General features: G+C 49.7%; 1 long non-coding RNA gene and 1 pseudogene across 6 annotated transcripts; one reads left to right on the forward strand and one right to left on the reverse strand.

The window, feature by feature from the left end:
• Nucleotides 1-2,071: 2,071 nt before the first annotated feature.
• LOC101096730 lies at nucleotides 2,072-2,788 on the forward strand (annotated as a pseudogene).
• A 7,807-nt stretch (nucleotides 2,789-10,595) lies between these two features.
• Nucleotides 10,596-40,632, reverse strand: LOC123385360. 6 transcript variants are annotated; one of them, XR_006597750.1, is made up of 4 exons: nucleotides 39,761-40,632; nucleotides 20,302-38,291; nucleotides 18,806-18,915; nucleotides 10,596-15,103 (listed from the first exon to the last, which is right to left on the reverse strand). It is a non-coding gene; the product is annotated as an uncharacterized LOC123385360 (long non-coding RNA). The 6 variants fall into 6 exon arrangements; XR_006597745.1 differs by having other exon boundaries at nucleotides 20,302-23,698; nucleotides 38,116-40,632; XR_006597747.1 differs by having other exon boundaries at nucleotides 20,302-35,604; nucleotides 38,116-40,632.
• Between the last annotated feature and the right edge of the window lie 30,991 nt (nucleotides 40,633-71,623).

Here is a 71,623-nt window from a genome sequence, read left to right on the forward strand (position 1 = left end):
GACAATGACCCACTGATCCGCCTTTCAAACCATGCCCTGCTGGGAGTCAGCCAAGATTGCAAGGTTGGACTCATCTGGAGGGAATGGAGCTACAGAAAGGACATTCAAGGGGGCCTCCCCGCTCCCGTGGTTGCTGCCCTCCCCATCTCCTGTGTTCTTTCCCTTCTAGATCACCCGCTAGGCTGAAGGAGCCCCCAGAAGCCCCTCTGCCCTTCTGCTTCTGCCCGCCCTCATGCTATGGCAGTTCTGTCGAATCTATTTGCAGACTCCTTATTACTGCCAAAGCTGCACAGTCTCTGGTGGGGCCTCCTCCTTTGTTGCTCGCAAAGCCTCCTCTGCAGACCTTCCTTTCTCAAACATTCCTATTTATTCTTTCTTTGTATAATATGGGTTCCAGAGCAGCCTCCTCCGGCCAGAGGCCAGCTCCGTTGGAAATCCCAAAGGCCAGCCAACTTGGTGAGGTAGTGAGACATTATCTCCTGCCTTTCCTCTGGGTGGTTTTGACACCCATAACCTTTCATCCATCAGCCTTCCCTGGATGGCTCTCCGCAGCTGGCCTGCCCCCCACTCCAGCTCTGTACTTGTTGAGGGCTCTGGATTCTGGTTCCCACTCCTCGTCCAAGATGGAGTTCTGTTACACCTGGGTTCCAAGAACCCCCTGTATTCAATCAACAACTGTGTCTTAACTACTCGCCATGTACCTGGCACTGTGCTGGACACAAGGACACACAGTCCCAGGCCTGCCCTAGAGGGGTGTGCATGCATAATTGAGAGGCATGGGTAGAAATAAAGATGTGTTATACAGTGTTATTACGGGGGTCTTCATATTTCGAAATATGTTTCCTGAGCCCCTGCTTTGTGCAGCACACTGTGCTGGGCACTGAGGATACAGCAGTGGCCAAAGCAGATGAAGTTCCTCCCTCGAGAGCTTCAGCCAGAAGTCTGAGTACAGTGTGAGCCAATAAGGAGAGTGACATTCCCCTGAGGGGCTGGGGATGCACGTAACAGATGTCGGTTCTCTCTCCACTCGCTGTCCCAGTTCGTGCCCACAGGGCCCCACTGCCAATGCTTGTGACTTGGCTCAGGGCTTTCTCCTGGCATGCAGGGTGGAGCCCAACTGCCAGGGCATTAATGGGCCGGTAGCAGTCAGTGCTGCATAGGAGTCAGAAGGTGAATATCCTGGCGTCCTCATCTTCAGGTGGGACCACCATTGTAGTGTGTTCTACACAGTGGCCAAGAGGTCCTCAGTGGGATGGAGACCCACTTCTCCATAGTGGTAGCCCCTCACTGACACCCCACATTGTCTCCCTCCCCACGCCTGCCTCACATCCCCTTACTCCTGCTGGCACTTCCTGAGCTCGCCTCCTGAATAAACAAACTACTGGCAGCCAAATCTTTGTTCCAGGTTCTGCTTTGGAAAGAACCCCAAGATACACCTACTAACAAGTAGTGGTAGTAGCAGCAGTCCAGTGAGAGCTCACAATGTGCCAGGCCCCTCTTGAATTGCTTGACTTTCCTGATGCATTCCATCTCTACAATGGCTAAGGATGGCAATTTTCTCCACTTCAAAAGGGAAGAAATAGAGTCATGAGAGAGGAAACTGGCACAAGTTTTAGCCCAAATCCAGGATTCCAGGCCCAGTTCTGGACCGAGCTGCTCAGGGTATTGGACTAGAGCCTCAGTTTCCTCTCCTTGCACCACAAGAGGATGCTCCTCGCCCACCCTCCTCACAGGCCTTGCCAAGCTATTGTAAAGGGGTTGTAAAGCTCCAGCAACAGAGAGGGCATGGAAAGCTTTTGGGGAGAAGGAGGCTCAGCGTGAAAAGGAAGGACGAAGAACGTGCTGATCTCTCCCAGGCAGCCGCTCCCAGCCCTGATGATGAGGATTCCATCTAGGAGGGGTGAGATCCCTGTTCCTGCCTCTTTGAATTCCTGAAGCAACTTTGGAGTCCACAGCCCTGGGAAGTTTTTCCCCAGAAGTTCTGTCTCTTCTCCAATATCCTAATCTTGCGTTTGTTGATGTGTTTGTTTAAAATTTCCCCCTCGCTCTTTTTGTGACACCTCCGAGGTGACTGAACATCTCTTTCCAAGCTACCAGCGGCCGGGAGCTCATTGAAGTGGATGATGAAACTTAGCATCTTTTATGAGAAGCGGATGGCCACAGAAGCTGCTGACGCTCTGGGTGAAGCACGGAAGGGTTCTGTGGCCCGACTCAGTGGTGACGATGGCAGACAAGGCTTCCCCCTGAAGCAGGGTGTTCTGACCCATGGCCGTGTCCACCCGCTGTTGAGTAAGGTGCCTTCCTGTTCCAGACCAAAGAAGACTTGAGAAAGAAAGCGTGAATCTGTTCAGGGTTGCCCTGTGGGTGCTAATCTCAGTGTTCTCAACTTGGTCTTTGTAAAAGAAGGGGGGGGTTGTGGAGAAGGATATTTCTGGATTCCCTGATACTACCAGGCCTCTTTTGGCTGGCAGAATCCACAAACATTTCAGTCTCTCTAAAGAAGACAATGTCCTCCAGTGTGAGAGCTCCTAAACACAGAGGTAAGAAACTCAGGACCAAAGCGCCCAAGATTCGGTGTCTTGTGAATCCACATGTCCTCCAACAAAAAGGTCGGTGTATTGCTTTGAAGAAACAGTGTGCTAAGAAAAGTAAGGAACAGGCCACAGAATATGCTAAACCTTTGGCCAAGAGAATGAAGGAGGCCAAAGAAAAACACCAGGAACAGGTTGTTAAGAGACGGAGGCTGTCCTCTCTGAAAGCTTCCACCTCTAAGTCCAGTCAAAAATGAGGTTTTCTAAGAGTGACAAATAAATAGGATCAGATATCAAAAAATAAGTGAAATAAAATAAAATAAAATAGAATAAAATAAAATAAAATAAATAAAAATAAAATAAAATAAAATAAAATAATAAAATAAATAAAAATAAAATCTCCCCTTCAGCCTGGGGCTCCCTGAGGGCAGGGCTGTGTCTCCCCCTCAGACTGGGGCTCCCTGAGGGCAGGGCTGTGTCTCCCCCTCAGACTGGGGCTCCCTGAGGGCAGGGCTGTGTCTCCCCCTCAGACTGGGGCTCCCTGAGGGCAGGGTTGAGTCTTCCCCCTCAGACTATGGCTCCCTGGGGGTAGGACTGTGTCTCCCCCTCAGACTGGGGCTCCCTGAGGGCAGGGCTGTATCTCCCCCTCACACTGGGGCTCCCTGAGGCCAGGACTGTGTCTCCCCCTCAGACTGGGGCTCCCTGAGGGCCGGGCTGTTTGTCTCTCCCTCTGCACAGTCCCAATATTGGTCCTGAGCATGGGCAGCTGTAGGAGAAATCTTCAGGCTAGGCAATCCTACCTCAGATCCAAGAACCTCTGAGCAGCTCTGGGGACTGGGGAGTGAGGAGGTTGGATCTTGACCCGGACTGGTAGGGAGCAGAGAGTCCAAGTGTTAACTGAGGATGTCCTCATTCTGTTAGTGTAACTTTCCACTTGACTTATTTATAGTCCACACAGGGTGATTTACTGGCAGTGGTTCTGCCACATCCTGGGATCTCCGTTGGGGCAGGGGCTGGGGGAGAAGAGGGGTGGGGTGGAGAAGGAAAGAGATGGGATCTCCAGGACAGAGGCTAAGTGAAATGTACCCTGGGCCCCCCAGTTCCCAGGTTCCCACAAGAAGCTATATGGGCCAATCTGAGCTATTTCACATCATGTTTTCATACCGAAAGTTTTGGTACAGGATGTATTTCTGGAGGATGAAATTCAATTCTGCCTGGAGGCTTGGCCTGGCCCAAATCACAAGTGGATAAGACATGTTTTTGGCTACAGGCCTTACCTCTCTAGGCCCTCCATTGTAGGGTCTGGCCTGCCTGTTCTTTTCCATCCCCCCACCTCAGCGCCCGTCCCGTTAGTCCTGGTCATCCTATGCTAACGTTGGGTCCTCCAGATGCCCACCATCTGCTGAGCACAATTCCTTAAGTGGGTCAATCCTAGGGAAACTCACTGAGCACTCATGCTACACCAGGCTCTGTTCTGAGCAGTTCACACACACTAACCTTAGAATGGTTATAACCCCATTTTACAGATTTGGAAAGTGAGGAACAAGGAAATTAGGTGAAGTGCCCAAGGTCACACGGCTGTCAGTGGCAGAGAAGCCTGGCACCCAGGTGGTCTGCTCCTGGTGGTAACAGGGGATTTAGACTCCCCCTACTACCTGCCAGCCCCCTTCCCTCCCCAGATCTGGCTCTCACCTCCCCTTCCTCCAAGCAGCCAGCATCTTGGGCTATGCTGCAACCTTCTCTTGTCTATAAAGTTTACCTGGGGTTGTCTGTGTTCCCTGCTAGCCTGCAGGCACCCTGAGGGCAGGCACTTCCCAGCTGCGGCCAGAGGACCTGTCACGTAGGAGCTGCTCCAGTGTGCTTGTGGGACGGATGAAGAAGTGATTGGGGGGCAAGTTGTCACCTGAGCAGCGGGCTTCTCTGTTTACGTAGGTTTCCCCGGTCACAGAGTGAGGCCCCAGACTGGGTGCCTGCACGGGTGTGGGCGAGCACATATGTGAGCATGTCTGTCCCCCTGTGTGGGCAAGTGCACGTCTATACGCACAGGTGCGCATGCGTAGGTGCGCGCATGTGCATGAATGCATGTGCCTGTGTGGGCTATGCTGGGAGCCGGCTGTGCTGCGTGGCCTGAGTCTCTCAGCAGCTTAATCGTGCCTGACAGGTTGATTAGAGGAGAAAGTTGCTGCGTCTCTATCGCAACAGACAGGGTGAGCGTGTCTCCACTTAACCTTTCCCTTCACGCAGGAGGGAAGGGGGTGCAGGCCAGGGCGGAGGAAGGGGTTCCGGGCAAGGAAGGTGAGGCAATCTTCAGGGAGGCAGAGGGAGCTTAGGGGGCAGGATTTGCAGGGCAGGGGCAAGCATTTGCAAGACAAGGCAACCGGTGTGACCACAATGTGATCAAAGGGCCCCCACGGTCCCTGCATGTCCCCATGGAGCTAAGCATGGACCTCTCTCTCCCAGAGGGCTGTGTGAGTGGGTGCTTAGACAATCCGCAGTCCAAGAGCCCATCTGGAGTCCCTAAAGCTTGGCTGTGCTGTGCTCAGGAGGGGCCTTCAGAGCCAGCGGTCAGCGGGGGTGGTGCTGAGGGTCACTCTGCCTTCAGCTGGGAGCCCAGAGGAGGAGAGCGAGTTGGTAGGGCTGCAGAAAACCTGGAAAAAGAGGATGTCTGTACCTCTGTCCTGTATGGGAGGAGACGACCTAGTGCCAGGAAGGTAACCTTCCAAGTCAGTTACCCACCCAGCACCAGCGGCATCTACCCCTGCTAGGGGCTCAAGCAGGTGGGTGCCCAAGGAGATAGGGTGACAGTGTGCCCTGGAAGGGCCTTGTTGATGACCCTTTCCAATCTGTCACTTCTGTCCTGGAGGCCTCCCAGGAGGGGACTGGAAGGGTCTCTAACTGGAAGGGTCAGAGTAGACCCCGGAGAAGGAAGCACCTGCCTCACCTGGGCCTGGGCTTTCCCCACAATCCCACCGCGTCACATGCTGCAAAGCAAACCTCCATGTTTGATTCCAGTCCGTGCTGCCTGGGTGAATAGGCGCCGTTGCTTTCAGCCACCTGAGCACTGATGTTCTGAATCATTACACTTTTTAAATTGAGAGTCTAGTGGCAGATCTTCTATGCCATCAAGCTACCCTTTATACTATTGTTTTTTAGAACTTCTAAATGTTACTGGTTAACCAGGGTAAAAAAAAAATCTGTGTATATAGTAGTATAATCTCAAATATTTTATTTGAGAATGCTTAGGGAGGAAAAAGAAAACTAGAACATATCCAGCAGCATAACAGTAGTTGTCACTGGGGAATTAGGTCTGGCTAATTGTTATTTATATTTCTTTGCATCCCTTCAATTTCATCATTAGAACAGTAGGTATTGCTTTCCTAAAAGTAGTAGGCCTGGTTTTGAATACAAGCAGGATGTCAATTTGGTAAGCAAACCACACATAGCAAAATATCTTAAAAATAAAATAAAATAAAAAAGAAAGTAATAGTGCCTATGTTTTGAAGCTATGTGTGATGTTTTTCTTTCCTTCAATCTCCCCGCCCTCTGCCCCCTCCAGCTACATTACCAACACTGAGGGTACAGGGTGGGTGTGGGCATGGTGGGGAAGAGGAGGGAGGCATTTCAGACCAATAAAGAAAATTATTCCTGCTATTCTCCCTCACCACCATCAAGAGGAATAGAGGAAGATAATTGTTGCTTTACCCAATGCTCTGGGTCTGGGTCAGAGGCCTTTGGAAGGACACACCATGAAATCAGTGCAACAGTCAGCAGGCCTTGTTAATGGCCTTCCCGAATCTGTTCCCTTCTTTGTGTCTCTGGCAGAGCTTTTGTTCCCATATTTGCCCTACTCCCAGAGGCTCCATGTGCAGGGCAGGTGCCCTATGTCCTTGATTAGTCTGGAGTGTTGCTCAGTGGGGCACTATTGGCGTTCCAATTACAGGAAGAATAGCATTTCTGCCCCCAGGGACTGTGTGTTCAGAGGGGTCCCAGATGTAAGGACTTCTAAAAACTCTCCTACGTGCCCCAACGTCCCTGAGTGAAGCTGTTATGTCTTGGTTGAGGGTCACTGGAAGCCAACTGCAATGACTTCATTCCCCTTGCCAGTGATTTAAGAAAAAGGTGTTATGAGCTGAATTGTGTCTCTCTCAAAAGATACGTTGAAATCCTAACACCCTGTACTCGTGAATGTGACCTTGTCTGGAAATAGGGTCTTTGCAAATGATTAAGTTGAGGTCCTTAAGGTGGGTCCTAATCCAATGTGATGTGTCCTTATAACAAGAGGTAAATTTGGACACAGACATGTAATGTGCAGAGGGAAGGCAGTGTGAGAGACAGGGAGAGGGCCATGTAAAGATTGGAGAGATGCCACACAAGTCCAGGAAGGGCTGGGGCCACAGGAGCTGGAAGAGCAAGGAAGGATCCTTCTTCCCCTACAGGTTTCAGAGGAGTGGGCTGTGCTGAAACCTTGATTTTGGACTTCCAAGACTCCAGAACCGTGAGACAATACGTTTCGAAGCCACCCAGGTTGTGGTACTTTGTTCCAGCAGCCTTAGGAAATGAACACAGCCTCTGACTCCATTTTGAACAATAACATTGGAAGGGAAGTGGATTGGGGGAAATGTTTTTCACTACTACAAAGAAACCCAAAGGAAACAATGATTTTTCTGATGATGATGATGATGATGATGATGATCTTATTGTGTCTGCCTGTGATGGTGGGGACTGCTGCAGCCATCTTGTGAACATGAGACACTAGACTGATACAATCAGCCTACGGAGAAAAAAGGTGGAAAGAACCTGGGTCACTGATGATTATTGTTGATCCTCTGAAACTTCCTAACCTTGGGACTCCTCATTGTATGAGATAATGCATTCACTTATGGTTGACATCATTTTGAGCTTGGTTTTCTGTTTCTTATGCTGGAGTGCATCATCCAAGACAAAGCATACAGTATCAATCAATTAACAGCCTCAGTCTGAGACCAATGGTTGATGCCATCTGAGAAGCTGACAACAATTGATGGCTCAGCTAAAAATCACCAAACCCTAGTTGTCAATATTAGGTCTATGAGCACGTGTCCCAGGAGAGAAATTTGAGGAAGTCGACTGCTTGTTTTTGTCTTAGTCAATTTTAATTTTTCAGAGATAGTCACAGAAGTGTAGAGAAGCACAGCCTGCCTGAGCAGGGAGAGAGTTCAATGTTCAGCTAATGCAGGGGTTCTCAAAGTGTGGTCCAGGACCTCTGGGAAACTATAAGGTCACAATTGTTTTTTATGATCAAACTGAGATGTGACTTGCCTTTTTCACTCTTGTTCTCTCATGAATGTGCAGTAGCGTGTTCCAGAGGCTGCATGACATGTGACCTCACAACACACTGCATACAGAAACAGACATGAGAATCCAGCTGTCTTCAAATAAGGCAGACACTAAAGAGATTTCCAAAAATGTACAAGGTCACTCTCTTTACAAACTTATTTTGTAAAATACAGCTACTTTTCATAAAATACAATTTATGTTAACTAGTGATGGGTTTATTATTACTATTTAAAAATAATAGATATTTGTTAAATTTCTCAGTTGATAAAAGTAGAAGGAACTCACATAAGTGAAAGCTCTTTGGAGTCCTCAATAGCATGCAACAGTGCAAAGAGGTCCTGTGACCAAATGGTTTTAGGACTGCTGATAAAGTGAGCCCAGAGTTGACCCAGAGCAAGGAGAAGGGGCTCTCCCACAGCTGGGACTACAGACAGGGGATGGAAACCGGATCTGCTGATAAGAACGGAAGCAAACACTTGCAGGTGTCTGCGACAGATGAGGCATGATGTAGAACCTTTACACCTGTCACTTAGCATAACTCTTACACCGATCATTCGTGCTTCACAACAACCTATGACACGGACAGGTCAATGCTTCAATCCCCATTTGGCAGATGAGAAAATTGTGAATCAGGCAAGATCATTCCCTCCCCAGTGTCCTGCAGAATTTAAATCCGATGCCACTGCTAACATTTCTGAATCCGGTGTCCCCACAGAGTCAGGAACTCAGGTTCCAAAACTTCTCTGTGTTTGGGCTTCAGTTCATACTCGGAGCTCCCTGAGCTCACAGGATACTCGTCTGTAAAATGGACATGATAATATCCAGGTTGAGTCAACAGAGACAGTGAATAGAAGAGCAAATGGTAAAGTCACTGTGATGGATATGACCCGTCATTCCAGCTGTGCTCTTTTGCGGGAACCATTTTTGGGACTACCAGCTGGTTGTGACAATTAAAAACATGGACAACACTCTCATGATTGAACACACATACACACACACCAGCAAAGTGACTTGTGGCATATACACTTTTATATTTGTACTCAGAGATTTGCTTTAATCATAAATGTTTAAGTTCTTCTCCGTGTATGTGTGTGTGTGTGTGTGTGTGTGTGTGTGTCTAACACACATTATCTCAGCCGCTTTTGTGAAGGGCAAGGTTGGCTGAATCAAGTTAATAAGAGCACCAATATCCACAGAGCTAGAATGAGCGTCAGCTCCAGGTGCTGGTCCAAGGGCTATCTCTCCTCTCTGGACCACAAATAGTCAACCGCACTTGAGATGACACAGGTGTTTTGCAGGCCTTTTCTGAGTCTTTCTCTCTCAGCACAAAATTAAATAAGCACCATTTCCAGGCACTATTTTGTGAGGCAAGTAATAGAGTCTGAGCGATTATTAGATATTTACTGTAGCAAAAGCATTGAACTGAGATGTGCTTTAAAAACATTAAACAGTAAGCAAGGGAGGGGGTAGCCCCTGGAGACAGAACGTGGGGACCGACTCTGGGAGATGCAGGCAGTGCTTCAGGCTGAGGTCCTGAAGGCTGTGCCTTGGTGGTGCCAGTGCCGTCCCCAGCCCTTGCATTTGTGGGGGAAGGGTCTGGCCTGGCTCAGGAGACCAGTATGCCACCACCTGCCAGCTCTTCACCAGCATCTGTCCTCAGGCAAGCCACATGCCTTCTCTCGGTCTGTTTCCTTTGCTGTGTACTCCGGGTTGACCAGATGACCCATATCATTCATTGTCTGTATAGATAAGGTTTCCTGTGGTCACACCACAGGGGGTTGGTGTCCAGAGGGGCAGAGGAGCAGGAGTGAGTGACAGGAGAGAGTGGGCTCTGCAGAGTCTTGGACCAGGTGTTTTCATGCCTCCTGTGACTTTCCCAGCACCCCAGAAAGCCTCCTAAAGTGTGTACAGAGGGGGTGGCGGTGCCAAGAATCAGCTCTGGGAGGGGAAAATGCCAAGAAAAGGAGGCATGGACAGAGGGAGCGAGGCCCTCAGAGGGAGCATATGGGGTCATCTCCCTGCCCCCTCATCTCTCTAGGATGCTTCACCCCATAGCCCCCTTAGGCCTGCACACTTTGTCCCTGAAGCCCCTATACTCCTCATGCCTGTTCCCCACAACTATCCCTGTCCCTCCACCCTCATAAACTGTCCTGCTCTCTCCCTCTCTTCTCTAGCCGTTGGCCTGGGCTCTCTGAATGGAAGCTCGTTCCTGTCCACTCACAGAGCCTCTCTTGTTCTGGATGCTTGGGCACACCTAGCCCTCTGCTCTTGCCAACTCCTCATGTGATGGAAAGAGCTTCTGCTTTGCAGTCACAAGAAGTGGCCTCTGGACCCACTCTGTCACTCATTAGTGGTGGATCTCCAGGCAAATAGCTTGTCTCCTCTGAGCCTCAGTTTCTTCATTTGTAATTCAGATACCTCACAGGATGTTCTGGTGGTTAAACATGAAAGCATTGTGGAAGCTGATATGGCATTTGCATGCTGTAATGTAGCTGCATTGAGTTCCATTTAATTTCATTTCATTATCCCCATTACCCTCCTCAAAGCCCTCGTGGAAAGGGTGAGTTTTGCACACACAGGCATGTCTCAGGGAGAAAGTCCATTTATCTTCCAGGAAGCTCTTTGCTTCTACACACATACACACACACACACACACACACACACACACACACACACACACACACAGAGTTGAGGCTCCAAAAGTGGGACTTGGAGCAAGACAGGTGGTGGGGAAAGGGTTGTATACCCCAAATGGAGGAAGGAAGAGCGGGCAGAAGAGAGAGTGGTACAATAAAGAGTATCAATAAAGATACTCTTTATTGACTGGCACTCCTGGGAAGTGCCTCCTCCCCACTTCCCTCCTCTTGGTACTCTTTTTACTCCCACATGCCACCTTTCTAGAATCAAATAACCCCGATCAGAATAAAAAATGAGCAAAAATGCGTGTCTGGGTCTAAGCTGTGTGAATCCCAATCCTTCCAGCTTCTCTACCCAAGCTCACCTGGGGTGGAAAAGGCTTTGTATTCACAAAGATGGAGGAAAAAAATGTTCCAGTCTGGCCATCCCGTTGCCACTCCATGTGACAAATGGTCGCACTTTAGCTGCCCGAGTCACACACGCCAGTAAATAGTACAGCCGTAGATCCACATGTCTCATGTTTATGGCCTCTGTTCTAGCAGCATCCTTAAGCAGTTGCTTGAGTCCCTTACCTGTCAACAGGTGGAGTGGTCAGGGAAAGGTCAGTGCGATGAGGCCACCCTGGGGTTATGCTCTGGAGCCGGGGGGATGTGCTGGGGACCCTGGGCCATGGGCTGATTTCTGCAGGATCTCAACACCTGGACACAATACACCAATCTGTAGGGTGTGAGGCTGGTGGCAATTGCCTACAAGTTCCAAGGAGATAAGATGACACCTTTTGCTTTGTTCTGCACAATATTTAGCTTTGGGCAGGAGAGGCATCAGGAAAATCAGAGGACACCTGGCCAGGACCTAGACCAGAAGGAGCTGGAACAGAGGAACATGGATAAGGAGGAGGATGAGGGTAAGACCATAAAAGGTAAGGATGACAAGGAAAGAAGATAAGAGGACAGGACACTGGGTTGACCTCTCTCCCTCCTCCCTCCTGTGCTCAGGACAAAGGGAAGATCCTCACAGAAAGCCACCCTGGTTAGTGAACATGTCTCCTACAAATGACCTTGGAGAACTAGTCTGGGGTTCTGGCAGGCAAGTCAGCTCCTGGTGCACCACTAAAAAATGAGTCTCCTCTTTTTGGAAAGGTCATGCTGTCAAATGAGCAGAGAGAGACAGAGGGGACGTTTAGGGTAGAAGCATTCTTTGTTGCAGAGGCTGATCCTACATTGTGGGGCATTTAACATCACTCTTCCCTACCCACTAGATGCCTATAGCACCTCCCAGTGTGACATCCAGGAACGTCTCCAGGCATCACTAAAATTGCCCATGGTTAAGAACCAGCACTGCAGGGGCCATGGGCTTCCTGACATGGTCACAGAAATAGCCACTCTACCTTCCCGGGTCTCCAGAGGACCTGCCTCACAAGCTGGCCTCTCAATGTATTTCTTCCACCCTTTCCCCAAGTCTGATGGGACACTTCCAAAAGCACCAAGGAGAAGACAGTTTGTATAAATGTTAAAGATGGATGCTTTTCTTCATCGGTCTCTGGGGTCCGCTCCTCAGACACCCTGCAGGGTCTGGGAGGGGCTAGAAATAAAAAACATTAGCACCAGTCAGCGGGAGGCAGAAGAGAGGAGGATTTGGAATTGACAAAGCCCTGCCATGGGGATGCTCTGCCTCTGTCCCTGGAGGGCCATGGGCACTTTTGTCTGCTCACCCGAGCAGGTGGAAGCAGAGGGCACCCGTGGCTCTCTGTGCCTCCGTCCTTCCATCCATGCAATGGAAGGGCTGAGCTGGAAGACGTGGGGTTTCTGCCCAACCCTGCTGAACCACATTCTGAGATTCTCCAGCTCTAAGATTATAATTAGAAAAAGCCTGATTTTGTCTTACATCGAGGATAGGCAGACATTCCATGAGTTCCCCACAGTTACCTCTTAATTACCTGAACAAGATAGGCAAGCATTGCTAATTCTAAAGGAAAAGATAAATCAAACTTTGGCTGGCCCTCAGATGCAACATGAATCTCTTTCTCTGCCTGCCCCTGTCTCTCCCCGACCCACACAAATATCTGTAATAGCAGGGCGACCCCCTTGGACCCATGGAGAAGCTACATGCTATCACTGGTAACTGGGAGCTGACCAATGGTTTGAGTTAAATGTTAGCAATGAACACGAGCCTAATGTGACCTGAATGCCGGCTAAACATTTGAGAGTCTCCCAGCGCCCAGTAACCCCCACCCTCCTCACCAAAAATCTAAGAAAACACCTCTGCCCTCCATTCTGAATCTCCTAACAGCTGTCCCGTTTTTTCTGTTTTCTGCTTCTCCGGCTCTCTCTGTCTCCCTATCACAGCCTCGGTGTCTCTCTTTCCACATGCATCTCTGGTGCCGTCCAGCTCTCTGTAGCACCCTCTCCTTCCTGACACCCCCGGCTTCCTCCCACCAATCACAACAAATTGACACAGAGTAGAGGCCCTGTCAGGAACATTATCTGCCTTTTCAGACCAAAGGGGTTTTCTTTGTGCATCTCACTGTGATTCATCTTCAGAAGGGATCGATTCCTGGGCATCCCTCTCTGCGTCTGCAGAAAAACTCTCTAAAGTGGCTGCTTCCCCACTCGGCCTGGACCTCTGGCTCTCATTGGGCAGCAAGCGCTCTGCTGTTCACTGGCCTCCACTCCTCCAGGAGGAAAATCAGCCAGGGGTGGGAGGAGGTGCTGACAACCACCACCCCCCCTCCCGGTGAGCTACAAGCAGCTCCGTGGAGGAAAAGGTGCTGGGGCAATGGGCCCTGGGATGAGAATCAGAGCCAGCGCCCAGCCGCCTCCACCCACTCGGAGAGTGTGGACTCCCATCCTGTGTGCTCCACATCCTGATTATTTATGGAGTTGTAAAGTGTCCTTCAAGCAGCTCATTCTTCTCAACAAGCTGAAAGGCTGGTGAGGGAAGGCGCCAGCCAAAACCCGGCCGCTCAGGAAGAAGTTGGAGGGGGAGGGATGCCGGGAGAGACCCCGCCAGCCTCCCAGGGCTCAACTTGCCCTTCAGGCTGACCTTGAAGAGTGGACACTGGCTCGGACTTCCTGTGCGTGTCCAGCTCTGAGAGCGAGGAGCGAGGGAAAGCACACGCCAGGAGAGGTGATCTGGAGCAGGTCCAGAGGCTAGGCAAAGACAGAGGGAAGTGTCAGGTGGCCTCGCCACCACTGCCTCCCCTCCCTGGAGTTCCTTTGCAAGTGTCCCCACCTTTCCTATTTCGGGAGCACAGTTGGACTTCAGAGAGTCTTCCGAACAGGGTGGCAATTCCATGTCAAAGGTATCAGACCCTGCTATGACCAGACCTTCTTCAAGGTCTCTGTCACCCCCTCGTCCCCCATGTGGGGTGGCAGGGGTCTCCCTGCCCTGCCAGGTAGACTGGGCACAGCCTCAACACACCCGATTCCTGGGTTTGGGTAAGCAGAGACCACTGGTCAAGTCATTGGGGCAGGGCTGAAGCTCTCTGGACTGAGGTCAAGGTGGAAGCCATGAGGGTCCTCTTAGGCCAAGCTAAGGGTGGTAAGGAGCTCTTGAGTGTTTCTGACGATGATGATGGTGTCCTTCCGAGGCCCCCCGATCTGAGTTGGGGTAACATTGGGACTTCAGGAATGGGTTTCTTGGCCGCATGGCATACTGACATCTGGGTCACATCGATTATATTCTTGCCCATGTCTTTTGTACAAGAATACATCACTGAATGCATCAAAGATCTGAATGGAAGTGGACTGTGGGGTTAAGAGATAAGTCCTGGGAGGCCTGGAATGTGAGCCAACTGGTAGTGAATAACTCACAACACGCAGCCTAGGGCAGGGAGACTTTTGTTCCCGGCTTTAGGGATTAAATGGTTGGTGATGGAGAAACAGAGTCCCCCATAAGTTGGAATGGTAGGTTCACCAGGTTTGGAGTGTAGCATGGTGGTTATGCCCATGATGTCTGGCATCAGATGGCCTGGGTTTGAATCCTGGCTCCAGAGCCAACAAGCTGTGACAACCTGGGACGCTCACTTAACCTCACTGTGCCTCAGTTTTCTTAACCATAAAATGGAACCAATAATAGCAACCTACCTCCTACATTAGCTGTGAGGATTTAATGAGATAATGGAACAGTGCTTCGCCTACAGTGAATTGTACCTAAGTGTAACTTATTGTTTTTACAGCTATTGCGGGACTCAGAGGGCTTGAATTCGATTTCCACCTGGCTCTAAGCCCACCCCATGAGCTAGGTGCTTAATTTCTTCAGGCTTTGCTTTCTTGTATAAACTTATTCCTGGGTCATAGGGTTGTTGTGGGGATTGAAAGTAAGAATGCACATGCACATGTTTACTACAACTGTACATGATTGTGCAAATGTGAGCTTTTCTCAGAGATCACCAAGTGAGAGGCAGGACTAAGAGATGAGGAAGAAAGGGAAGAGAGCCACAGGGACCACATCTAGATCATCAGGGAGGCATCAGGCCCACCACCAGAGGCAATCCAAGAAGGTTTCATGCAAGAGGAGGGCTGCACGAACCTGTCTCGCAGTGCTCTGAGAAGAGGTGACTCACTCTGGGAAAATGCTTGCCAAGGGGTTCTGCAAAGGGACACCACATACCACAGGCTCTGCAACAAGAAGCAGAGATTTTAAGCCAGGGTGCTGTCCTCCTGGGTCTGCAAAAGGTAAATCCTATCGCTCCCATTTCCAGATGGGGAAACTCAGGCACTGAGAAATGAAGTAACCTGCCCAGGATTGCACAGCCCACTCACACTCAATCCACATGGCTCCACAGCCCACACTCTTCACCACAACAGCACTCCAGCGAGGTGACATTTCACCTGCACGAAATCTGGCTCCTCTGTAAGGGTCCCCACCTCTCCTGTCTTGTGGAGAGTCAGGACTAAGGTTGGACCTCAGAGCATCATCTGAACAGGGAGGCTATAACACATTGAAGGTGTCAGACCCTGCTGAAACCAGACCTGTTTCCACCCCCACCCCCTGGTCTCCAGCCCCACGTGGCAGTTCCCAGGCTATAATTTCAAGACCAGTTCTGCTGGCTACCTTCTTGAGGTCACCCTGCTGTTCACGGCTCCCCAGCAGCTATTGCCTTCTTCTCCCTTCTATTTTGGGTGGGACTGTGCCAAACCCCAGGGGATGAGATCTATTGTGGTAATCCCACTCTGTCTTGCCAGTGATTGGTCTAGGGCTGGGCATGTAACCCTGCTCTGGCCAATGAGACCACAAGGAAACCTGCCAGGGGTGGGGCACTGGGGAATATATTCCTCCTGAATGCCCCCCCCCCTGCCTGGCCACCTGCGAGCTGGGCAGCCATCTTGTAATATTAAGGCCAGCATGGCTGCCAGGCAGATGGACAGACAGGAAAAGCCTGGGTCTCATATGGACCTGCCCTAGGTCTCATATGGACCTCTGGTTGTGTGACCTGATAAAACCCCTATAACTAAAACCACTTTGGTCAGATATTTGGTTACTTGCTGCCTAAAACAATTCACCTAAATCAGTTCTCACTGTCTTATTTCTTCCTAAGACCCAGAGAGGCAGGAAATCCAATCAACACCAAAGCAGCTATGTTCCCATACTTAGGAAGGCCTCCTTGGTAATACCCAAGGAATGAAAAGTGTTCTTTGGGCCAGATCTCAATGACCAACACACAATTAACTGTGATTCACTGCACATTTCATTTTTTGTTTTTTTTTTTAGAGAGAGAGAGGGCACAAGTAAGTGAGGGGCAGAGAGGGAGAGAATCCCACAAGGGGTAGAAAGAGAGAGAGACAGAGACAGAGAAAGAAACAGAGAGAAAAGTGGGGCTCACCCAGGGCTCATGGTTTTACCGGATGCAGGGCTTGAGCTCACCCAAAGCGAGGCTCACCCAATGCATGGCATGAGCTCACCCAGTGCGGGGCTTGTGCTCACCTGATGTGGGGCTCAAACTCACCAACTGTGAGATCATGACCTGAGCCAAAGTCAGAAGCTTAATGACTGAGCCACCCAGCCACCCTCATTGCACATTTCAAATCAAAGTGTATTCATTAGCTAACCCTAAACACAATCACATGACTTCTCTTTTTCCAGGGAGACAAAATTCTAATAATAAATAAAACTCCCCCATACACAGGTGGACACCTGCTTTCTTTTCCTGCATTCCAAGTGGAGATTATAACAGAAGGAACTTTAAGAAACCTTGTCTGCAGGGCCCTGGGAGGTGTTGGGATGTGTGGAAGGGACAGAACTTTGATATCCAGGAGGCTGCCTTGACAGGGACGAGAGAAGCTGCATAGAATATGAGCCAAGTCCCCGGGGAAGGGGGCAGTCCCTGAAGCCCTGCCAGCTGGAACAGAGTGGCAGCGCTGTTCAGGGCCTCTAGGACTGACAGGCATGGGTTTTGGAATCCCCATGCTGTGTGGCTGTGTGACCCCCCCCCCCCACGCCGCTTCCCTGAGCTTCAGCATACTTAAGAGTAAAACAGGAGCAATGATACCACCTGGGGTTGCTGTGACAGTGGAAGTCTGGAGGAGGAGTTAGGGAAGCCACAGCTGCCGCTGGGTCTCTGGCGCTGTCCAGCTTCAGAGAAGGTGATCTCCAGTAGAGCTCTGCAAAGTCCCCAGTGGGGAGACAGTGGCCACCTGGGACAGCTTAGAGGGAAGGGGGTGGCTCTGTCCACAGAAGCGTCCGGGCTGAGCACTAGCGGTGCTAGATGGCACTCACCACTGGGAGAACCACTCTGTGCTTTTGGGGGGCAGACTCTGGAGTAGAGCTGAGTCTACACCTGCCTTGCTCAGAGGACAAGAGGAAGCTGAGCTTTCGGTAGGGTTGGAATCCTAGGGGATCAGGACAGAAATTTCTCAAGGCAGCATGGAGGTTGTGCTGGGGAACCAAAGATATTAGGATTTTTCTTTCAGCTCTGCCCTTGACCTGCTGTGCTGCCTGGGGAAATGTGCTTAATGGGTACTTGCCACAGTTTCCCCACTGAAAGATGGAACTCACATAAAATAAAATAATAATTAAAAAAAAGATGAAACTGGGGTACCTGGGTGGCTCAGTCAGTTAAGCGTCTGACTTTGGCTCAGGTCACGATCTCACAGTTTGAGCCCCGCATCGGGCTCTGTGCTGACAGCTCGGAGCCTGGAGCCTGCTTTGGATTCTGTGTCTCCCTCTCTCTGCCCCTCCCACACTTATGCTCTGTCTCTGTCTCTGTCTCTCTCTGTCTCTCTCTCTCTCAAAAATAAATAAACATTAAAAATTTTTTAAAAAAAGATAAAACTCACAGCACCCCCCCCCCACCTGTCATGGGAGTGTCTGTGACAGGGTATAGGTGTCAGCACCTGTTGACCAGTCCCATGGCTTCTCTCACTAACTTCCATTTGCATCCCAGGATGGGGCGACCCTCTGGAAGTGTCCAACATGTGCAGGAAAGAAGGGAATGTTCTGAGTACAGGAGTGAGCAAAACAGCTCATTTTCAAGTCCAATTCCCACTTTAATTGAGTTTTGCTGAAAAGCCCCAATGCAAGCACTTTTCCTGCCATTTTGCCAGATTTGATGCTCACTGATAACAAAAATGCGAGGGGTGGCAGAGGACAGATTACTGCTATTGGCAGCGGGGTGAGAAGGGGTGGATGGGCAGTGGGCCTGGGGGCAGCCCTTGTAAGCAGAAGGGCCCCTCTCAATGCACCTCTCCCCACCGTCCCCTGCTCGCACCCAACCTGCCTGGCACTCCAGCTGACAGGCTCAATGTAAACCTCAACCTCAGGGCCACCCTGGTGGAGGAGGCGAGACGACGCCCACGTCACATGTCTGTCTGCCCCACTTCCTATGGGGCCGCACCTTCGGAAAGTGTCCTCACAAGGATTCTTAGACAGGGTCGGTTCACCAGGTAACCTGGTAGAGAGCAAGACACCAATGGGCTGGGACCCTGAACCGGTGAGCTTTGATAAGGAAAGAGTGCGGAATAGTGCCAGTTGAGGCAAGGGCCAAGTTGCAGGCTTCTGCACTGCGCAAAGATGGGGCGAGGCTCTCAGACATGGAAGACTTCACAGGCTCAATTTCGAAGAGGGTCAGCCCCACCTCCCTTGCCAGCCACGAGGCCCCAGAGAAAGGTTTCTCCCACACCACTCAGCCCTTACTCGCATCCCACACTCTTCAACCGGGCAGGGAAATATGGGCTGTTGTAGCGTTAGCAATAAGGCAAACTGAAAACCAAACAGGAATAAAAGGATCCAGATGCCTCACTGGCAATCATGGCCCTCTTGCCCAAGGAACTCCAGTCATTGGCTCTAACTGGAAGATTCTTATCGAAACGACAACAATTTACCTGCAACTTGAAGACAAATCAAGTGAAGAAATAGAGCCTCCAATATGATTCTCTGACTGCAGAGGAATCCTGGATAAACACACCTCTTAGGTTCTCTTCGGATATCAGATCTTGTAAAATAAAATATTTTGGACATAACCCATGTGACTAATAACACAATGAACGGCAGGTACCCAGCAATCAGGTTATGAAATTAAACATTATAGTTTCAGGTGAAGCCCTGATAAACTTGGCCCAGTCCCAATCCCTGCCCCTGGTCCAAGGCTGCTGCACTTCTGAGTCTGGTGTCTGTCATGCCCAAGCCTGTGTGGGTTTGTGTGCTCTTGCATGATACACGTCTCCGTAAATAATATGGATCACTGGCTTGTCTACTCTCATGATTTATACAAACGGTATATTAATGGAATCCTTCTAAAACTTGCTTTTCTTTATAGCATGTTACATGTTTGTGATTTATCCATGCTGATCCATGCAGCTCTGATTCAATCTTTTTTTTTTTTTCCTGCTACTTAGTTGGACATTTTGGTTTTCTCCAAAAATTGTGTTTGCAAGACATCCAAGCTCGTCTCCTTATGTGCACATGAAGGAGAGCTCAGGGACATAGCTAAAAGGGGCCTGGTTGGGCAGTCACTTCTGTAAGGTGAGGAAGTGGTACAAGTAAGTGGGTGCCAGAGACCCATTAGTTGAGAACCTCCAAGGTCTACATGGGGCAGTGGCATCCATGCTAACAAAGTCAGACCATGTTCAAGGTATCCAAAGCTTTATCCCAGAGAAAGAGTAGACAGAAAAGGGTTGGGGGGGGGGGGTAGGAGCATGCATGACTGTGTGTGTCCATGTCTGTGTGATGTGATGTGATGTGATGTGATGTGATGTGTGTGTATGTGCATATGTAATATTCATGGGAGCAACGTCCTTGTCTGTCTTTCTTGCCAATGCACACTGGCACCTAGAATAGTGCGTGACCTCAGTGTTCATTCAGTCAATATTCATTGGTGAAGATATACCACCCATGAACATACATATGCATGCAGCCACGTGTGTGTCCTGAGCACAGTGTGCATCCCTGGTCAGGGAGGGCATGAGAGCTGGGATTTGTGGCTGGCAGAAGGGACCTGGCTCGCACCCCCAGCCCCTCCATGCAAATGGAACAGCAGACCACTGAGTCATGCAGAAAAGCCAATCATCGGAAACACGAAACAAAGGGTGCATACCACCTGCATTTCTGGGAAAGGATCTAAGATGATTGTTGTAATTAGGCAACAGGACACAGCCAAAAGCAAACTCAGAGGATGGCATTTGTTCGTCTTTCCCACAGAGCAAACCTCCTTCTCAGCAAGTTTAAAGAACCAGCAAACTTAAAGCCAAAGAATTAACAAATGGAAGCAAAAAGAAATTAAACAGTGAAACAGACAAGACAGAGAAAAACCGTCCTGACAAATGATACCCAGCAGGCAAGCCCTGAGTCACCACTGCCTGACTGGAGGGGCTCTCAGTACCTGGCAGTTTGTTGCCCTTGACCTTAGGCCATAGTCGTTGCCTCCCCAGACCACAGCAGTTTGGGGGACAGCCTAAGTGGAGACGATAATCTCAGCTTTTTCTGGGTTTCTGTTGCCATGGCAGGAGTAAGGCAGGCAGGCAGGGACTCCTCCAGGAAGGATGACAAGATCAGTAGCAGGAAGGGAGTGGTGATAAGGGGACAGAGGACCTGGGAATCTGAGTGAGCAGGTGGGCTGGAAGTCAGTATCAGGGGGTCTGACAGCCAGCTCGGCAGGGATAAGGCTCAGCCCACCAGCAGGCGAAAAGAGTAGGCTTCTGGTCGCTGGCCGGTTTCTGGCAAAAGCAAGATAAATGCTAATAGAAGGAAGGACGCAGGCCCTGGAGTTGGAGATCCAGGGCCAAATCCTGGGGCTGCTATGCACTGCCCATGTGCCGTTGGGCAACTTGCTTGTTCTCTCCATGCCTTGATTTGGTCACCTGTAAAATGGGAACAATGGTTATCGGTAGCATTGACTTAGTGCCCACATGGGCCAGGTGTTGCCCTAAGAGCTATCTATACATATGCAGCCAGGGTCCCTAGCTCGACCTATTTTACAGATGAGAAAAGTGGGGTTCAGAGAGATGCTCCTGGAGCTTGTGTGAGGACCTCAAAAGCATAACATGTGTAAAATGCCTCACACGTCTGGCTGGCTGTGCTTGGATTGTGGCTACCACAGTGGGGCTGAGGTGCCAGGTGTGTTGGCCAGACAGGGCCTTAGCACACGCATGGGCCCGGGCATCTCTCACATTCAGGACTCGAGAAGGACCAGTAGCTGGTCTCAGACCCAAGGCAGAGCCTGCTTTGGGGACCTGGAGCTCACCCATTTAGCGCTCCAGCACCATTTCCCTGAGGCCCTCCTGCGGGCCAGCCAACCGCTGTCCGGAGCACTAGTTGTGTGTCTTCTCCTGTGCTTTTCCAGGCAGACAAAACCAGATGGCTCAGTGGCAGAGCTGGGATTCCAGTCCCAACCACACCTTCCTCTCAACCCTCGGTCTCTCTCGCTGGTCCCACTACCCCCTGCCATCCTAGATGCCTGCCCTTGCTGCTTCCTCAACCTCAAGCCCTGTCTGCCACAACCCCACCCTTGTCCCACTGCCCGCCCCTACTGTGCTGGGACAAGTCCACATCCCACATAAGCAGCCATCCCCAGCCCCCAGGCCCTGTGCTCCTCCCTGCCCGAAATGTTTAGAGAATCTAAAAGAGTTGAGATGTTTTAAACACCTTTAAAAAAGAGTTAATTTGCTCCCATAAAAACCAACCCTCTCTCCTAAGGTAATAGGGCAGCCCACGCTTGGCATGCAGATCGCCCTGCCTGGCATTTCACCACCGTCAGACCGTGTAACAACCCAGAGAAGGAGCTCAGCAGACAGACACACGGCCACGAGACACCTGTAAGAAAATGCACACCTAGCCACACATGTGCCAGTGGACACAGCACACAGCACACAGAGGTTGGGCTCACTGCCCACACTTGGCCCCTCCCCACCTGCCAACTCCACACGCAGAGACCAGGAGAGGGGCCCGTCTGTCATCTCTTCCTATTGGATGAAGGATGCGGACTGCAGTGGGGGCGGCGGCTGTCCCTCTGGTGGAGAAGGCTCTGTCACCCCCTGACCCGTGCTGGCCCTGGTGCCAGAGGTGGGGTGGAAACGTGAGAGGGAGGAATCTCTCAAACACAGACGCCCGAATTCCCAGCTGCAGCCCAGAGCTTCAAGTTAATCTCTGACCCTGGTGACCAGATCTATTTATTTCCAGCAGAATAAATAATCAATCATTATTGATTTTCTAAAGAAAACACTGCTTTGGGCACTCTGACATGAGAAGCAAGTGCTAGGAGCTGGAGTCCTGGAGAAGGAGACGCACCAGTCCCTGCCTCTCAGCTGGCACCTGTGTGGTCGCCTCGCCCCTCCCCAGAGACCATTGTGGGACAAGGGAATTGGAGCCACAGGACTTTCTCCCCTGGCTCCAGGAGGCCCCAGCCCATGCCACCGTTACCCCAGAAAGAGCCAACGGCACCCGAACCTTGTGGGGTGAGGGCTCTAGATCACTGTTTTGCCATCTTTTTCTTCATTATTGTCCTGGAGCAGTATGGCAGAAACCCCGTAATTAACACCACAGTTTTACTCTGCATCTGTGGGGGCCACACAACATTGTAACAGCTGAGATGACTCCCCCCTCTCCCCCTGAAGAGCCCATTTGTGTCCCCATAAGGATAATATTGCCCTGGTCGAAGCACTCATGATCTGATCGGTGGGTCCCAGAAGAGAAAGTCCAAGGGAGGCCGGCGGGGGGTGGCCTGCTCTTCCATCAGAGGAGTTGGGGCATGGGTTGCTGAGAGCAGGCGGGGAGCAGGGAGGAACTTAGCAAGAATTATTAGGTCCCTGGAGCTTTATTAAATAAAGGAGGAAAGCAAGCCCACATTCCTGGTCTCCAACAAACTAAGGAAATTTCAGCAGCAGAGACAGATGCGAGACACGGGGAAGCACTTCCTGGCACTGCAGTGCTGATAAGCACCTTGGGGGCCATGGTAATGACTTGTTTATTGATTGGCTGAGAGTAAGAGGAGCGCATGGTGGGGGAGTGGGTAGAAAGGGAGGGACGGTGGGGGGAGGGCACAGGCAGACTGCGCACTGTCCGGCGCCCATGCTGTTGGGCTCCAGGGTCGTGGAATGGACCCCAAAGCACATATCCCAGCCTCAGTTTTCTCAGCTGCAGAATGGGGCGAGGCCCATCTTAGGGGCTGGCTATGAGGTCGGTGCTGTAGAGTGCCTAGCACCATGCCTGTGGATTGCCAGCCAGAGCTAGCTCCTGTGTGTGTTTTCTTTGATTCTCTCCCCCACCTTCTCTATCCTGCTCCTTCCTATACCACAGCATCTTCAGGACACCAGGTGTCAGTCAGGGATTCCCATGAGTGTGTGCACACCAGCCCTCTGGGCACAGCCCCGAACCCAGGGCACCAGATAAAACACCAGAAGAGCTATGTATTATGGCAGATCGACTGTGTTCCAGGCATCGTGTGAGGCACTGGGTACAAAGCTGTTTCATTTAACACTGTTCCCATTATCTACAAGCCACCCCCAAACAATGGCCTTGAACAATTCCAGTTATTTACCTTTCTCATGAATCTCAGGGTTGACGGGGTTTAGTTGGGTAGCTCTTACTCAGGGTTTTGTCCACAGCGAGTGATAAAGTCAGATGGAGTCATCTCAAAGGCTTCTCATCCACACATCTGGTGGTCATTGTTGGTCATCATCAGGCCTCAACTGAGGCTGACAGAGGGCACGCTCACATGTGGCCTCTTCATGTCCTTGGCTTCCCCACAGCATGCATGGTGTCTGGGTTCCAAGAGCACATGACTGAGAAATGAGAGAGAGAGAGAGAGAGAAAGGTATATTGCTTTTTATGACCTAGCCCTGGAAGTCAGGCAGCCCCACTTCTGCCACATTTATTTCACTAGAAGCAGGTCACTGAGGTCAGTGCATAGCCAAGGGGAGAAAGTGAGACTCTACCTCTTGAACAGAGGCATGCCACAGATTTTACAGATGTGCTTTCAAGTCACAACCATGGTAACAATCCTGCAAGCTAAGCATTCATATGCTTAATATGCAAAAGAGGAAATTGAGGTGTCCTGAAGGAAGTGCCCAGGGACTGGTCCAGGAGGAACTGGAGTAAACTGACTCACTGACTTGAGGAAGTATCAGGTGCTCCCTATATCTTCTGTGACTCAGTTAAGAGATCCTGGTTGTCTAACCTGAATTTACTCTCAGTGCAATTGAAGGTCCTTCCACCACTCTACGGTGAGAAAAAATTGGTGACATCCTACCTTTTTCTGGAGACCCAGGAGCTGACTTAAGGCATCACTCCTGCCCTGCCAAGCTATGGCTGACAGTCCTGGGGATGTTGCCTGAATATTGACTCTTGGTGACTGAGAGACACTTGTGGGGAAAAGAGAAGTCTTGCTCCTGCAAGACATCAAGAAAGAAATAACCCCCAAAAGTCACTGGAGCCCCACTTCCAGTGTGGCCAAATCACTCTGGCAGAGATTGCCCTACCAGAGTCCCTTACCTGAGAGCAAACCCTTCTCCAAAGCAACCATGTCCTTTCACTGGGCAGTCTCCAAGTGACCAGATCCCATGACCTCCTCCCCAAACCCACCACAAAGAGCAGCCTGGGTCAACCAGCTCTCAAAATGAAGGCAAACTGGGGCCAAGACTGCCAGCTGTCACTTAAAATCCACTCTCCCATTTCCTCATTCCATTAGTACTTTTAAAATCAGGCACATAACTATCTTAAATTTAGAATGACAATTTTTCCTGGCCTTTACTGCAACTAGGTTGAACTATATAACTGATTTTTGATGAATGGGATAGGAGAAGAAATAAAGTGTGCAACTTCTGGAAGATGTCGTCAAAAGGAAGGAAACATGATCATCCGCCCTTCCTTTGACCTGCTGTCTGGAAGGCAGAACTAATGGATGGGGATCCAGCAGCCATCTTGGACCATGAGGTCATGCTGGGATAGAGACCATGAAATAGAGGAACAGGATAGGAGGAGCCTGGATACCACGTAACACTTTAGCAGTCTAGAATTGACTGACTCCTTCTGCATTTCTTAGAAGTGACAGAGAAATATCTATGTTATTTAAGCCACTGTTACTTGTTTATTTGTTTGTTTTCTGTTACTACTGGATAAACTTAATTCTAACTGTCACATCCAAGGACTGAATCTAGTCCCCAGGCATATTTTGTTTGCCTACATAGCAGTGTTCAAATATTTTAAATTCAAGTCCAGCATTTTAAAATCAAGAGATTTTTTTTCACATAAAAATTTGAGTTGACTTCAGAAAATATGCAAGATCTGACACCCCTAGACCTGTAATCCAGCCTGGAAAAGTTGGAAGAGGCTGAATAAACCCTCTCCATTCCACATTCTGGCCCCTAATGGCTCTGAGTTAGATCCTGGGCAGGTGTTCCTATTGTCCACACTCACTTCCCTGAGAACCCTCCCTTCCCTGCCTTCTCCATATGAGCCACAGGGAGCCTGAGACCCTTATACATCTTCTGCGACCAGTTGGAGTCTCATTCACTGTCATGGCCATAGGGAGGAAGCTTTCTTGGGGAAGGGGTTATATGTGGAGGCAAAAGCAAGGTGGGAAACAGGTGTCTGGGACTAGGGCAAGAACTTATCCTGGACCATTGGCAAGTCTGTGGCTGAGTAGACTACAAAAATGGTATCCAAAGCCCCAGCCCAGTTAGCCAAGGTCTGGAGCCTATGGAAGTTTCCTGCCTGGAAAGAAACAGCCTTCCTGTTCTACACACAAACAAAAAGAAAGAAACAAAAAAGATCACAAACCATTTCCACCATGTCCAGATCCAGGCAGTGGTGAGAGCATGCAGACAAGAACCTGTAGGTGTGGCGTCTGGGTGAAGACTGCCCACCTCCCTCCCTGCTTGTATCTTAACCTCCAAAATGCCTGTGACAGGGGCAGAGGCCATCTCACAGCAAGAACAGGTCTGTGCTAGTCCCAGGCTAGGAATTCCTCCTCACAGAGATTGTCTGTTGTAATTCTTTCATTTTGGCATCCTTGGGACTAACAAAAGTCTCCTATGTGGAAGAGGTTAGAAAACAAACAAACACAAACCAAAAACGACAACAATAAAACCTCCACAGTTGAGTGCATGCATGAATGAATGAGTGAGTGAATGAATGAGTGGATGAAATGGCAAGACTCCAGGGCGTTGTGTGATAAACCCCAGATGAATGGCACAGTCCCAACAGCTCACCATCCCCCCTCTCAGCCTCCTGTCCTTAGGAGTCACCAAACACTCCTGAATGGGGCACTGTAGGCCTGTTGGTCCCAATCCCTATCCTTCCCTCTACTCTGTGTACTCCTGCTGGGTTGAGGAGAGAATCAGGAAGTGAAGAAAAATTCCCAAGTGGCCATAGTGGCCTCCTTGATGGAGCCTCACTGCTTGTGGTCCCTGCGGGCCTGAGAGAACTGAAGCTTGTAGCCCCATGCTGGTGCCCCAGTGACCAATAGGAAATTGCTCCCCTATTAGGGTCCTGTGATTTGTCTCTACAAGAAGCAAAATTAACTAGAACGGCTAATTAATCAGAGAAATGTGCAGCATCTCTCTTATTTTTAATTCCTCACCCACATTAATGCGTTATTGGTTTACTTTAGAACTAATTCACAGCCCCGTCTTGATACCCTTATCTCTAGGTTGCCAGCTCCAGGCTGGACGAGTAGGAAGCTCTGAGGCTGATTTCTGCAGGCTTCAAATCATCTCTAAGCACATTAGAGTCACATAAACAGGACATGTAATGAGACAGCCCTACTTTGCTTTGATACTTTTAATTACCAGTCTGAGAAAGGCAGGGAAGAGGAAGGGAGGCCCAGGAGAGATGCCTGGGGCCTGGTGATGCACGGACATTCCCTGCTGCAGAAATAAAGTCACAACCAGCTGGCTCTTCCCTGAGAGCCTTCCCTGCCTCCTGGGTGCCAGCAACAGAGAGACACGGGGAACACATAGGGGAGACATGTGACCCATGCCAATTCAATGCACACAGGACAAGGCTACTTTTTCAGAACCGAGTTTCCTTCTCCTCACAGAATGCTGGCAATTTGGCAAAGAAATTTCCTGGACGGGAGATACCAAGCAGGGACTTTCTCCTTCCTCATGTAATCATTTATTCATTTAACCAACACATTTTGAGCACCTATTATGTATGGAACACTTTTCTAATTATTGATACATCAGTAAACAAAAGAGATAGCCATTCTAGCAGGAAAAGACAAACATAATACTAATTATAATAAATAAATGCATTCCATAGTTTGTTAATGTCCAAAGATAGTTATCCATGGGTCTTGCATTTCTGTATATCTTGCAAGTGAGAAACTGATTGCCTCTTGTTCTTGATTATCTTTTCAAGGCTGTTTGTGTAACAAACATTCCTGGGAGCTAGAGACAGTATCTCCTGATGCAACAGAGGCAGACATACTTACTGTCCAGTTTTGTACAATTATTATCTCTTCTGGAGCAAAGGACAGGCATGGTTACTGTCCATGATAAAAGATTCGGGTTCGCCAACACAGGTTTCTCTCCTGTAACATAACCCACTGGGTATACAGGGATCACCTGGTCCTCTTCACATCGCCCTGTGGGAACTGGGGTTCAGGAAACTGGTATGAGAATTACATTAGACAAAGTGAGATGACATTTGTCCTTGATGTTTGTGAGAATGACCAATAACACCACCTCTGCACTCAGAGACATTTGAGTCAGCTTCAACCCACTGCCCTGGGTTGTTCCTGATGGCAGCATTGCCCTGGCCTTTCTCTTGGCAGGTTGAAGTGTGTGACTGATACCATATCCTGCTGTACGAAGAGGGATCCTAAAAGGGGGAGGCAGCATCATGGCAGAACATAGGTGGACAGCGTCATCATCGAGTGCCCCTGAAGCTCCCCCTGATTGGTCTGCCTGTGATGACCACTTAAACACCCCCTTCAGCACGATATGTCCATATCTCCCTGCGTGGTGCTGATGATCTTTCCCGTTTTCCCTTGGATGTGGCTCTTGTCTCCCTAACTAGGTTGTAAAGGCAGGGCAGGTACCATGTGCCTATGGCTCCAATCTTTCATACACCTGGCAGACTGCTCTGCTCATCATAAACCATCAATAAATTCTTGGTGACAATAACAACAAGCCTCCTACTCAATGCCAAACATGGCACCTGTCCTCACCTCACGTAATCTGCGCATGGGTTGGGGAGGGGAAGAGGAAGTCACATTGGAGCAGGGCTGCTGGGGCCACCATGTCTGAGCCACTCCTCCTGCCCAGCCTGCTCTGCTCACCTGCCTAACACCCCTGCAGCCACCCTTCTCAGTGAAGGGACAGGCCACTCCCTCCCCCATCCCCAAGCGTCCCAGGAGAGAAGGAGGTGAGGAAGCCTGGTTAAGTACTTTCCCTGTCTGCATCCTGCTCCCCCAGCCTCTGCGACTATTATTGGTAAGTGAACCAATTTTCTCCCCTGACATCTGTAGCTCTTAGCAGTGAATATATTTGAAAAACCCTTTATGATTACTTGAAATCTTCCCTGCAATTTGATTCTTGATATTTCTCTTTACTCACTGAATGATTCTTTTAACTCATTATTTCTTACAATGTAAGCCTGCCTGTCTCCCCACCACGACATGCCACCTTGGATATTTATCCCCTTTCTCCTACAACCAGGAGGGCATCTCCACCTCCCCCCAGCTCCCTCCCTTACTGCTTCCCAGGCTGAAGACCTCCCCTTCTGGAAGCCTCACACCCACCCTAGGACTTGGTGAAGAGGAGGATTTCTTGAGGAAAAGGGGTCTCCTCCTTCCTCACCAACTGTGAACCTCGTACAACACCCCCTGCTTGTTCCAGTCCCTTCTAGAACATGTAGTGTTCCAGCCACAGTGTGTGAAGTAACTTTTCTTCCAGGGGAAAATTATGGTTAGGTATTAGTAATAATATTAGTGTTCATGAGAACAATACAAAGCAGAATGGGTCTCACAATATTCTGATGATGGTGGGGGATGAGGTGGGAAGGATAGGTGGTGCATGAGCCTCATTTGGCCCTAAATACATCCTTTCCCATGGTACATTGGTGGTAAAGGTTCTAAAAATGCAAAAATTGTAGTTGGATCCCAGGTTAACGCCGCTATGTCTCGTGACTCCAATAAGCATGTGTCCAAACAGTGTTAACAGAGTAAGCACAACCCAGCAGGGACTGTCCTTCTTGAGATCTCTACTGTCTACACAAATGCCAGGCATTTGGGATCCCCCTTGATCTAGACTCCAAATATCTTTTCATTGGCACCTGTCACCATGCCATTTATTCATTTACTTATGAACAAATGGTTCCTGGACATCTAGTATGCTCCAGGGGTTATGCCTGGAGTTGGAGGGGACAAAGAAGAATAAACCAGATTCCTGGCCCATGAGCTCACAGTCCAGGATGAAAGATGGACATAGAAGTAGCGAGAACATGGCCAGGACAGCAAGAGATAGAAGAGCTGGAGTTTAAGAGCCCAGATTCAAGAGTCAGGCTATTTGGGTTCGAATGCCAGCTACTACTTAGTAGATGTGGGACCTTGGGAAAGTCTCTTAACTTTTCTGGGCCTTAATTTCCCCATCTGTAAGATGGAGACATTAACAGTGCCTACCTCATAGGACTGATATGGGTAATATATGAAGAGCCAGTAGGACAGAGCCAGGCAGATGGTAAACATTGTAAAAATGTTAGTTCTCCCTGCAAAAAGGAGGGATGGATTCATTTTCCTGGTACCTTTGCTTGAAAGGGGTCTTATTGTATTGATCATCATTTTGCCTTCAAGCTTTCTGTTCTCAGGGCAAAGGGAGACCCGGAGACTCTTCTCAAAAGGGAATGCCAAGGCCTGAAGATGTTGGGAAGACCATTCAGGGGGAAAATGTGCCCCAAGGAAATCAACTGAGTCATGGAGTTAAGGCGTGCCTTTTGCAGATTCCACAAAGGTGTCGCCTGATCCCCAGCTACTCATATCTGGAGAGGATGCTTCTGCTTATATTCATCACTCAGGAAGTGGGTGTGGAGCTGATTCTCCCTGGAGGGGCTCACAGGGTGAGGGCACAGACCCTCCCAGATACCCATCCCCTGGCAGCTGCCCCACTTCGAAGGACCATTTGTCTACAACCACTTGGCAGGTGTCTCTAGCTACTTCTGCTCTGGACTCTGGTGAAGATCTCCTGAACTTGGAGACTTTCCACCTGGACCAGGAGGCTCACAAAGTGGACCATGTTTCCCAAAGTAGAAGGGCCCTCAGCTACAGTAGGATCTCCAGGTAATTGGGGATATTCTCTCAGTCCTCAAAATGGTCTCTGCCCATAAGGCTCAGGTCTGATTGTGGGGTTGGGGGTGAGAGTCAGGTGCAGTGAATCATGGAAACTTCTCTGAGGCTGGAGCATCCTGTTCTCCTTGATATGGGGCTTATACAGTTTGGGTTCCCATGATGAAACCAGGCAGCCCTGCCTCCCAAGCCTCCATTGCCCCATCCATAGGAACCTCCACCTTAGACTCATCCATCAAGATAATGTGGGCACAGCTGGGGTGATGTATTGCTCAGAAAGGTCCACAGGGAGGAGCCAGAAGGCACTTTGTCTCCATCCATTGTGCAGGCAGGGACCTTCCAAGAAGTGGAATGGGACCTCCAGGCATTCATTGTTTGGTATAGCATCTAAAGCAATTCACATTTATTAAGTAATACACTTCAGTCCTATGTGCTAGCCAGGATGGGCCTACCATCCCCATTTCACAGATAAAGAAACTGAGGCTTAGAAAGGTAAAGAGGCTTACCCTGGGCACACAGCACATAAGGGTAGCACAGACTCCTGGTTTCCTCGCTCTGAATGCACTGCTTTTCCTCAGTCCTCACTGCAGTGTGCATAAGATTCCTGTTTGCATTGGGGTTCTTAGCAGGGGAAGAGCTCAGAAACACAGAGCCATAGGAGGAAGGCCAAATGGGATGTATCCATATCTCTGGAAGCCAGAGGACTTCAATTGTCCCTCTCCAGGTCTTATTTTACCCCAGTCAGGCAGCCTGGGGTAGAAGTTGTGGGGTGAATGTGCACAGGAAGCTGAAAACGACACCCGTAGCCCAGCACGGCAGGGCTGCTGTTGTTGGAACTATTACAGCAGTAATTAATTAGGCGCTTTCCATTCAGATCCTCTGGGTTCCTGGGGCTGCCTGTCAAAACTGCAGGGTTCAGCAAACTGCAGGGCACCAACCCAGAACCACCATTGGGACCTGCTGGGCAGGGTGGAGGGTGGGGAGGCAAGGAAGAGTCTCTGATATACTGAAGATCTGTGCCCTGGCACAGAGGTGGTGGCTGTAGGAGGTCTTTTCTTCCTTGCCTTGAAAAACTGAAGGACTTCGCCAGCTTTGACTACCATTTATTGAAGACCTCAGCTACTTTCATGAGTTACCATGCACCATCCCCATAGCAACCCCATTTTCCAGATGAAGAAACTGAGGCTCAGAGGAGTAAAGCAGCTGCTTGCAGTCATGCAGCATAAATGAGAAGGCAGAGCAGGGATCTTTCCTGCTCACAGTAATAAGCCCCTCCAAGCTGCTTTATCAAGACTGAGAAAGAGGAGGGGTTCTCATAGTTTCCAATCTGGTGACCAGGTCCCTCCCTTTAATCCCGCTCTTTTAGGGAAATCATTCAGGAGTCCCCACATAATCACACTCCTCCTTACTTTCCTGCATCCAAGATGCACGTGTTCTTCCAGTCCAGGTGGGAGGTGGGGGTGGAATAAGTGCGAAAGGCAGCAGTGGCACCTTCACCCAAGCACAGGCAAATGGAAACAGTCACCTGCAAGTGTCCGCGTGCCTCCTCTCCAAGTACAGGTTGGAAATACTTGAATAACAGACTAAGGTCATCTTCACCTCTAGACTACTCCAACTCTCCATTTTCTCTTAATAAACTGAGGTGCTCAGGAGTGTTAGGATCAGGAGTTAAGAGTCAGGCTGAAAACAAAGGCCATGAATGCCCACGCCGAATGGAGCATTGCCACCCGTGGAACCACCAGTCCCTTCCAGGTCTAGGTGTACTTCAGAGGCTACCAGCCAACCCCGAGCATGCTCATTGAGTGCAGCTGGGTCTGGAGCAGATGTAATGAGGAAAGAGTTTGCCTCTGTCTTCAAGGAGTGCACCCTGATGGAAGAGAAGGAAGTGTGTGGCTACTACTGCTCTGTGAATGGTACTGACTTGATGTGTGCTAGGTATTAGGCCAGACAGCAGCACCCAGCATCTAAGGCTGTGGGTGGGGAGGGAGGCAGAGGACCTTTCAGAAGCCAGGGAACAAGGAATGGAGATAAAGCTCTCACTGCGGTGTCTGCAGTGAGGACAATAAGAATAGGAGAAAGGTGGCTGAGAAGGAGCAGAAGGCATGGCATAGAGCCCAGTGCCGCCATGGGCGGTGTCAGGCAAGCCTGGCATGATGCAAGAGAGGAGCCCGTGTCACTGAGAACTTAATGTTTATTATCGTGGCAACACTGTGGAGATAGAGATGGTAGTATTCCCTTTTGGGCAGTGTGGAAACTGAGGCTCAGAGAGTCTCCTAACTAGCCCAGCCTCGCAGAATTAGAATGGACAGGGCCAGGGTTCATGCAGGACCTCCAACTCTGCCCATCTCTGCCCTGCTGCTCTGTGGGTCTGATTCACCACTGGGCCAGCTGGCAGAGGGAGGAGTGGGAGGCCAGTGACTGCATAAGGGGTGACTGGTTGGATGCAGCTACACTGACGGACACTCTGGCTACTTGGACAACGTTTGACTGTGACGTTGCCCCACCAAGACTTCACGTCTGTGGTGAAGTAGCTTTCCTCCACCCAAGTATGAGCTGCAGAGCTGTGGCCCGGGCCCAAATTGCTGAAGATGAATAAAAGCGGAGAGAGGTCAAAGGGTGGGGGGGACACAGTTCACCCTCTCTGGTATCTCTCTGTATGGTCTGACCTCCTCTTCCTATAAGGACACCACTCAGATTAGGTAGGTGCTGCCCTAACGGCCCCATCCTAATACATTTACCTCATTAGAGGCCTTCTCTGCAGAGACGGCCACATTCCAAGGTCATGAGGGTTAGGGCTTCAATGTATGACTTTGGAGGGCCATAACTTTCCACCCTCTGGATCCCTCCAAGTCATGTCCTTCTCCATGCAAAATGCATCCCCCAGTCCCAAGCCCCATAGTCCTAAACCACTCCAGCATCAGCTCTGAGCTGCAAGGCTGTGACCTGGGGCCCAAATTGCTGGAGATGACTCAGGGTGGAAAAAAGATGAAATGAGAAAGGAGGTGTTCCTAGGCCTGTGGCTCCATAAAGCAGAGTCTAAGCTTTGGGTGGGGCAGCCAAGGATGTATCCAAAGCAAATGGTCTGACCCTGAGACTTCACCAGGCCAGGGCTGTCCTCATGGAAGAGAGTGGGCCAGTGAGGACAGGATGGGAGAGTACAGAGGCTATGCAAGACTTTGACTATAAGAGATTTGTTTGCCTATTCAACCCATGTGGGAACAACTGTGTGTGTGTGTGTGTGTGTGTGTGTGTGTGTGTGTGCACGCACACGTGTGGGTATGTGCATGCTCAAGCACATGTGTGTATGTGCATGTGCATGTGTGTGTATTTAAATACCATTATTGGTTTGTGTTCTCTGCATCTGCAGCTCAGAGACACAGGGGCCAAGATGATGGATCTATTGATTAACATTTTCATTCACTTCAAGATATGAAATGTGAGTCCCTTTGAGACACATTTTGCTGGAGGCAGATGCCTTTACCTTGAATGTTATTGAGCAGTTTTGTGCCTTAACCTCTAACAGAAGATGTGGGTCATGCCTAGGGAGGCAGGGGGGACCTGATATTGTGTGGCCTTTCCAGAGTGGGATAGAAACACCACAGGGGCTTGAACCTAGGAAATATATGGCTTCCAGGGTGTGAGAGGCTTTTTAGTTAGCCCCAATCTTGAGTCTTTGGTGACCTTGAAGGCCCTCAGAGTGACAGGTTCCCAAACTTTGCTATCCAAGTTCCATCTGAGGAACTTGTTAAAATAATGGACTTCATGTCTTTTGTGTGGAGGTCCCTGGGAGTAAGGTACAGTATCCTGCATTTCACCAAGAAGCTCAGGGGAATGTGATGGCCTGTTGACCAGTATTTTCATGTTCTCTTATTAGGGTGATTGACTGGAAAAGCTGGGTCCCAGAAAGAGATTCTCAGGCTGACTGCACCACACTCTGATCACTCCATATGTCCTTCCAGGAGAAAGGAAGACCCCTATGGAGGGGAACAATAGTAACTTTTTCAGAGGCACTAGAAGTAATGTTCTCCCACATCTCTGTCAGTGCCCTTCAGCCAAAGGGCCCCAGCAACGTGGCAGTAGGGGAGCAGTGGGTTTATCACTCGCTGCAGTCAGGAAAAACATGCACTGGGGGACTGTGGGGCATCTCAGGAAGAGGACAGAGCTGGAGAGAAGCAGTTCTAGGACTTGGGCTTGAGTTAGATGATTTGGGGGAGGATCCAAGGAGGTAGTGGTTTGCCCAGGATTGAGTGTTGTTGGAAAGCAGGGACTATTCTACGATTGGGTATCAATCGTATAGGCTGGGCAGCCTGGAACAAGGCTAAAGCTGTAACTGGCTGGGGGAGGGGTGTTTGGCATTTTATGGTCTGGACAATGCTCATGCTCTTTCCGCATTCAGACATGATTGCAGAATAGAGTTGGTTTTGTCTTGATCTGTCATGGTCATGGGTGGCCTTGTCTGATGTTGATGTCCTGTGAAATTGTTTATGTTCAACAGGAGGGTACCAAGAGCAGCTCCCAGACTCCAGGGGTTGCCTTCCTCTTTCTTACCACCCCATCCTGCCCCCATCTAGGGAAATTGGGTGGTTAGCAGACTATCCAAAGGCAGGAGCGCATCAGCCAGTACAACCCACTGTTATCTCCCACACTCCAGCCACACTGACTGATTCCCCATGTAGTTCCCAGGGTCCCTTCACCAACTCCAGGCATGGGGTCTGCTACCTCCTCTGGCTGCTTCCTTTCCAGTGGCTGATTTCCCCTCCCATCCCTTTACTTAGTTCTCCTCTCACTACCAAAATGCCCCATGCAGAAATAACCTCTTTTTTCCTTTGTGTCTTGGCTTTGTGTTGCTGCTCTGTGCAGGGCTCCTATGTAGGTAGGATTGTCTCTGGTGAAAGCCTCCATGTAGCTGGGTACTTGGCCCTATGGTACTTGGCCCAGCCAAATCCTCATAGAAGAGTAATGAGGGGAGTGGATGGTGTGTGACATGTGCTAGTTGGTGCTATTCTAGTGTAGATTTGCGTAATCATGCTCATAGTGATAGTGATCACAGAGCAGTGGCAGTAATAGCGACAGGAGGGGGTGTTAAGGATGGAGGTGGGAGTAGTGATGGAGGTGATGGTGGCGATGATAGAGTTTATGACCATCACAGAGATAGGGATGGCAATAGTGATGATTATGACAGAGATTCATTTGTAGACTGATACCCTTAGGTCCTTTCACGGTGCTCATGGAATAATCTCAGAGTGTATTAAGTCATCCACTTCTTTCTTCAGGCAAGAAACTCTAAATCAACTTCTTAAGGTTGCTCATGGGCAGACAATGACGCAGAATGAAGCTGGTACGACAGATTTCCCATGGCGCCTGCTTCCACGTCTGCAGCCCCAGGCTTGCCCATTTCCAGGCCTGTGGAAAAGAGGTGCAGATGCCTGCTGCATTTCTGGCAGTGTCCTCGGACAGAGGGGGAGCTCGCTGATGGGCACTGGCAGCTGCAAGGCACCTGTGGAGACTCAAGAGACCTGTCTCTAACAAGGCCTGTCATATGCAGGTGTGGTCAAGGATGGAAACAGACTAAAGATCCTGGAGCCCCAGAGCCAGAGCTGCCCCATTGGGCAGGGGCACATGGAACAGATGGTCTGGACAAGACCACTCACAAGCCAAGATACAGGAAGGTTTGATGAGCTGAATCTAAGTGAACTGTCAGGAGTGGAGAAGGGGGAGCTGACAATCAAATGGAACAGGCTGGGTGAGTTTGGGAGAAGATCTGAGTGTTCTTCACTTTGAGGATCTTCATGCTGACAGAGAGCACATATTTTTGCCCCTCCCCATTATGGGAAAGTCAAATCAGGTCAAAGATCGCTTCCAACGATGGACTGTTATACCCTCAGCTCCCCTGCTATAGGAGCACCCAGTGACTGACTTCTTGGGGCAAGGTAAAGCCCATGCCACAGACTGCTAACACTCCACCCTCGCCTTGACTATAGATGGAGACCATGCAGGGATACCAGCACTCCGGGGCATAGAGATCAGGCACCTGAGGTTTGGATGGATCCTCAGGGAATTGTGAATCACATGGGGACCTTCAAGAAGCTTGCCCTCAAGGGAATCAGCCACATAAATTCCCTAAGTGGAGACTATGTTCTGTATCATTCAGGATCCACTCATGAAAATATAAATGACTTTATATATTCACAACAGAGGTCAGGAATACAAGAAATTGGTTGCATGAGTGCTGGAAGAGCTGAGAAACCAAAAAAGGGAGGGGAAGCAAACAGTAGGAAGCCACTATGACCTTAGGGCTGGAGCGAGGACAGGAGGTGCTTGTATCAGAAACCACATGGCAAGGCTATTTGGCAAAGGCTGGAGCCATGCTGGAAGTTCAGCCACCCTGAAGACATCCATTGAATCAGGATGAGAGAGGGAGAAATACCTTGGCTTCTCACTTTTTTGTTCCTGCAGTCTCCCTCTGTTGCTCCCATTTACTAACCCTGGCAAGAGTCTAGGAAATGTAGCATGCAGAAGGGCAGGGAGTAGATCTGAAAGCAAATGGTCATTGACCACTCTTGTTCCAACCTTAGGAAGTTGAACTACCTTAGGGTCTTGGGGAGGTCTACTATCCCTTCTTCTATACCCAGTTCAGAGCGTTCTAAGAAATAGATAATGGAGCCAAGTAGCTGGAGACCAAAATATTATCTTTAATGCCACTACAACAGTGGTGACTGTACCATTACATTATGGGTGGGCTTGCTAACACCTCATAATTTTGACAAGACTCAGTGAGTCTCAGGCAGAGCTGTCACCTGCAGTCCTACCCCAATCCTGTGATGGAGAGAAGCAGAAAATATATGTCTTCTGTCAGCAGAAAGATCTTCAAAGTGGAGAACAATCAGATTCTCCCCAAATTTGCCGACAAAGAAATTACCTTCTCCCAAGGACAATGAGAGACTCGATGGAGGGAGGAGAGGATTCCTTCTCCAATAAAGGACCCTCCCCAGGGAACTGTAGACTAGCTGTCAGGAAATCATAAGGTCTCCAACTGGGAGTGCCAAATCACCTCTACTACCTCCCCGCCACTGGTTGTTTGCCACTCTTGAAAATGGTCAGTGGTGGGGATTCAGTACCATCTGAATTATCCATTCCATTGTCACACACTTCTGATGGTTAAAATAGTCTTTATATTAACCTAAGTTTTCCTGTAATTTCTATTTCTCCCTTGGGGACTTCACATAACACCTCTGATCCTTCTTCAACAAGAAGATGTTGAAGATGTACTTAAAGATGACAAGTATATCACCCCGAGACATAACTTCTCCAGGCTAAATACTTCCAATGTCTTCTATTTGCTCTTACAAGCCCATGGTTTTCCAACCATTCAGTACCCTAGTCACCTCTCTCTGGACAAACTGAGTTGGTCAATGCCCTTTTTAAGGGGGGCACCCAGAACAAACAATACTGAGAAATCACACTGTCATCTCCACCAGCCAAGTGGCCACCCTGGAGCCCTTCATTGTAGGGTTTTATATTTTTCCATCACCAATCCAGTGAGATGGATCCAACTGTTTCCTCATTTGGAGCTGGGGAAACTGAGGTTCAGAGAAGGTGTGACTTACCCAGTTTACATAGATTGCAAGTGGCTTGGGTGTGTCTGATCACCAAGCCCATGTTCATTCCACCACAAGTTATTCCCAATGCTAAAAGCATCAGGGTACTTGCAGACTCCAAGGCTGAGGAATTACAGAGGATTGTGAGAGCCTGTATCTCTGGATCCCTCTAGAAGGAGAGGAAGACAAGGAAAGGGAGCAAGAGGGATCCTGTGCCCAGGTCCCTCCTCCACCCCAGCAGAGACACTGCCTTGTCAGCCTATTGGTGACCCTGCCCTCTTGGTTGGGGGAAACAACCCTTCCTCTCCCAACAGACCTGGAGATGGAGGTGCACAGAGCAGCAGGGTCTTCTACCTCCTCACCAACAGGAAACCCCAGCACACGGAGCCATGGTTCTCTTGGGTTTATCTGAATGTGTTTTAGGCAAATAGCTTCAGTAGAAACATTCATCTCTGACTATAGCTGAATAAAGCCTTCAGCTGTTCCCAGTGCCTGAGACAGAAAGGAAATCACGTGTTAATAATTCATCTGAGGTGTGTGTGTGTGCGCGCGTGCGTGTGTGTGTAAGGCTACCTGAGAACAAGTCTCATATTTCTCATTTATAGCCTCTGATACCATCCGACAGAAATCCATTCTTAAGTGAAATATTGATAGGTTTACTCTGCAATCTTAAGCAAGCCTTCTCAATTGCTGTAATTAAGGCTAGCAAAGAGGGGAGGCAGCAGAGAGGGGAGACCAGAGATGCTGGACTGAGAACACACACACACACACACACACACACACACAGCTGCCTTGAACAGAAGGGATGGTTGAATTCCCAAAATGAGTTGTAAACATTTGCTCATAGTGGTCAAATGGCCACCCCTGTGACCACATCTGCTTGTCACTTGTGGCTCAATTGACCCAACACATGGGGACTCTGAGAACCAGGGGGCAAGGAGATGTCTACTTCAGGGGGAGAGCCACAACACCCCGCTCAGGAAGCCCTCCCCCCCCCACACACACAAAAGTGGGCTGACTACATGACCCCAGCTGCCTGGGAATGTGGAGATACTGATGTGGGTGGGTCAGGAGGGACAAGAATTAGAAACATTAGAAATACAGCCCCACCGACCAGAGTGAGGAACAGGCCTGGGGGACTGTGCAAAGATCATCAGGGCCCCACTTTGTTTCTGTGGGGGTTTCAGGCTGGTTTATTTCTTGTTCTCCTGCTATTGGTCCTTTTCTCATTGTGTGCCCTTCCCCCTCCCTCCCTCCTCCTCGTCCTCCTTTTCTCTCCCCACTTCCTCCTTCTCCTTGCTCTTATCCCACTTCCTTTCTCCTTTCTGTCTGTCTTTCCCGGGCACCATCAGAAGTAATGCTAAACACTTATCAGAGGGACTTGAATTAACACATGAAAACTCACGTTTCAGCCCAGCTACTTCCGGGCACTGTGTGTCCTCCTAGCTCTTCATTATTTAAGGAAAAGAGTGGCCTTCCTTCCATAAAGGAGAGATTACCATATTAATGGGAGGTAATTATGCTCTAGCCCAGGCTCTGGGTTGGGGAGTCCTGGAGTCCTAGCTTCAATGGCCAGTCCCCCACACCTGCTCAGCTATGCTTTCTACCTCCAGACCCCTGAGCAGAAGCCTGAAGCCTGGTCTTCCCTCTAGAGACTCTTTCTCTGTGGAAGAACTCTCCCTCCTGATAGGGCAATGCAAGAGCTAGAGGAGGAGGAGAGGGGAGGCAGCAAAGTGTAGTGATGAGGAAAAGTGGGGAGCAGTGGAAACAGCCAGTGGTGTGGGAAGGGGGCCACACTGTAATTGTCCGTGAAATGCTTTCAGCCGCTATTGCAAAAGGACATGGCAGAGGGATCAAGGGGTTGGAGTGGGGGACAGGGGCAGGGTGGGAGGAGTGTGTGTTTATTAATTCATCCATCAATTTATTCATTCATCAACTGCTATTGGACATGAGCAACATACCAGGCACTGTATCAGGCATGGGGCGCCAGCGCTACAAATTCACCAGTCTTGGCCGCAAGGACCAGCCTGACATCCTGGTCATTAGTCTGTCTCCCTGAGACAGACAATCATGTTCTCGGCATTTTTAGGGTGCAAGGGTCATCAGAAGGATGAAAAGCATGAAAGGCCTAGAGGTGGGCAGGGAGAGATGCCCCATCCCTACAATACCCACTCTTCACCCTAAGACAGGGAGGCACACAGACTGGGGACCTTCAGTGCCGTTGGATTAGTATAAATGTCTCCTTGGATAGTGGGGAGACTGAACCCAGACAGGGTGTGACACTCCTTGAAAACTACACAGCTAGTCTTAACTGAAGGGCTACTAAAGCCAGGATAAGCTCCACAGATACTTCTTAAGTGGTGACATCAGACAGGGGGATTGTCCACAAGAATGCACCCATGTCAGACCAGGTTTCTGTTTGCTCAGAAGCTGGCATGATGCTGTCCGTCTAACAGGTGTTGACTCAGAATTATGAGAAAAAGGAGATTATCCCAGCCATGCCACCTTCCCACTAGCCTGGCTACATGCCTGGAAGCCAGACCTGGGGCTTGAAACTGTGGCTCAGAGACTTTACAGGAAGCACTATGCATCTAGTTCTCAATCCTCTGTCCTAACAAAGGAGATCAAGTCGTGTGTGTGTGTGTGTGTGTGTGTGCATGCCCGTGCATGTGTGTAAAAGAATGTGATCACATTTTGGAAGCAAAAGTGGGCTGGGGCGCCTGGGTGGCGCAGTCGGTTAAGCGTCCGACTTCAGCCAGGTCACGATCTCGGGGTCTGTGAGTTCGAGCCCTGCGTCGGGCTCTGGGCTGATGGCTCGGAGCCTGGAGCCTGTTTCCGATTCTGTGTCTCCCTCTCTCTCTGCCCCTCCCCCGTTCATGCTCTGTCTCTCTCTGTCCCAAAAATAAATAAACGTTGAAAAAAAAAATTAAAAAAAAAAAAGTGGGGACAACTTTCCTAATGGTGTTTGGAAGTAAAGTATGAGAGACAAAATCTGGATCCAAATCTCTTCTAAAAGCTTCGTTGCCGTGTGGCCTTATGTAAGTTAGTGAAGTTTCTGGACTCTTGCTTGCATCATTTATAAAACGAGCACAATAAAGCCTATCTTCCCCAGGAGATATAAAGTTTAGCCTATATGTAAAGCTGCTGTGATGGTTCAGCGAGCCCTAGAAGGAGATCAGTAAAGGCATCACTTCAGCTACTAGCTTCAGCCACCAGGACAAGAGGCAAGCGTCTTCTGAACAGGCACCACTCAAGCCGGTGTAAGTGACTCAGGAGTTTCTGAGAACAGGACAGAAAATATTTGGATTTTTAAAAAAAACATTCAACAGATGATCCACTAATATCATTCAATGTAGATAATTAACTCGCATTTCGCACCACAAGGCATTAGGGACAAAAAAAAAAAAAAAAAGCAAAACGAAAACACGATGTTCTTCATATGACACCATGTCTATACTCCAGCCTTCTCTATCTGGAGAGAGCCAGGAGACCAGCATAGGGTCTATGAATCCCTGATGGACATGTTGTGTATCTGTTCATTTTATAGAGAAAAGAGTTGGTGCTTTTCCTCAAGACTCCTTCCCTCAGGAAATCCTCACCCTGATGGGGGGACATTCATATGCTGCCCTCAGTCTGAGGGGGGCGACACAATACTGTCCTTGGGAAGCCCCAGTCTGAGGAGGAGACATAGCCCTCCCCTCAGAGAAACCCAGTCTGAGGGGGGAGACACAGTCCTGCCTCAGGGAGCCCCAGTCTTATGGTGGAGACATAGCCCTGTTTCAGGGAACCCAGTCTGTTGGGAGACAAAGCCCTGCCTTAAGGAAACCTCAGTCTGAGGGGGGAGACACAGCCCTGCCCTCGGGGAGCCCCAGTCTGAGGGGGGAGACACAGCCTTGCCCTCAGGGAGAACCAGTCTGAGGGGGAGACACAGCCTTGCCTCAGCAAACCTCAGTCTGAAGGAGGAGACACAGCTCTGCCCTCAGGGAGTCCAGTCTGAGGAGGGGGACACAGCCCTGTCTTCAGGGAGCCCCAGTCTAAAGGGGGAGACACAGCCCTACCTCAGGGAGACCCAGTCTGAGTTAGGGGGGACACAGCCCTGCCCTCAGGGAGCACCAGTCTGAGGGGGGAGACACAGCCCTGCCCTCAGGGAGCCCCAGTCTGAGGGGGAGACACAGCCCTGCCCTCAGGGAGCCCAGTCTGAAGGAGGAGACACAGCCCTGCCCTCAGGGAGACCCAGTCTGAGGGGGGAGACACAGCCCTGTCCTCAGGGAGTCCAGTCTGAGGAGGGGGACACAGCCCTGTCTTCAGGGAGCCCCAGTCTAAAGGGGGAGACACAGCCCTACCTCAGGGAGACCCAGTCTGAGTTAGGGGGGACACAGCCCTGCCCTCAGGGAGCCCCAGTCTGAGGGGGAGACACAGCCCTGCCCTCAGGGAGCCCCAGTCTGAGGGGGAGACACAGCCCTGCCCTCAGGGAGCCCAGTCTGAAGGAGGAGACACAGCCCTGCCCTCAGGGAGACCCAGTCTGAGGGGGGAGACACAGCCCTGTCCTCAGGGAGTCCAGTCTGAGGAGGGGGACACAGCCCTGTCTTCAGGGAGCCCCAGTCTAAAGGGGGAGACACAGCCCTACCTCAGGGAGACCCAGTCTGAGTTAGGGGGGACACAGCCCTGCCCTCAGGGAGCCCCAGTCTGAGGGGGAGACACAGCCCTGCCCTCAGGGAGCCCCAGTCTGAGGGGGAGACACAGCCCTGCCCTCAGGGAGCCCAGTCTGAAGGAGGAGACACAGCCCTGTCTTCAGGGAGACCCAGTCTAAGGGGGAGACACAGCCCTGCCCTCAGGGAGCCCCAGTCTGAGGGGAGACACAGCCCTGTCCTCAGCAAACCCCAGTCTGAGGGGGGAGACACAGCCCTGCCCTCAGAGAGCCCCAGTCTGAGGGGGGAGACACAGCCCTGCCCTCAGGGAGCCCCAGTCAGAGGGGAAGACACAGCCCTGCCCTCAGGGAGCCCCAGTCTGAGGGGGGAGACACAGCCCTGCCCTCAGGGAGACCCAGTCTGAGGGGGGAGACACAGCCCTGCCCTCAGGGAGCCCAGTCTGAGGGGGGAGAAACAGCCCTGCCCTCAGGGAGCCCCAGTCTGAGGGGGGAGACACAGACCCGCCCTCAGGGAGCCCAGTCTGAGGGGGGAGACACAGCCCTCCCCTCAGGGAGTCCAGTCTGAGGGGAGACACAGCCCTGCCCTCAGGGAGCCCCAGTCTGAAGGGAGACACAGTTCTGTCCTCAGGGAGCCCCAGTCTGAGGGGGGAGACACAGACCTACCCCCAGGAAGCCATAGTCTGAGGGGGGAGACACAGCCCTGTCCTCAAGGAGCCCCAGTATGAGCGGAGACACAGCCCTGTCCTCAGCAAACCCCAGTCTGAAGGGAGACACAGTTCTGTCCTCAGGGAGCCCCAGTCTGCGGGGGGAAATGGAGCCCAAATGCCTGCTTATATGACAAAAGAGGAAATATGCAGGGACCCAATTCTGAGGGTACAAATGAAATTCAGTGAGCAGGACACAAGGTAAGGGAGAGCCTGTGGATCAGGGCTGGACAAGTCTCGCTCGATATGCTAGGGTTGGCATGTAGGAGTCCTGTCCAGACAGGCCGAGCACGTCCTTGGGAGGTCAGTTTCCAGTGGCCTCGTGATGAGGAGGGCCAGGGCAAAGGTGGAAGCAAGAGCGGGGAACAAAGTGAAGTGACTGGGGCGGGTGCCAAGTAAATTGGAGTTGTTATTCTGAGAGAGTGAGGATCGCAATGTCAGTAAATAACCCGGAGGAGCCTTGGAGCCATTAACTGTCCCCACCACTCTATTATCAAAGGTCCCATTGCAGGAGCTTCCGGAGAGATTTATCTCCATTTCAGTACCTGGCTCTTCTGAACTGGAAATTACAGTGAGACAGAGGAGCAGAACCTGGGGCTATGGTGTGGGAATGGGTACTTATGAGGAGGAGTCAGAGAAAAAGCTAAGGCCTGCTCAACCACCGGCTTTGCAGATGGAGAGGGATTTTTTTTTTTTTTTTAAAGAGAGAAGTAGTTGGGGGAAAATTTCTAATGAATCCTATCCAACCATAAAATCATGTAGAAAATGAATCCTATCTGACAATAAAATAAAAGTGAAACAAATTACTAAGTTCTCATATGTGTAGGACAAATTAATTTCATGTTTCGAATACTAATTGCTCGCTGAAGGGTCTGCAACCATGTGCTGCCTGAATTTAGCCTGAGCCTTAAAGTTGGGAGGGGTTGCAGAGGAGGAGTGTGTTGGGGGTGGGGGCGGTGCTGCAGCCCTGCCCCTGGACCCTGCCTCTGCTGTGTCTCTCTCTCCAGGGCCCAGGGCTCAGACAATAAAACACTGCTTGGCCGTGGGAGAGCTCTTCAATTGTTTTCTAGATTTTCGGTTTCCCTCAGACGGAGGTGTGCCTAGGACCAGCAGCTGTATCCCCTCCATCAGAGTTCAGCTCCCTGAGGGCAGGGGGTTTATCTTTTCACTGAGCTCCCTAAGGCAGGGTCACGTGTCTTCACGAGACTGGGTCTCCCTGAGGGCAGGGCTGTGTCTTCCCCTCTGACTGGGGCTCTCTCAGGGCAGGGCTGTGTTTCCCCCCTCAGACTGGGTCTCCCTGAGGGCAGGGCTGTGTCTCCCCCCTCAGACTGGGCTCCCTGAGGGCAGGGCTGTGTCTCCCCCCGCAGACTGGGGCTCCCTGAAGGCAGGGCTGTGTCTCCCCCCTCAGACTGGGTCTCCCTGAGGGCAGGCTGTGTCTCCCCCCTCAGATTGGGGCTCCTTGAGGGCAGGGCTCTGATACCCCCTTCAGACTAGGGCTCCCTGAGGGCAGGGCTGTGTCTCCTCCTTCAGACTGGGCTCCCTGAGGGCAGGGCTGTGTCTCCCCCCTCAGACTGGGTCTCCCTGAGGGCAGGGCTGTGCCTTCCCCTCTGACTGGGGCTCCCTCAGGGCAGGGCTGTGTCTCCCCCCTCAGACTGGGTCTCCCTGAGGGCAGGACTGTGTCTCCCCCCTCAGACTGGGCTCCCTGAGGGCAGGACTGTGTCTCCCCCCTCAGACTGGGGCTCCCTGAAGGCAGGGCTGTGTCTCCCCCCTCAGACTGGGTCTCCCTGAGGGCAGGCTGTGTCTCCCCCCTCAGATTGGGGCTCCTTGAGGGCAGGGCTCTGATTCCCCCTTCAGACTAGGCAGGGCTGTGTCTCCCCCTCAGACTGGGTCTCCCTGAGGGCAGGCTGTGTCTCCCCCCTCAGACTGGGGCTCCTTGAGGGCAGGGCTCTGATTCCCCCTTCAGACTGAGGCTCCCTGAGGGCAGGGCTGTGTCTCCCCCCTCAGACTGGGGCTCCCTGAGGACAGGGCTGTGTCTCCTCCCTCAGACTGGGCTCCCTGAGCGCAGGGCTGTGTCTCCCCTCAGATTGGGGCTCCCTGAGGGCAGGGCTGTGTCTCCCCCTTCTGACTGAGGCTCCCTGAGGCAGGGCTGTGTCTCCCCCCTCAGACTGGGTCTCCCTGAAGGCAGGGCTGTGTCTCCTCCTTCAGACTGGGATTTTCTGAGGCAGGGCTGTGTCTCCCCCTCAGACTGGGGCTCCCTTAGGGCAGGGCTGTGTCTCCCCCCTCAGACTGGGGTCCTTGAGGGCAGGGCTGTGTCTCCCCCCTCAGACTGGGTCTCCCTGAGGGCAGGGCTGTGTCTCCCCCCTCAGACTGGGGTTTGCTGAGGCAGTGCTGTGTCTCCCCCCTCAGACTGGGGCTCCCTGAGGGCAGGGCTGTTTCTCCCCCCTCAGACTGGGCTCCCTGAGGGCAGGGCTGTGTCTCCCCCCTCAGACTGGGTCTCCCTGAGGGCAGGGCTGTGTCTCCCCCTCAGACTGAGGCTCCCTGAGGGCAGGGCTGTGTCTCCCCCCTCAGACTGGGGCTCCCTGAGGGCAGGGCTGTGTCTCCACCTTCAGACTGGGGTGCTCTGAGGGCAGGGCTGTGTCTCCCCCCTCAGACTGGGGCTCCCTGAGGGCAGGGCTGTGTCTCCCCCCTCAGACTGGGGCTCCCTGAGGGCAGGGCTGTGTCTCCACCTTCAGACTGGGGTGCTCTGAGGGCAGGGCTGTGTCTCCCCCCTCAGAATGGGTCTCCCTGAGGGCAGGGCTGTGTCTCCCCCTCAGACTGGGGCTCCCCGACGCCACTAGGGTGGCCTGGGATTCCCTGTCATCAATGCTAGAGATGGTGTGGACACGATGGGTGATCTACTTTGGGCCACAGCTCACCTTGCCAGAGCTTCGGTGGAGAAATCAGTGTTGCCTGAGGGAATGGCCAGGGGCTTCCTCCTCCAGAGGTGACAGCTTCTAAGTCTGACTTTCCTATTTTTGTGTCTCCTTGGGGATACCCTCAGTGGCACAGTCCCAACCTACTTACCTGATGGGGAACCATCAGGGGTTGCCACCAGCTAGGTACAGGCCAGACGCCAGGCACTCAGCAGGCCTCAGTGCTGGGTCAGCTCCAGCCTCCACCAGCCCATCCTCCCTCCACAGGGGGTTCCCGCGGCTTCCCTCTGGTCACTGTGAGGCTTCCGTGAGAGAAGGCAGCTGAAAACAACCAGCCCAGAGCCCGGCTTCCCACTGGCCCTCCTGCAAAGTGGCCTTCCTCCCTGCTCGTCTCTCTCCTCTGATCTTCCACTCCTCAGCAGACATGCTGCCTCTGATGCCGCTGTAATTTGCTGGTTACATAACGTGTGTCCTCACTGGGTGGCGAGTCTCATTCACTGGAGACGTTCCAAATTAATAATCTATTATTTATGCCGTCCACCGTGTCTCTTCACAGACAACATCAGTAGGAAAGAAAAGCTATATGCAAAGGAAAAGAGAGGGAAGGGAGGGGATCCCTGAGAGCAAGGAGGGCTTGAGGACTGAGGTCTCTGAAAGGCTTGAAGCAGGACAGAGCCTCAGCAGGGGGCCGCTGACCTGACAGAGCCCTTCAGGGTGTCTCTGAGGTGCTTGTTTTCTTTATTTCCTGAAAGGCCAAGGCCAAGAGCAGAAGAAAGGGCAGGAAGGAAACATGTCCTGGGGGTTCACAATACTAGGCAGAGTCTCCAACCCCCAAATGTAGAGTCCCTTCTTAGACACTGAGGTGGGGCAAAGGGGAAAAGATGAAGGGAGGAGACACAACCCTGCCCTCAAGGACCCACAATCTGAGGGAACAGACACAGTCTTGTCCTCAACAAGCCCCAGTCTGAGGGGGCAGGAGACATAGCCCTGCCTCAGGGAGTCCCAGTCTGAGGGAGGAGACATAGCCCTGCCCTTAGGGAGCCCCAGTCTGAGAGAAAGACAGAGTCCTGGCCACAGGAAGCCCCAGTCTGAGGGCGAGACACTGCCCTGCCTTCTGGGAACCCAGTCTGAGGGAAGAGACACAGCCCTGTCCTCAGGGAGCCCCAGTCTTGTGAAGATACACATCCCTGCCTTAGGGAGCTCAGTGAAAAGATAAACCCACTGCCCTCAAAGAGCTCCTGGATAAAGAAAAAACAAACAAACATAGATCCTGCTTCCCCAGACTCTGAAAACACATTTTCCTGTGGGCAACTGAGAGGAGATAGCTATTACTCTGAGACAGAAACTAGAAGACAAGGGTAAACAGGTGTAACAGACATCTAGACTGTTCCTCTTTAAGTTTGGTGGGGGGGGGGGGGTGAGGGGAGGATTTTAAGGACTCATTTGTAAATTTTCACAAATGGAAAATCTGTCATAGTTTTTGGCTGAACATAGCAGATGGAAGACAGTCACTTAGCTCTGATCCCCCCCAAAAGTCTAAAATGTGAGTAAAGGAATAAACAAGAGAGAGACAATTACTAGCTCTAAGAAAATTAAAAATAGTTTAATAAAGACACTGTTATCATACACAGCTCTTTTCTAAACAGTATTTATATAATCATAAATGTTAATGTAAACATCTAATACTTATTTTTAACCAAAAATTGGGATAAAACTCCCCTGGGAGACTGGTGGGGAACGTGATTAAGCTGCTGGGGGTGGAGGGTTAGAAGGAGGAATATCAGAACATGCTCAATGCTTACACTCCATGGTAGGAAGTCAATAGCTAACGTCTCAGAAGGGAAAAATCAAGGAAGAGTCAATAACAAGGAAATAAATACCAATGGAAAAAGCTAGAGAGTTGAAAAGTTACTGCTGAGATGGGGGATTCTGGGTGGACAGCTTGTAGCTGGGCACTGTCGCTTTGCATTAAAAACCTATTTAATTGAAATATATAAAACCCTGATAAAAATAAAAATTAATGTTTTTGCAATGGAAGGAGGATGCTGTCCAAAACTGGCTATCTGGAGGACAATAGGTGCCCGGTTGTTGATCCAATCAGTGGATAAAATGTCAAAATCGCATAGCATGGAGTTGTGGGCACAGGCCAGGTCAGAGGTACTGAGAATCACAGCAAACATCCTGCCCAAGTGCACCCTGGGCAGGGGGACAGGGCAGCGGCCAGAGAAGCCAGCTCCAGACTAAAAATAACAGCCACAGTGTTTCCGATTCTGTGTCTCCCTCTCTCTCTGCCCCTCCCCCGTTCATGCTCTGTCTCTCTCTGTCCCAAAAATAAATAAACGTTGAAAAAAAAAATTAAAAAAAATAAAAATACCAGCCACAGACGTTCTCAAAGTGAACAATCCACTGGGTCAAGTCTGAAGTCCTTTTATATCCAAAATACAGGGCTTGGAGGATAAAGCAGTTTACTTATGATTATGTCATAATAAGAGGTGAAGATGGGCAATATCCACGGTTCCTACCTGCTGGCACCTTGAGGCACCTACACAGCTTGCTTTCTTTCTTTCTTTCTTTCTTTCTTTCTTTCTTTCTTTTTCTTTTTTAAGAAAGAGAGAGTGTGCAAGTGGGGGGGGGAGGGGCAGAGGGAGATTGAGAGAGAGAATCTCACTCAAGCAAGCTCCAAGCTCAGCATGGAGCCCAACACGGGGCTCAATCCCATGACCCTAGGATCATGACATGAGCCCAAATCAAGAGTTGGACACTCAACCAACTGAGCCACCCAGGCGTCCACCTGGAAAGCTTTAGAAAATTAACCCATGCCCAGACTCCACCCAGCTGAATTAGAATTTTTATGATGGTTTGAAGTATCCCCGAGGTGATTCTGATGCCCTACACCAGGCTGCCTCTGGTCCCCCTTAACTCATGAACCCCATGTACCACTACTTATATATACCTTTCTGTGGACATCAGGGAAGGCTAGGTCATCACAAGAACAAGGACCAGCAAGATTTCAGTGGCTCAATATGACAGTTCTAAATTTATGACTCACACAAAATTCACAGTGGGTCCAGGCAACTCTCTAGGGTAGCTGTCCCCCCTATGATGGCTCAGTGTGCTAGGTCCCTTCAGTCTGGCAGCTCTGCCATCTACACATAGGCTCCTGAGGTTGCCGTGGCAGGAGCAAAAAGCACTGAAGACTTGTAGCTCCCGTTAAATGCTTGAGCATGTAAGTGACATGCATCACTTCCACTTGCAACCCGTTGACCAAATTGAGTCCAATGACACCCACCTAACATAACAGCAAATGTGGGGGTGGGGGGTACCAACCTTTCATGTGCCCTAAAGAGAGAAAAACCAATGTGGGTAAGTAATAGTAACATCTGCCACGCATTTCATGGCACCCTGGTGGTGCTGGCTGCCTCTTACATGGCTATCCCCTATCTCCTCCATTCTTCCTTCTCTTACCACTCTTTAAGGCCTGGCTGGACTCCCACTTCCACCTTGAAGCGCTCTTTGGCCAATGCTTTCTGCACACATCCCCTAGACCTGGCCAACAACAGTTATATCTGTGGATGCATTTTGGCATTTATAGTTTATGAAGAATTTTCAGGGTCTTTATATTTCCCCTGTTGGGAATGATTTAATTTTCTGGACTTGATACTTTGGGCAAAGTATCAAGAAGGATTGCTGTTCTGGCCAATAGAGAAAAGGAGGAAGGATGAGAGTGTGGGGGTTACCCCATGACTTCTGAGCCTTTGTGCATTGCAGGGAGGAGAGTCAGAGACACAAGTGAACCCTGGGACTTGGAAAGATTGTTTTCAAAATCCCTCATCCTGAGAAGCTTAGGCTGAAAAGTGAACACCAGTCAAGAGTTGGGCCTCTTGGCAGGAGAAGACTGACCTTAGAGCCACTAAGTATTTTAATGAGATACTTAATGAGTATCAAAAAAGACCACAGGCTGCATGGGAAGCCCACCAATGAGCCCGGGCCTGAAAGTACATGTACAAAAGATGGCAGGTAAAAGACATTGCTCCCTCTGAACTCTCACTGCACCCTGAACCCTGAAATTTCCACGCTCTCTTGTCACTTTCTGCTGACACGGCTATTTATTTATTTACTTATTTATATAGAACAAACATAACACTATCTGGCAGGAAATATTACATGTGCTTTACACTTTCTGGCTCATCTGATCTTATTTAAACCCCATGTGGACTGTTATTCCCCTTATCCCCTTAACAGAGGAGGCTGCCAAAGTTAGGCAACTTGCTCAAGGCCATCACTAGTGAGAGGCAGAACCACTGGCTCCTTTACGGCATGGGCATATCTTTATATGCCCAGCAACGAACAACAGCAAGCACACAGGAGGCATTTGAGAACCTTCTAGATGAACAGCGCTGTCTTGTTTCCCTCTGAGGCCTGACTGTCTGGGCTCACATCACAGTTTTGTCACTCACTAGCTGTGTGACCCTGGGAGAGTTAGTCACCTCTCTGCACTTCTGTTTTCTCATCTGTAAAATGGGGCTAATAATAGGCTTCACAGGGTTGTTGTGAGGATTAAGAAAATTAAAGAAATTAATGCATGTAAAGGGTAGCACAATACCTGGCACGGAGGAAACCTTAATTAAATGTTGGGTACTGTTATTCATACTTCAACTCATCAAACTATAGGTTCTTGTAAATCCACATTAACCATTGCTTTTCATTCCTGACACTGCCTAGAACGTGATAGGCATATATTTCTAAATATTACCCTAGCATAAGGATTCTCTTTATCTATTGCTGCATAACAAAACTTAGCAACTTAAAACCATGCACATTTATTTCCCCACAGTTTGTGGGTCGGGAATCCAGGCATAGCATAACTAGGTCTTCTGTTTCACGATCTCTCACAAGTTTATAATCTTGATGTCAGTCAAAGCTGCAGTTTCATCTGAAGTCTCAACTGGGAAAGGGCTTGTTTCCAAGTTCACTCTGTGGTTATTAGCAGGATTCAGTTCTTCCATGGCTGTTGGGCTGGGGGCCTGGGTTCCCTGCCGGCCATTGGCCGATGGTGGTCCTCAGCTTCTGGCAGCATAAGCCTCCTCACCTTGCTTTATCAGAGCAAATTCATGAGAAGAGAAGCCAGGAAAAGAGAGAGAGAGAGAAGAGAGCTAGTAAGATGGAAATCACAGTCCTTTATAACTTTACCACAGAAGTGACGTTGGTCACTTTTGCCATATTCTGTTGATTAGAAGCAATTACTAGGTCTAGCCCACACTCAGGAAAAGGGATTACACAAAGGCGTGAACAACAAGAGGCAAAGATCAGAGGACCCATGTCAGAAGCTGCCAACCCCACGGCTCAAATGTATTTGTTGACTGAGCTCAAGAGCCAGCAAACTCTGCCTCAGACAAAAATGGGCAAAGCAGAGAGGCTGACGTTTAAGATTCTGACTGGCTCTGCCTCTAGGGCAAGCCTCTTTAAGCCCTTGGTGTCCACTCCTATAAAATGAGCAGCATAGACTGGAAGATGCTTCAGGTGCCTTCCATCCAGCACACTAGAATTCTAGGTTCTTTGAATTTAACAGATCTTGATTTAACTGAGCTGACGAAGTTAGATTTCTCTGCACTCTTGGAAAGCAGCCAGGTACACGATCATGGGAGTCCCTCCAAGGCTCCTAGGCTGACCAGGTGATGACGGATCACTACCTCCCTCCTACCAAATGCGCTGCCTCATCCCCCCAGCCTCAGTGGAAGTAAGGAAGCAAACGGGCAGGCTGAGTCCTCAGGAAAGGAAAGGTCCCAGGCATTTCCACTTGCCTTCTCCACCTCCTTGCCCTGAATTGCTCTGGAGGCTAAACTGTAGCCCAGCACAAGCGGTCAGGCAGGCTGGCATCAAACCCTTGGCGAGATGAAAGGCCCTTTCGAGGTGCATAATTCAGAGCAGCAAGCCCTGCACAGAGCATGTGATTAGAATAAATGTGTGTCCCTGAGGCTGAACAGGCTCTGCAGCATGGCAAGCTCCTGCATGCCCCCCTTGGAATCCTTCTTATCTCTTGTCCCATCGTGCAGTTCCTCCCTCTGATAGCTCAGCTGCCCACCCAGCAGGTCCCCCCCCCTTTCAAACAACACCCTGCTTCCCTACAGAAAGAGTTATGAGTATGGGGAGCCAGAGAAACATGGTGGGAGATTGGGAATTTGGAGAACCTGATATGAGTCCTGGCTGGGCCCCTAACTGGGGGTGGCCCTGAGTGAGTCACTTTCCCCATGGAGCCTTAGTTTCATCATCCATTCAATGAAGAGGTTGGGGTAGGTGACCTCCAGAGTCTCTTCCAGCTCTGAAATCCCAGGGCTCTTACATTGCCCTGAACTGAGCAGGGAAATTGGGGATCACTAGATGAGCTAGGATGTGTCTGGGTACAAGTAACAGGACCCCCAATAAAATGTGGCTTCTGCACATTTGTCCCATTTAATCAGAGGTAGAGGGATAGGAGGTTTCAGAGTTTGGGCAGCAGTCCACCAATCTCACTTCCCCATTTCCTTTGCTGCCAACTTTAGTGAGAGATAATCCCCCTCCAGGGCCCAAGATGACCACAGCTCTCTTCAAGTTTCCCAGGATGGGATCAAGCACAGGATGGAGGCAGGGCGGTGGCTCTCTTTGACACTGCTGCCTTATCTGGGAGGAAAATCTTCCCAAAGACCCCCTCAGTCCTTTTATGGGTGAAATTGGGTACCCCCAAAAGACAGAAGTACCTCTGAACATGACCTCATTTGGAAATATGGTCACCCAGATATAATAGAGGTAGGATGAGGTCATGCTGGAGTAGGGTGGCCTCTAATCTGTTATGACTAGTGTCCTTATAAGAACAGAAGGAAGACAGGGAAGAAAGAGATGGCCATGTGAAAACAAGAAGAGTTACAAGGCACAAGGACCCACACAAAGCCAGGTAATGGGATTCTAGCCGGGGTCGTGGCTGTGGCTCCTACAGGGAGCTTCCCCCTGGCATCACAGGGTGTGGAACTAGAGAGCTTTGTAAAGGGGGTCCTTGAGCGCTTTCCCCTTCCCAGCGGGCTGAGCCCCTAGATGCTGTCCTGCAGCTCTGCTGGAGTGAGCTGTGGGCACAGAGAGAGGAACATGCCTGGCTTTGCTTCCAGATGTGGCCGGTTGAAAGGGCCACACCTGGTGTGGCAGCCCAGTGTGGGAGAGGGATGAGTGCCAGGTGGGGGGAGGGCAGCAGAGGCATCGACCCTGGACGGCTGTGGTTGAGCTCCTGTGTTCCCTACCTCTTTCCAAACCCACGCAGCATATTTCAATCAGTTCTGAGGATCTGTTCAGCAGTGACAGAGCCAGGCTGCAGAGATGCAGAACATCCAGCCACGCCTTCCCCGGCCCCATACACTGATTGGAAATAAACACGAGGCCGATACACAGCAGACTACTTCTCACTGTAGGTGGCAGAAAACTCTTTCTAGAATCAGGCCCAGAGCCAGTAGGCAGGAGGGGTGAGCAGTTAGACACTTAGGGAAGGACTCGGGGTGGGGGGTCTTGGGGTCAATTTGTCCATCCTTCTGCCTCCAAGAAGAACCTCAAAGATTCCCACCCAGACAGGGACTCTTGACTCCACCCAGGTCATGAGACACCCCAAGGAGTAAGGTGTAGGTCTCCACATGTCTCAGGCAGAGGCCAGGATTAAACATAAGAGGAATTTGAACCGGTGCAGGGGAGGGCAGAAAGCTCTGCCAGCCAGAAATCCACCTTGGAATCCTGGATCACCACATGGTATAGTAAGGAAAGGTCAGGCAGGAGGAGTTCTGAACAGTGGAGGCGAGGGTGGGGGTGGAGCAGAGTGAGGAGATTGCAAGGTCAATGCTGCCAGATATATGATAACAATGAACACCTACCGTTTATGGAGCACGTGCTAGTGCCAGGTACAGTGCTAGGTGCTTTTATTCATTATGCATTTCATCCTGGAAATAACCCTCAGAGGTAGCTACTATTGTCTTCATTTTACAGAAGAGGGAAACTAAGACTCAGAGAGGTAAAGAGACTTGCTAGGGTCACATAGCTAGTTGTGTGTGAGTGGCCCAGCCAGACCTGGAAACTAGGTCTGCTGGCCTTCAAAATCCATTACCAGGGCCAGGCATAGGCCACAGCTGCAGGTGGCTAGCACGGGGGTGACTCTAAAGCTGGGGATGCTGGGTGGAGGGACCCCAAGGGCCCCAGTCCACCTGCTTGGAGGCCTCATCATCTCACTTTGTGCCTCTAGCATCTTTCCTGGTTGCTAAGGGGAACTGGGGGGCCAGCTTCCCCTCTGATCCTGTAGCCTCACAGAACCAAGTGCTTGGCACAGCCCCCTAAACATCTTCCCCACCGTCCCCTGCACTGCCTTTGCTCAAAGTCTTGCCATCTCTCTCTTGGCCGAGGTGGGCAGCCCCCTGCCTCTGACCCACCTTCCACCCAGCTGCCATTACAATCCTCAAGGCAAATCTTATCATGTCACCTCTCTTAAATTCCTCCAGGACCACTTTTACCTGTGGGATAAAGCCCAAATTCTTTAATGTGGCATTCGAGCCTTTCCCAAGGTGTCCCCGACCTACCCTCTCAGGGGCCTCCCTCTCTACACCCTCCATATTCCAGGGAGCCTAGAGGCCTGGCCATTTTACATTTGCACGCTTCCTTGCCTTTGTTCCTGCTCTCTCTGCCTGGGTCAGCTTCCCTGGGCCTGATTTTTTCGCTCCGCAAAATGTCAACTTTTCTGCCCAACCGAAATGTCATATGCTCTATGAAGCTCCCCCCAGCAGCTTTTTCTACATGCAAACTCTTCCCTGAAGACTCCCTCTGAGTTTGTGATGAAGATCGTAGTGATCATGGTAAGAAATGCCAGCTAACACCATGGAGGTCTCGCTCTGCACCAGGCACCATGCAAAGCTCTTTTCATGCAATAAACCATTGAATCCTCACAGAGACCCCAGGAGATGGGTGTGGGGTTATCCCCATTTTGTGGATGGGAGAACGAAGGCTCAGAGAAGTTAAGTAACTTGTCCAAGGTCACACAGTTGTGAGAGAAGAGGAGCTGGCATCCAATCACAGCTGTGTGGTTCCAGAGCCTATGCTCTTAAGTATCCTTGGAGGTCGCTCCACCAAGAGCATCCCTGAAGGTACCTGTACAGGAGCAGCGCTCACCTTATCTCACAGGTCCTTAGTCACCCATATCCCCTGATGGTCTGTGAGCTCCTTGAGGGCATGGCCTGTATTATGAGTCTGTGTGTCTTGTGTCCAGCACAGCACTGAGGACAAGGATAACAAGGCATTCATTGGCAAGAACAAATGAATGATATGTAATGATAATTATTTAGAGCACTATTCTATCTCAGTCACTGCAGGAGAGAGATAAGCCCCCAAAATGATGACCCAGTTGTGAGATGACCCAATTCTCTACTGTCTCCCAGGCAGGTGAGAAATAAGGCCAGGAAAAGTCTTCTCTGTAAGGGTCCTTAATGAGGCTCTGTCCACATGGTGGGGTGTGGGTGGGTGTGGGGGTGTGTCTCAGGCCCCTTCACTGTCCCTTAGGCCAGGGCTCAGGGCAGGGATCGGGCACACCTTCTGCTTTTTTCCCAGATACCCAGGTCCTTGGTGATACTGCTTGGGGTCTACTCTTTGTAGGCTCACCAAATTCCAAAAGCAGCCCTAAATTTCCCTTCTCTGACCCACGTGCTCAGCTGTGGAGGGGACAGCAGAACTAGGACTTGCAGAAGATGGTGGGGGAAGGTGATAGGTGCTATAAGTCTTGGATTCATCGTGTTCCACCCTGAGCCCACCATCCACACCCTCCCACCTGCTCTCCTACAGAGTCCCCATCCCAACCAACCCTAGTTATCCAGAGGGGAAACCTAGCTCCCCACTAACACCTTCCTTCCTCTCATCCCTACACCCAACCAGTCCCCCATACTGTGATCCCATTCCCTAAATATCTCCAAACTTGCCCCAGCTCCATCCCCAGGACCCCAGCTCAGGGCACATCACACCTGGTCTAGAATAGGAAAGCCCCTGGCTGGTCTCCTGGCCCCCACTCACCCCCACCACACCTTTCTTCTAATCCCTCTTCTGATGCCTCAAAGTACCTTATCACTTATGAATGGGATCATGCCATGTCCCTGTTTAAAGACCCTCCATGGCTCCCCACTGCCTAAAGGATGACACTCAAGCCTATAACCACCTTCTCCCCTCTCCCCTGCCCCTGCACATTGTGTGGCTACCACTCCACATGGGCTTTGCCATGCATTCCTTCTGCCCAGAGCCCGCTACCCCCAATTTGCACCCCTGAAATCTGGCCTCATTCTCAATGAACTCCCACCTACCCCTTTTGTATAAATCTCGTGTGGGACTCATCAAGTTTTACTGAAAGCACTCCCTTGCTTATGTTGCCCCCATTGAGCTGTTCCAAGGGCAGGAACTCTGTCTTATTAATCTTCCATTTCCTGTCCCTAGTTCAGCACCTGGGATGGAACCTAGCAGGCACTCAGTGAATGTGTCTTGATTTGAACTGAAAATAGCTTTGAATCATCTACCCGTAAGTAGGCGAGCTCCTAAGCCTACCTCTCGGGGCTGCCTGCCGTGAGAACAAAGGGAGAAAACACTTGTGAAGTGCTTAGTGTGTGTTCATGGTTGCTCACTGCTCTCGTGATCACTATTACCATAATCGAGGTAGTGTGCTTGAAAAAGTGCCAGACCAGGCATTAGGAGACGTACATTCTAGTCCCAGACCTGACATTAACTATCAGGGTGACCTTGGGCAAGTCAATTATCCTTTCTGAATGAGTCCTTAATAAATGTTATTTTCCTTCCTTGCTTCACTTCCATTATTGAATGATTCCCTATATTATCCCCACCTCTCCCTTTCTTCAGTACAGATAATTAAGAATTTACAGATAATTAGTAGCATATCTTGACTTTTGAGCACTGTATTTATGAATATCCCAAATACGTAAGCAATAACTTCGAGACCCACCACAGACCTCTTCCCTACATCCCCACCCCCTGAACCCCCACCCGTAGCCCCACATATCCCATACATTTTTACATCAAAAAGCAGGAAAAAAAATAAAACCAAAGGACAATCATTCAACAATTTTTTTAATGTTTATTTATTTTTTGAGAGAAAGACAGAGAGAGACAGAGCATGAGCAGGGGAGGGGCAGAGAGAGAGGGAGTCACAGAATCCAAAGCAGGCTCCAGCCTCTGAGCTGTCAGCACAGAGCCCACTACAGGGCTCAAACTCATGAACTGCAAAATCATGACCTGAGCTGAAGTTGGACGCTTAACCGACTGAGCCACCCAGGCACCCCACAAAAGCCAATCATTTAAATGCCTTTAAATTTATATTTATTTATTTATTTATTTATAATTTTAAAAAAATGTTTATTTATTTTTGAGACAGAGAGAGACAGAGCATGAATGGGGGAGGGTCAGAGAGAGAGAGAGAGAGAGAGAGACACAGAATCTGAAGCAGGTTCCAGTCTCTGAGCTGTCAGCACAAAGCCCAGTGCGGGGCTAGAACCCACAAATTGTGAGATCATGACTTGAGCCAAAGTTGGACACTTAACTTACTGAGCCACCCAGGTGTCCCACAAAAAACAATCATTTAAATGCCTTTAAATTTATGACAAACAAGCTACATATTTTTTATTTTCTTATTTCTTTGTGGACTGGTAAACTTCACTGTGAACAAGTAAGTACCAGACAGGACCACTGTGCAGGAACCAGGCCCTGTGGCACATCGCTATCGTGGTGTTTCCAGGGAAAGAGCAAGCAGTCTCCTGATTATCACATCCCACTCAACCACCCAGCCCCAGCCCCATGCAGTGGGAAACTACAACATCTACCAGCAGAGAGGGGACAGAATCTTATCAGAAACAGCCATTGCATATCTGTAGCAAAGAAACCCGCTCTTTCAGGAAATCACTAAACTGTGCTAGGTTATGAAGAAAATTGTTCCTATTGCTCCATGATACCATTACTCCCATTCTGAAGAAAGGAGAAGGATTCCTCCTCACAGAAGCTACTTTGAGGTTTGAAGCCATTTTCTTCAGTGAGGGCAGGGAGGAGGCATGGAACTACATTACCCAGAATCCCTGTGGCTGAACCCAGGCCGACCCTGGCTTCTATTCTGACTGCCAGTAGCCTGAACTAATAAGCCAATCAGAGCCTGAGACTGAGACTGGTGTTCTCCTCTGCCCCACAGAGAAATTCAGGGTGGGAGTGAGGAAGGGTAGATAAAAATGTTGGTTTTTTTCTGAGACATTGATTTTAGAAAAGAAAACTTGAGCAAACAGTCTACTGGCAACAAGTCCCTAAATCATAGCATGGTGGACCAAGTGTAGAGCCCAGACTGACAAGACCAACCCCCTCACCCCTGCCCCCACCACAGAGGGCACTATTTGTTCTTCTTCACATCAAAGGCAGGGAGAAAAAAGATCTCTGTGCTCAGAGAACCCTTAAAGGGTTGTGAAGGTCTGTGAAGCCCTGCCCCCAAAGAACTCCCAGGCTGATTGGGGAGACACAGGAACTTCCAGTCTGATGGAGGAGCAGCCCCTGCTGCTAGGGAACTCCCAGTCTAATGGGAGGAGACACACTCTCTGCCCCCAGGGAGCCTCCAGTCTGATGGGGGACACAGTGCTCCCAAGTGATGGGGGAACTCAGAGTCCAGCCCCAATTCCTGCCTCTGTCCAGCTCTCTGCACTTCCTCCAAGGTGTCCTTCCATAGCCAGCTGGAGCTGGCCATGCAGCTGTGATGGACACAGGTGGCTTGGCACTTGTCCTTGTCCTCGCTCCACTGGGCCTGAGGTTGGGCTGGCTCCGGAGATGAATGGGCAGCTCTCATGCCAGGGAGATGAGCTATGAGGAAGCAGACCGACCCAAATGTAGCAGAACTTTGCAGCTTGAGCAGGTGGCCCGCCAGGGGCAAACTTCTCCAGAATTCTTCCTGGGCAGAAATCTTTATTCTTAGCCCCCGCCCCCAATACTGTTCTCTATTTCCTCTCTTCTTTCAAAAGCTGGCCTGGCTCACCTTGCTTAGGAAGTTGTCAGGATGATTGTCTCACTTCTTCCTCTCACTATGCTTAGTGCAGGCAGCTGCATGGGGCTGCCACAGACACAACATTTCCCCATGTGACATCCCTTCCTCTCGTGGAGACCTTCTGTCCTTTTGGCCCTTTCAAAAACCCCTTGGGTTCCCTCAAAGCATAGGTTGGGTGTCCCTCTTTCAGATTGTTCCTCTCCCATCTGGCCAGGTGCTCCTCAATTCCAGGATTTCTATCTCCACCGTAGCCTGGGGTTTTCACAAGTGGGAGTCATCACCTCTCGGGGACTTGGAACAGAAACCCTGTTATTTGAACCCTATCATTGTCTCACAAAAGCTGTTACTTTTGCTAAGACACTTCACTTCTTCGAGCCTCAGTCCCCTGGAAAATGGACAGAATAAGAATATCCACACACACACACACACACACACACACACACACCCAATTCAAATGGTGGTGGAATTGCTTTTAACACAGCTAAGAGCCCTGCAAATGTTAGCTACAATTATTGGTTAGTTGAGTATTACATGGGTGCAGCCAACATGCAGAAACCTCATCCCTAATGTATAAAAACAGATAAAAGTAAAGCTAATCAGTTTACAATCGGTTCCTGGAAGACCCTTCTTCACAGCCTACTTCCCTCCCCACTGAAGACCCCAGAGTCACCAACGAGCTTGGCTACAGGTTAGAGCATCACCAAACAACATAACCCAGCTCCGAAGCTCTGTACAGTACCCGTGATTTGCCTGCTTGGACCCCAGTAAGGTCTTTATCCACAAAACAGGAGGAAGGGAAGCAAAAATAATATAAAAGCAAGGAAGGGGACAAAACATAAGAGATTCTTAACTATAGAGAACAAACTGAGGGTTGCTGGAGGGGTTGCAGGTGGGGGGATGGGCTAAATGGGTAAGGGGCATTAAGGAAGACACTTGTTGGGATGAGCACTGGGTGTTATACATAGGGGATGAATCGCTGGAATCTACTCCTGAAATCATTATTGCACTATATGCTAAGTAACTTAGACGTAAATTAAAAATGATTAAATAAATTAAAAAAGAAGAAATGATCAAAGCCAAGTGAATAACAATAACAACAACAACAACAACAACAACAACAACAAACGCCCTCCTTTGGAGATTGGGAAGATGTAAGTGGGCTGCTGGAAAATGAGAGAAATTGTTGTTACAGGTCATGCTCCAATATACCTCTCTCCCAAGGTTTTTGGTGATTTTATTCTGGGTTTTTCCTTGTACCCTATATGGTACAAGGCTGAGTATGTGTTTGGTGTCTCCGAGGATGACCTGGAAAGAGGGGCTGCTGAGGAGACATGGAAGTCCATTGCAGACATTGCATGGAAGACATGGAAGACATCCCATTTCTTTGGCACCTAGAGAAAAGATCTTTCTTTGGGCAAGTATTGGACAAGATGGGGTTAAGATGGCAAGAATCTGAGAATACTCAGCTTGCTGAGAGTCAAGGCACCTCTCACCCTACAGAGAAGAAGGGACAAGGAGAGGAATCCTGTAGGCAAAGAGAACCTGGTCAAATACCACATCTGTGAAGCCACTTCCACTCCCTCCAGTTAACAACCAGATAGGGGATCCCTGACGATCCAGTGGCTTTTCCAGCCAGATCTTTACGGTCTGTTTTTGACTCACCAAGTGCATCATTAGAAATGCATTCAGCTGCAATTAACAGGCAACCCAACCACACACCTTAAATTAAAAGGAGGTTTTCTTCCCTAAATAGCAAGTAACCAGGGACAGGTGTTACTGGTATTGATTTAGCTACTCAGTCTTTCCATTAGAGACTCCGCTCACGCCACCAGCCCCAACATGCTGGCTCTCATCCCTATGCTCAGTCTAACGGTCACAAGAACAAGATGGCATCTGCGGCTCCAGGCATTACAGTCTCATTCAAGAAAGGAGGGAAGGATCTGGAGAGGAGGGAACGGGCTGGTGTCAGGGATAAGGCTGTAGGGACTTGACGCATCCAGCAGGTTGGGCCCATCCACCAGCAGGAGCAGACAGGACTGCAGAAGTGCCTCAGCTTTCTAGACCAGCAGCCTCACCTCTTGCTGCTCACCCAGCTCATGTTTCCAAAGGGTCACCCGTGCAGGCATGTGTTTATCAAGTGTAGAAACTTTATCCCTCCCCAGATGGAAAGGGCAGGGGACAGCAGGAAGGACTCTGTTGCTGAAGCGTCCTCCACCTCCTGGGTGGCATTCAGACTCCTCTCAAACTCTGGACATGGCATCTCTGGGGACAGAACTGTGCTGGAAAAGATCTTTCTTTGGGCAAATATTGGACAAGTTGGAAGTTGCCAGCTTGGTGACTGTGCTGATTATTTACCTCACCTTCCTCCCACTGCTTCCTCCACAGCAAACCGACGGGAGGTACACAGTGTGCAAGGCACAGCAATTAACCTTATTAGAGATGGAAGAGCAAAAAGACCCCCTCCCTGTCAGCTGTCTCCTCCACGAGGGTTCTAGTGCACAGGTTTAAAATGGCAGTGCCAGCTTCATTAACTAATGCTTCATATTGATTTTACTGCCTTTTATCACAAGCACAGGAGGTGCTGAAATAAGCACTGTGCTGGGAGCCCAGTCCTGGTCCTATCACTGAACTCACCGTGTGCCCTTGGGCAAGGCCCCAGTCAGTCTCCTCTTCTGTGAAATGGAAATGATAATCATGTGCATCATGAGGAATATTAAACCACCTAAATCCCACGTTAGGAACTTACTTTAAAATTGTTTACCCAAGGGGCGCCCGAGTGGCTCAGTCAGTTGAGCATCTGACTCTTGATTTGAGCTCAGGTCATGGTCTCACAGTTCGTGGGATGGAGCCCCTGCTCGGGGCTCTGCACTGACAGCGCAGAGCCTGCTTGGGATACTGTCTCTCCCTTTCCCTCTGCCCCTCTCCACCCATCTCTCTCTCAAAAAAATTTGTCCAAGAAATTTCTGTAGAGATTGATATAAATGCTGTGGGCTGAATCGTGTCACCCATCCTCAAAAATCTTTTGTTGAAATCTTAACCCCCAGTATTTCAACGACTGTGTATTTGGAGACAGGGTGTTGTACAAGGTAATTAAGCTCAAATGAGGTCATGGGGATGGACCCTAATTCAGTCTGACTGGTGGCCTGATGGGAAGAGGAGGTTAGGACACAGACATGCATGGATAGAAGACCGTGTGAAGGCCTAGCAAGAAGACAGCCAGCCAAGGAGAGAGGCCTGGGAAGGAACGAGCCCTACCTACCTCTTAATCTCAGACGGCTAGCCTCCAGAATTGAGAGAAAATACATTTCTATTGATGAAGCCATTCAGTCTGTGGTACTTTACAAATGAATGAGGTGAATATGATATATTTTTAAAATCCGGAGGTACCTTGGGAAGGCAAAATGTCCCTTACCCACCAGCCCAACACAGGGAAACTTGGTGGAGGATCCCGCCCTGCCATGCCCTGAGCAGGGTCATGCAGGCTACGTGGTAAGAATCCACATGGAAGGGGAATGGTGCCCTTTCAGGTTCTCCCCACCATGAGCATGTGCATGGCCCAGGCGAGCCACGCTGATGCCACATGAGCTCTCAACAGCAACCAGCTCATCCCAATCACCGAGGTGAGGATGAGTGTATCGTTCATAATAATCAATAATACATTGATTATTGAGTCACCTGGGTGGCTCAGTCACTTAAGTGTCTGCCGACTCTTGATTTCAGCTCAGGTCATGATCTCACGGTTTATGGGATCAAGCCCTGTGTCGGGCTCTATGCTGACAGTGTGGAGCCTGCTTGGGATTCTGTCTTTCCCTTTCTCTGTCCCTCCCCCGCTTGTGCTCTCTAAATAAATAAATAAACAAACTTTAAAAAATAATACATTGGAAATGACAAAGCTTATGGCTAATTTTATTATTTAAAAAAATCAGACAAGCTTCAGAGCGAGGCCTGAGGTACTGTCATTCCACTCATCCATTCATTCACTCATTCACTCCTTCCACTTGTGTTATTTTGCAAGCCTATGGTGTGCCAGATACTGTTTTAGGCTCTGGGACCACATCTGGAGACAATCAACTTCCCTGACTTTATGCAACTTACATTCTCCTGGCAGGCAAAAGGCGTTGAGCAAATAAACCAGTACACAACACACGAAAAATAAAACTGGATAAGGGAATGTCACGGGCAGGGCATGTTATTTTATAAAGACTCATCAGAGAAGAACAGAAGAACTCTCTACTTGCCATTTGAGATAGACTTGAATGGTGCAAGTGAGAAAACCATGTAGATTTGTGGGGGAAGAGCATTCCAAGAGGGGAGAACAGCAAGTGCAAAGGCCCTGTGGTGGGAGTGGGCTTGGGGTGCTCAAGGAACAGTGAGTAGACCATGTGCCTGGAACAGAAGTAGAGGAGAGTGGTAGGAGATGAGGCCAGGGAGGTAGTCAGGGAAGGCCAGCTCATATAAGCATGATACAGACTCAAAATTCTGTTTGGAGTGTGGTGTAAAGCCCCTGGAAGATTTTGCACAGATGAATGGCATGCTTTAAAAGGATCCCTCTGGCTGTGCTGTTTGGGTAATAGACCAGAAAGGGCAGGAGTGGAAGCAGGAGGCCAGGTAGGAGGCTCTTGTCCAAAAAAGAGACAATGGTCGATCAAACTGGGATGGTAGCAGTGGACAGTGGGATGGGGACACATTGAGGCAGACTCTGAAAGCAGAGCTGGTGAGATTTGCTGATGGCCTGGATGTGACATGTGAGAAAAGGGGAGTTAAGATTATGCTAACATTTTTGCCTGAGCGCTGGGAGAATGGGAGGGCACCCACCACTCTGACATGCTCTCTGCGGGAAGGGGCAGATTTGTAGCCATTCAGTCTTCCAAGAACCGCGCATAACCCACAGGGCTTCCTCTCTGGGCCGCAGTCTGGGATGGGGTGGGACACGGGATGTTCTCCATTTCCGGGTGCTGAGCAAAAGCCACTGCCCTCCACAAGGCCCCCAGAGAGAGAGCCCTTATGCTCTGCTGAATGGGGGGCTGGAGGGGTTCTGGATTGCAAGCTGTGAGGATCTCAGGCATGAATATAGAACACACACCCCAGAATCACCTGGTACAGATGGAGGGCCCAAGTCCCTCCTATTTCTCCTGAATCAGAACATCAGTGTCTGGGGACTCCTGGGGGGCTCAGTCGGTTGAGCGTCTGACTCTTTATCGGCTCAGGTCGTGATCTTACGGTTTGTGGGATTGAGCCCTACTTCGGGCTCTGCGCTGTCAGCGTGAAGCCTGCTTGAGATTTTCTCTCTCTTCCTTTCTCTCTGCCCTCCCCCCCCCATTTTCAGGCTCTCTCTCCCTTTCTCCCTTCCTTCCTTCCTCCCCTACCCCGCATCAATGGATAAGTAAACTTAAAAAAATGTTTTTGGGGGCTAGAACCATCCCCCTCTGGAACAAGTTCTCTGGGGGAACCCCATAGTCTGCCAAGTCTCTGAGCCACCAGCACTCTAACTGAGGCCCTTCAGTCTGCAGGTGAGGAGATAGGTCCTCATTCCAAGCCCCCACCCGAGGCCAGGTCCCTTCCCACACTGCCAAGCTACCAGCATCATGGCCAGAGTCCACAGTGGCCCAGTGGACATCACTCTTCATGGCTTCTCCAGTGCTCTGCCTCCCCTCAAAAATAGGACATGGGTCACAGGGGGCGTAGAGAGAACATGTGGGGTTCCTTCCTCACTGCCGAGAGGACGGGACCATACAGTGTCTGCCAGGGTGTAGAGAACAGGACAGGGGAACTGATGGAGGAGCATGGCAGACTCACTTTGAGGGGGTGGGTGCTAAGCCAGGTGCAGAAGTGCATGGGGACAGGGTCCCCACACTCCTGACGCCATCCCTACTGAGCACGTTGCAAGGACTGGAAGACAGTGTTGTCACCGTTTCCTTCCATGAAGCCACCTGCAGCACACTCAGCGTCAACCCCGAGGGAGAAAGGCTGGGACCAGGGCTCTGACTGCACCATCTCATTGATCGAGGGCTGCTTCCTGATCTACAAAATGTAGCCTGAATCCTTTTGTGGGGACGGCTGGCTGGTTTGCTCAGAAAACCTTAAGTCAAACATGGCACAGGAGGCAGGCAGCACATGGCAGTCCCAGCAGCTTTATAGTTGTCTGACTCCCTGTCCCTAAAGCCCCCAGCCTCCAAGGAGCAGGGATGGCAGAAAGCCCCAGTGGGGGCCCAGTGGTGCAATGAACTAACCAACCCACCCAGTGTGCTGATGTGCAAGAATTCAAGTGATTCAAATCAGCCAGAGTTATCCCTGGCTCTGTGGCTCTCCATTAAGCCATATAAGTTTAATTATACTAATAGGTGAAACTTTTTTTAGCTGTAAGGCGTGAGTGCCCCATTGTACCTGGGAAGGGGTGAGTCCCCCACTGTCAGGCAGTTCCTTGTCTCTAATTACACTCAGGTTACCTACACCCCTGCATGTGGATGCCCTCATGCACGCACACTATACACAGATGCATACACACACACACACACACACACACACACATATAACCCAAACAGGCGTCCACAGAGATATACACACAAAACACATGAAATAAAAGTAGCGTTCACTGTAAGTGCTTACAATATGTGTGGCAATGTTTTTTTAATTTTAAAAAAGTTTTTATTTATGTATTTTGGGAGAGAACGCAAGCAGGGTTAGGGGCAGAGAGAGAGAGAATCCCAAGAAGGCTCGGCACTGTTAGTGCAGAGCATGATACAGGGCTGGAACTCACAAATCGTGAGGTCATGACCTGAGCTGAAATCAAGAGCTGGACACTTAACCCACTGAGCCACCCAGGTGCCCCATCATGGGGCAGTGTTCAAACGGTTACCTCATTTAATCCTGGCGAGAACATTTTAGGATAGGTGCTGTTATGATTGTCAGGTTGATTTCACACATAAGAAGCGTGGGGTTCCCAGCTGTAAGTGGTAGAGCCAACATTCTAGCACTCTCTGGGCCCCATACTCTCAACCACAGCCCTCTGGCTGCCCACCGTTACACACACTGCCCCTGGCACATGCCCCCCCCCCCCGCCACAGATCCCCACTCCTGCTCTAGGTAACCATGCACACAGACACGTGGGTGACTAAATGCACTGGCTCTGGGGGGACATGCAGCCCCAAGTCAGGGTATCCAGTGTTTCTTCAGGTCCCTCTCTGGCGGGGGAACAGCAGCGCCTGTGGATGCCACTCAGGGTTCATGGGTCTCCCTCCCGTCCTCAGACCCTGGAGCCCCAGCAATTGCCCATTTGTCTCATTCAAATGCAGGCAAATTGCTGAGGTGGGTTAAGTCTTTGTTGGGGCTTCCGCTATAGATAGGCAGATCAAGAACAGACACATGAACTTTAAATCATCTAAGTCCACAACATTTAATAAATTTGTGGTCAAGAGATTTTTCTCTAGCTGCTGGCAGTTAAAGACAAGGGCAGTTTCACAGCGAAGCGCTAATATGCCAGCTCACAAAGAAATCACTCCTTGTTCAGACTTATACTCCATTATCACTTCCTTAAGCAGGGATGCACTGTTTTGTTCGGGCACTAATGCCATTAGCTCAGTGTGCGCTAGAAATATTTAAAGGATGAAGGGACTTCCAGTCTCTAGCAAGTTCCTGGGGTGCATGCCCCTCCGGATGGGATGGGAGCTGTGCAGAAAAAAAAATGGTCAGGAACAGCAGCTACAGGGGTCCTACTAAGCACTTCTCTGTAGGGAGGACATTAGCTGCCCCCCTTCCAGGCTGTCTGGAGGACACCTGAGCTCAAGGCTGGACAGGTGTAAGGGACAAGGTTATCCACTCCTCTGGAGCTGAACTTGGCTCCAGGAGGTATCAGAAACATAGGATCTGGTTTGAAATCTGACTCAGCATACTCTGAGGCAAGTCAATCTCTCAGGGCCTCAGGGATCCAATATATAAAATGGGGATGTTGAAAATAGTGCCTGTCACACGTGAAAGAATTCAATAGAAAATGGGTTTACTCTTAGGATTCTTTTTCTAGAAAATATCTCACCCAGTGGCAGGAGCATTTGGGGAAACCTTAGGAGGATTTGGTCTCACCTACAGTTTCCTTGAAGGGAGAGGTGTCTCTGGAATGACTGTCCTGGATCATAGGCAAAGAATGTCAGAATTTAGAGGAGAGGGTGGTCTCGGAAGCCAGCTTCCAAGCTGGTCCTCAATGATTTCACCTTCTGGTGCTCACCTCCTTGTGTGGTCCCCTCCTACAGTGAATCAGGGTGAGCCTGTGTGACCTAGAAGATGCCATGAATTTTTGATGTCTGACTTCTAATGCCAGGCGGTGAAGGCCCATAGCTTTCATCTTGGAGGCTGGGGTCATTTGTCCTGGGGGAAGCCAACCACACAACCATGGGGTTGCTTGAGCAAGCCTGTGGAGATGCTCCTGTGGAGAGGGACTGAGATCATTCTGCCAAGGGCCAGCACTAACTTGCCAGCCATGTCAGTGAGCCACTATGGAAGTGGTTGCTCAACCCCAACCAAACCTTCCAATGGTTGTACATAAGGGACTCTGAGGCAGAACCACCCAGCTAAGCCACTCCTGTATTCCTGACCCATGGAAACCATGAGAAATAACTTAAAACTTATTGCTTTAAGTTTTGCGGTGACTTGTTGCACAGCATCAAAACTCTTATTTTATAGATTAGGCATGCCCATGAAAAATGGCTTGCCCAAGGTTGATAAAAACACAGAAACTAGAACCCAGATTTCTGGGTCCTGAGCTGGCCCTTTCTGTGTGCTACTTTGGGTCTAGAGCCTGACCTTGCCTGGTTTCTGGAAACTGGATTCAGCAGAGCCAGAGGAGTTTCACTCACCACCTCTCCCTGCAACCAGCCTCCATTTAACACATTTCAGGCTCTCAGTCAGAGACAAGGTTATTTTAAAAGTTGTCATTAAATTGTGTCAGGGACAGTTAGTACTCACCAAACATCCATATGCTCTCCTATATCTCCCAACTTCCCTTGAAGTTAAGTTGGGATGTGTAACTAGTTTTAGACACTGGACTATAAAGAGAAGTGATGTCACTTCTAGGCTGAAATATTTGAGGGTTCATGCCTGACTCTCAGCTCTCTCTCTTCTAGCTTCAGCCACCTGGAACTCACCTATTCCAGAGACTGTATCTCTAACATGCAGCCTGGATCACGGAGTCACTGCATGGAACAGAACTTCTTTGGAAAGCCAATTGACCCACAGTGGACTTTGCATGAACCAAAAACAAACGTTTCTGTACTAAACCACTGAGATTTCAGAGACTGTTTGTTATTGCAGCCTAGCCTTGCTCAACCTGACTAATACACCATGTATTCCAGATCTACTAGTTGGGGTGGAGTTACTTAACCCACATTGGACTATGATAGTGTGAGGAATAAGCTACCATTGGGCTAAGTCACTGAGATCTCAGGGTTTTGTCTATTATTGCCTCAGAGCCTCCTCACTCAAGAATAAATCAATCACGAAGGCACCTTGTAACGGAAAGTAGTATAATGAAAGAGAAAAACAGACACAGATATTTTCAGTAAGTTTCTATGTGAGTGCAAGTAAGAGCAAATCACACTAATGGTAAGTAAAACTATGAGGGCACCTATTGTTTATTTGGCAAGAGGTCAGAGGTAGGTAGTCCAAATATTAGTTCAGCAATTCAGTGATATCATCAAAGAGCCAGGTTCTTTCCCTCCCACTTCTATGGCTTCTCAGCTTACTGGTTTTCATTATTGTTTTATGGTCAAAAGATGGCTGCCACAGCTCCAACCATCACATCCTCACCTAATGACTTTTTAATCAAGAAGGCAGGGGATAAAAAAAAAAATAAAGTTTTCATCAGAGAAGAAAGTCTTTCCCAGAAGCTCCCGGAAAAGTCTCTTTTGTATCTCATTGGCCAGAGCTGATTCATAAGCTACTCCTAGACAAAAAAAAAAAAAGGGGGGGGGGGGGTTCACCTTCTCATTGGGTTCAATGTCACATGAAAAAAATCAGAATTCTTTTAGCAAGAAAGGAGGGTAACAGCTATTGGGTTAGGGAACAACAGCCTCTGCTTCATGTATAGATAATAAAGTTGCATAGCCTAACACCACAGCATTAAATGCAATAAAACAAAATACAATAAAAATGGGGTATGATAATGGTCAGACCACCCTGAGGCTCAGAGAAAAGAAGGCCTTGTCCAAAGTGTCCTGCTGGTTGATAACCAGGCTGGGTCCGCAAGCCAGGTTTCCTGACTCTTGGACCAAGATTGGGTCTATGTCAGAATTTTTCACTGTGGGTTCCAGGAAATACTTTTCTTGAGGTGCTTGCCAAATCAAAAAGGGTCCAAAAAAAAACGGGTCCAATATCAAATACATTAGACAAATGTTACCTACTCAATCCTATCTTGGTGATTTGTTATATCCATTATCATATTAAAGTCTCCAAGAAGTCTTGCAGCAAAGAACACATAATATTTAACCTAGTAGTTCCCAAAAATACATTTGAGCATGGAATTGTCGCCTTGTGGCTCTGATTAACACCTCAAGGGACTGGCATTCTGAAGAACGGCCTTTGGAAATGCTGCCTTAAACAGGACAGCTCCCAGTTACCTTACCCCATAACACAACCACTGTGCTGAACACATCCATCTGTGGAGACAAGGCTAATTAGTCCGGCATATGCCGCTCTGCTCGCTGCATTCTGGCACACGTTCCACTCAGGTGGTACATTTTTTTCCCCTGGTTAATGAAGAGGTTTATTTTTGTGTGCTCATTTAGGAATTGTAATCACTTTCAAGAAAGAACGAGAGCGTGTCATCAGAAAGAATGAGAACCTGGGAGGTAATGGAGAAACCCACAGATGTATCTCTGGCTCAGAGACTGCAATAGTGGTCCACACAACTCTACCACACCACCAGGTTCAGGGCACCTCTGCTGATGTCATCCAGTCGATTCTGTAATCAGATGGCCTCGGCTACCTCCTTATATGTGGCCAAGGTAGGATCACTGGCTCTGCCAGCCACCGCATGTCAGCCTTGGGTAATTTCCTTCTCCTTTGGTCTGGGTTTTCTTGCTATCTACTGATAAGGACACTGAGGTGTGGAGTGCTAAAGCAGCCTGAACTCAGGGTCCAGGTCTTGAATTCTGGACTCTCTTCCCTCCACAAGGGAACAGTAAGAGACACAGACCACCTGATATTCCATGATCACTTAGCTTGTTTAACTTCTTGTTGAAACATTCATGCATGCATCAGTAGTGGACATCTCAGTGAATTTTCACAAATTGAACACATCAGTGTAACTAGGATTCAGATCAACATACCCTTACCAATACCTCAGAGGGCACCTTGTGCTGCCTTCCAGTTACTATATTCTCAAGGGTAACAACTACATTCATTTTGTCTGTTACTAAACTTCACATACATGGACTCAAAGAGTATGCACATACTGTTTCATATCTGGTTTCTTTCACTTTAGAGTATGATCATCAGGTTCTACCACATTGTTGGGCATAATTGTAGGTCCCTTAATTCTCACTGTTGTGTACTATTCTACTGTGTGACTATACTACACTTGACTTATCCATTCTACTCTTGGCAGACATCTTTTGTTTGTGTAATTTCCAGTTTGGCTCTATGAAAAATAGTGCCTTAGAACCTTCTAGAAGATGTGTTTCAGAAGAGCCTATGGATGCCTTTCTGTTGGATACACTATACCCAGGAGTGGAAATACCAAATCATAGGGTATGCATTGGTTAGATATTTCCAAAGAGTTGTCCGAAATGGCTTTATCAATTTATTCTCACACTAGCCATGCTTGAAAGTTCAGTGGCTCCTCATCTTCCTCAGCACCCAGGATTTTCCATCTTTTTCACTTTGGTCATTCTGGTAGGTGTCCAGTGACACCACGTTGTGGTTTCAATATGCATTTCCCTATAGACCAATGTTACTAGCCATTCTGTTATCCTTTTCTGAGAACTGTGCAAGAAGTGTGCAAGTTTTTATCCATTTTTCTCTTGAATTGTCCTTTTCTTATTGATAGATTGTGATGTTAACACGGAGTCTGGTAACAGCCCCCACCCCCATATTCATCACACTCTAATTGGCTAACAAAAACAAGAGAGTATGAAAACCAAGCTTGATGTAGGCAGAGAATGCTCCCTTTAGTAAAGATGTTTCCAATGGAAGCTGGAGTGTCCCCTCCTCTTCCCAAGGCCAGACTAGGAGTTGAGACAGAGTGAGAAGAAATGCATCACATACATGCAGGGAATAACTGCCAGGTCCATGCTATGTCCAGAGCACTACTCTTGGGACTGGAAATGCTGCAATGGACAGAACAGGACAGACCGTCTAGTCCACAGGGACCCAGGGCACTTAATTGAGCATGAGAAGGGTACTCAGCCTTTCTCTTCCAGATCTGGGCTAACCTTTGCCACCGGAGACCCTGGGGGTAATGAATAACACCCCTGGCTTATAATAATGATAATAACAAGCCACTCACATTTATTGAG

Source organism: Felis catus, chromosome B2 (genome assembly GCF_018350175.1).
Source record: "Felis catus isolate Fca126 chromosome B2, F.catus_Fca126_mat1.0, whole genome shotgun sequence".
Classification (NCBI taxonomy): domain Eukaryota; kingdom Metazoa; phylum Chordata; class Mammalia; order Carnivora; family Felidae; genus Felis; species Felis catus.